The sequence below is a fragment of the Acanthopagrus latus genome, chromosome 8 (assembly GCF_904848185.1).
Source record: "Acanthopagrus latus isolate v.2019 chromosome 8, fAcaLat1.1, whole genome shotgun sequence".
Lineage (NCBI taxonomy): Eukaryota > Metazoa > Chordata > Actinopteri > Spariformes > Sparidae > Acanthopagrus > Acanthopagrus latus.
The window spans coordinates 24,052,164-24,124,252 of record NC_051046.1 but is presented as its reverse complement, the minus strand read 5'-3'; the positions used below and the strand labels follow the sequence as shown (position 1 = coordinate 24,124,252).

Below are 72,089 nucleotides of genomic sequence, written 5' to 3'. Positions count from 1 at the left end.
CTTTGTAGTTGTGGACTATGTTTTATATTGCTTTTTTTTCTCTTAAACACACACACACACACACACACACACACACACACACACACACACACACACACACACACACACACACACACACACACATCCATACACACGTACAGGTATAGTGTACAGTAGAAAATTGGCCTTTTCTTCTTCCTGAGAGATCAACCATCGATCTTCAGAGTCAACACAACACCTCACGCCTCTCTGATATTTGCACACAGGTGCAAACAAACATTAAAACAGGCACACACACAATCAAAAAAAAATATAAAAATGTAGGAACCCCAGCACCATCCTGTCTCCACACACACACACACACACACACACACACACACACTGAAATGACACTGTGACCTGACAAGATTTTCATTTAGATAAACAGAGATGCAAAACAGTCTTGTGTCCTACTCACCTTGTTAGAATTGAAGACATCACCTGCTGTCTACAGAGCAGATTCACACTTGTCTGAGAAAAATGAGCATCCACTACTTGGTGTTGGCCACAGTGACATGTTGTTCTTCTGGGTGTGCTGCATACCAAATGTTCTCCAACATGTCTGGCTTCCTCTGGCGAACACACCAGTGTTTTCACTGACTGCCCACTTTACACCTCCCATTCAACGCTATTTAAATCGTTCTTTTGAGCAGCTTATGGAGAAGGAGTCATTCTATTTTTGCTCTAGCTGATTTCTCAGTGCCTGCCCACTTCACACGTCTTTGAGGACTAGTAGAAAATTCACATCATCATGAACAAAACTGACAAGAACAATTAACATGATTTATTCTGAAGACAAATGACTGCACTGTGTGTTTTAAGCTTAACCTCTGACCTTTTGTAGCTCTTCCTGTCAGCCTGAGCCTGAGTGAGTGAGTGCTCACTGGACAGCTGATCTGTGACGAGTCAAAAGTCTTCATGTCACATATTTCATATTACAGCTCGATATTCTTATTCTTCTCGATAATCTCATCACACATGGAATCAGGAAACAAATTCTCCACAATGATCACTCTTTATCAGAGCTGCACCTGGCTTGCAGCTATATATATCTCGGTGTTTCTCACCTCTCCCACGTCTTTTCTTTCAATTTACCACCCTCGCTCCCGCTCTCACACTCGGCTCGCAAGTCCCAGCTTCCAACTGTCATTGCCAACAGACGCGCGGCCGTCTACGCTTTAACCCTCTCACTTTAATCATTATTAACTTTAATCAAGTTTCTTCAACTTTCATCCTTCATGCCGGTGCTTTTTCTGTGTGTGTGCCAGTCCTATTGTTATACATGCGCACACGTTTGCACCACACTCTGTTCCCTGAAAGCTGGCTTTGACAGAGTGTGAAATCAAGTGAGAGAGGAGTAATTTAAGGTGAAGGAAAACAGATTTTGTTAGAAAGAAAACCCTATGACGGGTTTTTAAGGATTAGTGAAAGCCCAAGATATCCGTATGGAAAGTAGGTTTTGTTTTATGTGGAGATATTTTGTTCATTCAGCTCAGATTCTTCGGCTTGTAATCTTTCAAGAGCATGGTTATCATGGCCATGCTCAGGGGGCTGTCGGGCAGGAATAAGCAGCTGCATTGCTATTACTCTCCGGTCCTCTCTCCGTGTGTGCATTTCCTGTTTTTCTATGCTGGAGTACCTGAACCCAGAAACTCCGCGTGGTGGTTTCATTATATTTGTGGGTGTTACTTGCCTTCATTAGATGGCAGGCAGTAGAAGACAGATAGCAAAAAAAAGGTGGAAAGAGATACGTCACAACCAGCGGGACCAGCGGATCAGTGAAGGAAAATGCAACAGGATCAATACATTTAAAAGTCAGATCCTCAAGATTAATAAGATAATATTAACTTGTATGCTACAAATGTTTTACAAATTATTTTATACCATGAGGTGTGGAGTATGATTTGAGGAGTCTCACAGCCCGATGAATGAAGCTGCTGTAGTCTGGTGGGCCGGCAGCAGATACTTGTTGTCTTTTAGTATCCTTTGGGCTCCGTGCAGACATCTCTTCACCGCAGTCACTGATGCTCTGCAGATGGTTATCAGAGATGTAGCGGGCGGTTTTAATTGTCCACCTTTTCACCTTCCTGCCTGCATGGACCATGCTATTTAGAGATGTTTTTAGTCAGGATGCTTTCTTTCGATTTCTTTTTTTTTCAATTTTCACTCTGTACAAGTTGACACAAGTTTGGCTCATGAATTTAGGCTTTGTTTAGCGGACATGATGGATCTGTCACTTTAAATATCAAAATCAGACATATTTTATTGAGCCCCAAGAAGAGTTTATTCATGAACACTTTTTGTATCAATGCAATTCAATGTTCAGTGGGATTATTGGATTTTACTTGTTGTGTTGTAATGACATCCTGTTGGACAACTCATGTAACATTTAGCCTCTTTCCAGTCCACTATTTCAGTCATCCCAGCAACCTTGTTTGCCACATTTGAGAGTGTCTTATATTTTGGCCGCGGTCATCGGATGATCTCCAGTGATCAGGCGCCTCTGAAAAAGGAGCACATTTCAGTCTGTCTCGCAAATCTGTCCCAGTGCCCACTCAAATCTCACACGGCGCTTCATCTCAGCTTGAATTCTTATTTGTGCTTGCTCCATTTTTTGTTGTTGTTAATAAGCCTCTACATGCAAGAGATGTAAAGAGGCAAATCACTGCGCAACAAACGATTAGGGAATACAAAAAAAAGGATAAAAACAAGCGAGAATATCTACAAGCCAGTGAGTTTCAGATGGGTGAGAGCGGGGATGCTCCAAAGGTGAGAGGGAGGACAGCCAGGAAGGAGAGGATGTGAGAGCGAGCGAGTAAGAGGGAGAAGTGATGACAGGTTATTTTTCACCTTTCCTCTCCTGACGGCTGATGTTATTTCCCATCCTCCTCGGACACACAGCAGATCCAATCTTAGGCTTCTCTGGACGGCCCTTCTGAAGCCCCATAACCAAATGAAAACCTTTATTACATACACCTTACACGGACCACACACACACACACACACACACACACACACACCCTTGCACACACTTATAACACACACACACACAAGGTGAAACATAGAAACGACACAAAATGTACACCATATATCCTTGATACTTTCACTCAAAATGAAAGAAAAAAATATTGCAGTCTCACACACACACACACAGACACACACACACACACGCTACTGCCAATATGTACTCACACACACACAGCTGTATATCCAACATAAGAGACAGAGCTCACAGTTTGCATTATAAGAAAATGTATGCATGTTTCTAGTTTTCAACTGCATTATATTTCTGTGTGTGTGTGTTCCTAGTAAAGAACAGGGGGTGAAGGTTTGATTCTCCTGCTCTTAGTTTACAGAGGTTTATGATTGTACACAAGGCTGAGTGTGTACACAGGAGACATTACGCAGTATATGCACACAAACACACACATACACACATATGCGCAATGCTGGTGAGCCGTGTGTGTCAGGCCATAAAGATAAAAGCCCCATAGAAGATCTCTTCTGTGAGCACTGGTAAATTATTATTCCTCCTCTTCCTACCTCCCTCTTCACTCGGTTTTTATTCATTCTCTCCTGCCTCCTCCCCTCTCAAACCTCCTTCGTATCTCATGTATATGATCTCCAGATTGTAGCAACACTGCATTTACTCCAAGTCTAAGACTGAAATCTGGACTTCTTAAGAGAGATTCACCCACAGTAGGAGGCTTTTCTTAAAGAATCGGGGTCAACAAGAAAGAAATGGAGCGACTCAAAGACACCAAGAAAGAGATAAAGACACAGAGAGAGAGGTGATGACAGCTAATCAGATAGGTGTGAGAGGGGAGAGTCAAGGTGAATGTTTCTCTAATGTGCCACTGCTACTATCGGGTTGGTTCAGTCTATTAATGGGACAAAGAGAGGGGTCTCACCCTGGGAACTGTGGGAAATTCAGTTTTTGTATGCGCTGGGGGTATGAGTGTGAATGTGAGAAAAAGGGAAAGGTCAAAATCAGGCATCTCTTCAACACTGCATATCGGATCCAGTCATCTCTATTGCGTTACCTTATTCTCCTCACAATTTGCACGTTTGCATTCCCATGATACCTTGTATGATTTATGGGAGAGACTACTGGTGTGTCAAGTCATGTAACCAGTTTTTTCCATGGTAACAGGACGGTAAGACTTGGTCTTCAATATCTATCTATACCAATAGATATGGTGTATCTTGTTTCCTCACAAAGACCTAGGTCTCTAGTTTTTTAGTTATATTTATTGTTTGATTTTGTAGGTGTTCTCTTCGTGTGCTTTACCGTCCCACTTCCTGTCTTTGTCTGCTGTTGAGACCTTTTTCCTGCTTACTTGTGCTCCTGTGCTCCTCCCCAGCCAAATTTTCCCTCCACACCTGCCCTGCATCAACTTCGATAGCCCTGCCCAGTTTCCAGTGTTCTGTTTCCCTCCGGTGTTTCTTCACTCCACCTGAGTCTGATTTTCCCTCAACACCTGTTAGCCCTGCCCTGTTCCTGGTGTTCTTCCAAGCCCATTCGTTGGTCCAAGCACATTTGATGGTTTTTCTTTTTCTTGCATTTGGGTCAACATCTTTGCTCTCAGCGTGACACTATTATCAAACTTGTGGATCAAATCAGCTCACCCGAATTCACTCACCTGTTTCTCATCACCTCCACTCGGTCTGTGCCACGCTGTATTCGTTCCATGTTCCTTAGCTTTCCAGTGTCCTACTGTCCTATAAGTTCTGATCCTGATCTTATGTTTTGACCCAGTCAGTCACCAGTCACCAACTCTTTGATAAGGTTTATAACTGCTTTCTTCACTCTAAGATTCCACTGCATGCGTGTGCGTTGCCTTCAGGCTCCGGAATGGTTTTGCTCCATCGTCTGGCAACCCCCACCGGCTGCGTTTTGAGTCAGCACTGCCGGACAGCTGGAGTTGCGAGACCGTGCCTGCGATAATTACATAATCATGCGCGACCGCAATTATAGGTATATACGTAACGCAGAGTGTTCCCAACCGAAGGATTTGAAGAAGTGCTTGTATTTTTCCCTTATTATTTTCATCAACACGGACTGTTTTATTTTGAAAATTTACCAGATGATTTGTTGTTGTTTCGGACTCATATCTGGTGGAATTTAGCCATAAAGGAGCTCTGCAGAACTTCAGTGATGCTAGTTTTCTTCATGTCAGCGGACTGCATTTCTGTGTTGGCTGCTGTTGCCTCTGTTAGCAGAGCGGGGAGGTCTCATTCCTCAGGTCACATTGTTACATGGTTTGCTGTGAGACTGGGCTGCCCTGCCTCTCAGCCCAGCTCTTCCAAAAACAGCGAAGCTTCATTACCCACTCATCAAACAAGACATGCATTTAACACATATAGAAATCAAAAATAGGACATTGTGACTTTAGCCATGTTGGCAGACTTGCCTGTTAAAAATATAAAACAGGATGGACGGCAGATGCAGCTGTAACTGCCTGTTGTTTGAAATACATCCGCTGCTGCACATATGAAGAAGGTTTATGAATGAAGGTTTCTGGGTTCCTTTGGTTTTACTGCATTTTCTCTCTTCATGTATCTCATGTATACCTTCTGTAAGTTGTATGAGAAACAAAAGTAAATACTGTGAAAGCACCATAAGCACCATTGCTTATTTGGTCTCTGTCTACCACTGATGTAACAGTGTGGTAACTTTGAACTATGTAATACTTGAGAGCACAAAGGAGCCCCCCTACAGTGAGCTGTGAGTCATGCACCAACCACAAAATGTGCTGAAACATGTTCCCAAATCCTCTGAGCTAATTACAGCTACACTCATAAAACTTTAGGAAAAAAGACTGACAGACCGTCCAAAGTTTTACGTGAAGGTGAGGGAATCCTTGAGGCCCTGCAGCTTGTCTAATAAAAGGAGTATAACACCAATTTTCTATAAGAAGACCAAATAATCTGTTAAGGTGTATTCCATTATTATTTTCATGGCCCTTATCAAGAAAAACAAAACAACAACAAGTGTAATTTGGCTATAATTTAGTTAATTTGATGACTTGAGAGTCATACCTGCCTCAAAGAGATGCAGCTGCAACAAACAGACCTCCATGAAGGATTTCAGGACATGTCAGATTTAATTTCACTGGGTGGGAATTCAGTTGTAGCTGATGTGCTTTTGGTTTTACTAGACAAAGTGAGCGTGCTGTGTTTGTATTTATTTGCAGTGCTGTTCTTGTATTTAACAGTACAAGCATCCGTTAGCTGTCCGCTAACAACTCAGTTGCTGCTGGGGGTAAGGTATGAGCAGGTTTTTCAGGCATGCCTTGTTTCTGTTAATCATTCTTTTTCTATTTCAGAGATTGTTAAATTCACTATTTAACAATAGCTGGCAGCAATGTATTTAATCTAACTTGATGGGACCCAGGTACCAACCATGTATCTACAGACATTTATGTCAGGTGCTTTAGATGTAGCTGACTGTCACTTTACTAACTTGTAGCCTTTACATCTGCAGTGATATTGATTATTTTCTGTAATATAGCATTAAAATGAAATTACAGTAAGGACAGATTCTGGATCAGGATCAAACTAGTAGATTTCGGGAAAAGGTATGAGTGTGTGCGTGGTGCAATGTGCTCTGCACTGTGTATATTTTCCTGTTTTTTTTCTTATGCCAGTATCAAGCGTTACAAGGCTTCCCCATCAAATCCTGCATCATTTATATGAAAATAAAGCTGCTGTAATTGTTGTCGTCATGTAACTTCCTGTCAGTCTTGCAGCTGGCAATCCCCCCCTCCCACTTCACGTCACCACATGAAGGCACTCTGGTCCCCTGTCCCCCTTGTTAATTTTGAGCAGCTGCCCTGCTAAAGGTCTCTGCAAGGCCCTGCTAACAACAGGACAGGAGCTTGCTCTGTATAATAGATGTAACCACACTACTAAATCTACAAGTGAGAAACATGTTTCTTTTATTGGATTTTCTTTTCCAGATCAGGACCAAGCCCAGACTTTTCATTTACTATCTAAACATAGAGAGAAAACATATGCACTCAAGGTACAGGTTCAGATATTAAGTATGCCTGCTCTGAGTGGTTTTACTTTGTCGTTAATAGTAGATGGATATCATGTAATATTGATGACAGATTTCCAAGAGAGTTTGTTGCTTATTTCAGCTGAGTGCTCTCTCCACGGTAGAAAGTAGCACAGAGCACAGGAGATGGATAAAAAAACATTTTCCAAAAACATCATATGTTAGGTGCACCCTGGATGAACAGAAGCACAACAACCAGAAGAAAACACTGACCCATTGTGATATGTTGTGTGAACTTGGCTGGTGCTCGCATCGATTCTTCCTCAATCATCTCTGCAGAGCTTATATTACTCCCAACGATTATTTGGTAGATTTTAAAATAGTGACGACATCATCAAATATGCAGTTGTCCACCTGTGTATGTATAGAACCTGCACTGATTAATGGCACAAAGAGGGGCTGCAGATTGTGTGGCTAACAAAAGTGGGCCAATTCCATGGTACTGTTTTATAATAATCATCATGAAGTTGTATGTTTCTGAGTCCCAGATCAGGTGTGCAGGATTTAGTGGCATCTGTCTAACCCTTGCAGATTGCAACCAACTGAACACCAGTCTTCTCACTTTCTCCCTCATAATACATAGGAGAACCAGTGGTGGCCGGGAAAAAAGTGAACAGTCCTCTCCAGGTCTGTTCTGGGCTACTGTAGACACATGCAACATGGCGTACTGCGTGGAAGAATACCTACTCCAACTGAAGACAAAAAGCTAATTCTATCATAATAAAAACAACGATTTTCAGTTTCAGATGACAATGAATGTATGAAATAATGAATGTAATATTACATTTCTGTCAAGACACCCTTAGTCCTGAACACTGGCACATTTACAGATTGCTCTGGTCACCTGGAGGTGGTAAAAACAATGACTAAACACATAACTGAAATTAGCACCTTTCAAGTTAATATGGCAGTGTTGTTAACAGTTCTCTATTTAAACGTCGAGCAGATGCAGGGCAGCAACAGCATTTATTTGAAGTCTCTCACTGTTCTGTGAATTATATTCCCTCTCATTTAAAATCTTTTTGGTCTCCACTACCTGCTGGGCAGGTTTTGTACATAATGTTTATCGGAACTGGTTCACTTGAGACAGCTACCTGCTGCGGCTGAAAATGAAGCTGATGAGCATGGTGAGAGCAAATCAAACCAGTGGAGCTGTAAAGATCAAAACCAAAATGCGGGCATCTTTCAGCATAGTGAAAATTACTCCACAAACCAAAGTGATTGTTTGTGAAGTACATTTTCAATTTGGTGAAAGATGCTAAGATGTCCACTTAGTTGACAGAATCTACAGTTAGGTGATAATTATTTTGATGTTCTCCACAACCAGCAACACTTCTCAACCATTGTTCATGTAACAATACTGATTAGAACTGTGTTTAAAGAACAAAAAACTGTTCAAAGTGGAGAGGGGGCACTGTGAGGTCCAGTGGTCGGACATGACAATCATACATAAAACAGACACATAAAGAGTGATCAAATTCATTTACTTAACATGCTCATGGTGAAAATCAAGCATCTGAGGAGTCATTATGTTGTGGGTTGGTAATGCCACAGGTTGCACAGGATATACCCATGATAAAGTGTAGCCATTGGTGGTGGCAGAGGGGCGAAGGGTGATGCCGAAGATCTGGATGGGTGTGCTGTGGAACAAAATGTGATGGATGTTTACGACACAGTCTGGGTAAAAATCCTAACATTTGTCTTCATCCTCTTCCAACTAGGTGGCCTGCTTACAAAATTAAAGACATGATTGTCTGACTGTTTCTCTATCCGACCTACTTTTTGTGATCTCACCATGTTCCAAGACATCTCGAAGATAAATGCTCTGGTGTGTGAATGTAATCAAGAGACACAAGTTTATTCTTTTCAAATTCGGCGCAGCTGTCATATAAATCATCATTCAGTGCTTGGAATTAGATACTGTTACTTTGAAAATCTAACTTTGTAAACAGCTGTTTCACGTTGCTCTGTTGGTCCAGTGTTCCTGAAAATGACTCAGCACGTAGCGGACTACCTCATATAGGACGTGACAACCTTGCAGTGCACCAGGCTGTCACGCCCAGCAACCATCAGATCGACCAATGTCCTGTCAACAGAACGTAATCAGGTTAGAGAAAACGAGATTATGGGCTGCACTTTACATATCTGATTTGATTATTTCAGCAGAGGTGCTGGATGCAGTGACAGACGATAATTCACTTAATGGCAGCCTCACTTCAAGAATATCCCTATAAATAGCCAAAGCGTATGTTAATTAATCTTACGCCAGAACAGCTGTATATAAAATAACCTATTAGATTTGTACCGGCCTGCTGCATCAGAGCTTTACGATGCTGATGCGTCCATAAAACAGGAATTAACAATGACACTGCACAGCGCTGCGCAGCGAGGTCAGGTGTGAGGCCACAGCAACATTAGGAACTGTCTCAATTCTTAGTTCAGACAATAAATAATTTGTAAGTGTGTGTGACTGTGGAGAAAACATTATTCATTTATTTCATTTTTTTCAGCTTATACTGTACTCACACCAGCAGCCAAACACACAGACTGCCCCAACACTCACAGATTGTCTTATTTTTCTACAAACAGAGATTTATACCATGAGAGGGTTCTGGAGATTAGGAAGGGTAGATGGTGCATTGTGGAGAGACAGTGGTGATAGGAACTAAGTACTTTTACTCAATTCTCTATAGTAAGAACACATTTTAATGTGTACTTATACTTTACTTGTGTATTTCCATATTGTACCACTTATCACTCATCTTCTACATCTGATTGATAGCTGTTTTTATTTGTTACTTTGGAGGACGGTCTTTACATACACAATCTATTACCAATTTATTAAATATGACACATTTTACAGACTTGACTACAAAACAACAGGAAAGCAGTTAAAACAATTGTGGAACTCAGTAGAATGAATACCTCCGCCAAAGCCAAATGGTCTCCTTTAATTCAATCAAGCTTAATCCAATATCAAGCCCTGTGATATTGATAGCCCTGTGCCCATAGCCCTGTGCCACAATCCAACATAAGTGCTTAACCATCATTTATGCTTAATGGCTAAGCCCTAGGACAACAAAAAACAATGCAGAGGGAACCAAAACATACATTTGGTTTTTGAAGAAAGATAGACCCAAGACCCATGCATTACTGCATGTGAAATGAATGAAAATGTCCAAAAAATGCCCTATCCTACAATATTAGAAAAAGTGAGAAAACATCCCTGGATCAGTCTCTTTATCCAAATAAACACCCTGTTAAGGTGTCTCACATACAGAAGCCTTGTCCCCACTGCGGTGGCCCGGGGTTCGAGTCCAACCTGCGGCCCTTTGCTGCATGTCATCCCCACTCTCTCTCATCCCATTTCCTGTCATCTCTTCAGCTGTCCTATCAAATAAAGCCACAAATGCAAAATAAACCAAAAACAAAAACAGCGTGTCTATTCTTGGCCGAGACCCATCCTCCATCCGTTCAGTAGTTTTCATGTAATCTTGCCGACAAACCAACAAACAAATAAAAAGGACACAGATGAAAACACAACCCCTTAGTGGAGGTAATTAGCTAATAATGCCAATAAGACATAAACACTTTTACTTTTTGTAATGCTGAATTCTTCTTGTAGATTGGGTTGGGTAAGGGAAAATATCTGTATCTGTGTTTGCAGTGTGATGATTTATCAGCAATTCAATCTTTGTCCTTTTATCAGCAAACAGATTTATGGATAAAACAGCTGCCTTGACAAAAGTACATTAGAACAAAAGATAATGTATCTGCATAACAACACACTGTCGTATATGAACCAAAGTAAATGGTAAATGGACAGTATTTACATAGTTCACCTCTGCCTTGACACACAAAACAAATTACAATTCCTATCTCAGTTGCTCTATCACACACACACACACACACACACACACACACACACACACACACACACACACACACACACACACACACACACACACACACACACACACACACACACACACAGTGGTCACAGAGCTGCCACTGCATTTTTGCCCAAAGACAATTAGACATGTGGAGATGAAGAGCTGGGGATTAAACTGCCAGCCAGAGGTAAGTGAAACACCTGTCCTACCTCTTTTGGCTCATTTGCATTCAACACCTCCTGATGTAAAGACTGACCTAAATCAGTTAACCACTGCAGGTGACAGATCAGTCTTTGGTGTCACACATTCTCCATCAGCATATTGATTTTACATAACTAATTTACAGCTCACAGGATGCCGATGATGTCTGTGTGATGTGTCTGAAAGCTCCAGGATGAGTAAGTAAAGACATAGGTGGCGGGCTGAGAATGTTTTGAAAACTCTCCTTCCCAATGTTATGACAAAACTGTCACGCTCAACTAATAAGCAAAATCACTCAGTGATTGAAATGTCAGCAGAACATGGCTATGTAACACAGTTGAAAGCTCCAGAATAAAGTTAGCTAAGTATATTTCTGCAAACCCCCAAAAAGATAACTGACTTTATGTTGCAACTTTACATTTGTTTGGGTTGAATCTTCTATTTCTCATCAGGTTTAGTTTATATTGTTTAGCTTAAAATATCTGTTTTTGGTCGCCACAACTACAGATGCAGGTGGTCTGATCCAGATACCAACTCAGGATGTTTGAGTGCCAGGGGCTAAAAAAAACAAAAAGGCCACCAGTTGTATGCAGTGGGGCACAGAAATTCATGATATATTTAAAATCAACAGACTATACTTAACCATGTTTTGTCAGCTGGTAAGGCACACTACAGGGCACTTTATCTAGCATAGGGGCATCCGAGAGGGCACACTGCAGCACTTATTTAAACTTGGGAACACCAGGGTGGGCAATCACCCCTGAGTCCCCCATTGTCCCTAAAAATAGTGGTTGGCTGTTTGACGGCGTTGTTGGCTGTGAAAAACACCACCACCATCCCCTCCACCTCCAGATGTGAAAGGTAATAAGCACATAATCTGAACGTGATATGCCATGTTTGGTACAAATGTCAACCTTGAGTGTATCCGTGGTTTGAAGAAATGGTAACTGCTAACATTGTATCCTGGCGACTGGGCTGGTAAATGGACAGTGTCAACAGTCAAGGTCAAGAATGACCCGTAAAGCTAGCCGGCATTCTGGATTATGATTTATTAGATTGGCAAAGATTTGGGTTCAAGAGTTCCCTTTTTTGTTTTTATTCTTATGAATTTAAAATTCGCACAAACCACATATTCATATCATGCAGTCATCATTTAGATATTCATAATCTGAAGCCTATTCAGAGCTGTACTCAGATGTAAACGCTCCAGCCTGACCGTCGGAAAAAAATCCTAAAAACTACCTACGCAAAAACTACTATAGCTTCACTCAGTGGTTTACAGCCTGTTCCCTGCCCAGTCTGATCCAGATAGAAGTAGAGATTACCCTGAGTTCATTACATGAATAAACTAGCTGTTGCTGGCTCTGTAAAATATTTAAAGATTTAACAATGTAACATTTGTGATTTTGCTCTGGCTGCCTCACACAACCATCCCAGCCTCCACCTTTGATGAGGCAGAGCAAGCGGAGATTGAGGGCCAGGTCGGTGCATGCAAACAAAAGAGTTGTGGAATAATTGGGACTGGGCACCATTTTGCCTGCTTTGTCGATTGTCGTGTAATCTCCCAGTGGTCAACAGTGTCCTCTGCCTCTTTGCCTTTCTCTGTGTTTAGGTACCCCCCAATTCTTATGATGAATGATGTACACGAGCAAGTGGAAAGCGGAGAAGAAGCGCTCGAATAAAAACAAAAAGAGGGACAGAAAGCAGAGGGCATTTGCTTTATTTTCCTCCTTCCAGAGTGGAGAAAAAAAGTACTGTACCTCAGGCAATGGTATGACGCAATGAAAATGCAGGCTGACACACACACAAACACACACATGGTACAACAGGGGTCTCAGGAGGGAGGCAGCCGATCACCAGACAGCACATCCCACTGATGCCTGGTTAACCCTGATCCCTTGGTGTTTACCTGGATCGCTGTGTGTGTGTGTGTGTGTGTGTGTGTGTGTGTGTGTGTGTGTGTGTGTGTGTGTGTGTGTGTGTGTGTGTTTAAGTGTGCATGTTTGTGTGTTACTTTGGATGTGCACACTTTGTTCTGGAAGACTGCCTCTGTCTGCGTGTGAGCTTAATGTGTGTGTGTGTGTGTGTGTGTGTGTGTGTGTGTGTGCGTGTGTGTGTGTGTATGTGTGTGTGTGTGTGTGTGTGTGTGAGAGAGAGCATGTGTGGGCGTGTTGTTTTGCAGAAAACTGGGACCTGAGATTTCTCCTCTGAGATGTTCTTTTTAACCGCCAAAAACTCACTGTGTGTGTGTGTGTGTGTGTGCATGTCGTTGCTCATGAGCCCAACTGTTTCAGTAGACCTGTGTGTATGCATGCACTATTTGTGTGTGTTGGATGAAGTTTTATTCACACATTCTCTCCACACCATGTCTATAATTCCTTTCATACCTTGGATCGTGGTCCATTTCTAATGTTAACACAGTGAATATGTTTAGTAGAGATTTTTGGAATAACATAAAGCACTTCTAAAAAAAAAAGTGATATGTTATGAAAACACTGAAGTGAAGACTCTAGATTGATTGGTACATTTCAACAAATTCTGGTTAGAGAAACATTTACATATAATCATTTTCTAGGGTTGCAGACTTTTGTACAAACGTGCCATTCAGCGTGTTAAAATAACTTGCATAAATGATCATCCTTAAGAGATTGTTTGTCTTTTTTCACATCTGTGACTTTTCTCAGGCAACAACTGAACATTTACAGTTGTCAGTTTTTATTTTGAGGCTACTGTCAGTTTATTAGTGCCTTAGTTTGTGTGGGTGCAACTTTTACTGAACTGAACTTTTACTGACCTGCAAATTTACGCAGCTCACCAATGTCTGAGTGTTAAAGGAGTGAGATCTCCTTAGTTTACATGTATCGTAACACCTATTCTACTGCAATCCATGGGTGAGGACCCCAACCTAAAAGTTTATGCCACCGCCGAGCAGAGCCATCACAAACAGTGGCATGTTCTTTCAGCCCTGCCACCACATCAGCCTCCACCTGTACTCTTCCTCTCAGACTCGGGGGTTCAGGATGTTTTGCTCATCACTTCCCACAGATATGTTTTCATACAGACATCCCAATTTATTCAGTTCAAAAAACTTTATTAGTCCCCGGGGGGTGCAATTTAAGGCACGTGGAGTAGTTGTACATAGACACAAAACAAGTCAGCATGTTAACAACAAGTCAGTCTTTGCAAAAGATGAGTACAGATCAAATAAAGATCAAATAAAACTAAATATACTAAATGAGATATTTACAGTTACAGGAGATATCAGGGAGAGATGAGCAAAACATCTTGAATTCCCAGTAGGAGCCTAGATGCCAAACTCCAGCCATGTTTTTCTGATAAACATTTCAAATGTGAGTTGTCAGACTGAAATATAATTTTCAAGATGCATTCTCTCAACCGTCCAGCAGACCTAAAACCACTGCTACCCTCAGCTCACTTTCCAGGTAAAACCAACACGGAAGTTACAACTAAGCCTTGCCTTAACACTCCCAAGGGTGAACACAGGATGCCCTGTCAGCGGCTTTCTCCGTTCTGCTGTAAAAAGTTTTCCCCCTTGCTGTTGTCAGAATCATCACATCAAGTGGCTACATCGTCAAGAAGAGGATCTTCAGGAAGACTGAATAAACACTGAGACTGCAATTCTAAAGCTCAAGGACTTCAGAAGGACTCAAACCAGTTTCAGTCAGTCAATCAGTTATATATTCCCGAGTAGCTGCAGATCAGTGATCGCCTCCCTAAAGTATATAAATGAAGGTTGTATCTGCAAAAGCAAAATAATAAAATTGTTTGCAGTCAGTCAGGAGACAGGAGTGAGTTACCTGGGCTAATTTGCTGGCCAGTTGTCCAGGAGGCACATAGAGTTGAGTAGTAGCTGGTCCAGCAAACTTCAAACAATTTCTGGTGGGACGAGTCACGGACAGCCCCAACAGTCAGCCACAGTCTGTGTGCCGCAGGTGTGACACAGCTGAGCTCTCACATTAAAGCACTGAAGCCATCACGCAAAAGTTTGAATCAGCATTCTTCTTCAGATTAACTTGCTGTTCTGCTTTACTACCCAGTCTCTTTTCATAAATAATAATAAAGAGCATCTCTGAGACTACATAACCGTCAGTATGACCTTTGTCCAGTCTGCATCACTCGGCTCTGTAAACTCCAGGGACTAACTCTGACGACTATTTTCCAACATACATTCCAGCTAGAGACCAAAACATCCAACTTATCCTCGTACATAAACTAAGATGCTCAGATTCTCAGTCGTGCAGGTCATGGTAGATCCAAGACTTCAACGACAATTAGTCTCACCATTTAACAGTACAGTGGAGAGGTTGTTGACATCACTGCAAAGCATATCATGTAGAAATAAATGTATTAGATTTATCAATAAATATTATTAACAATAGATGCTAGAAGATGTTTAGGTAGTTAGTTTGAACATGACCACGTTCCGGAGAGTGGTCACTGAGCCCGACCCATTCAATGTAAGCTGAGTTTGTGTCACCCTGTCATGCAGACGATAGTTGATGACCATGATATGACTTTGTATTAGACACATAGATGAAAAATCAAAAGTTGTTGTTAATGTCTTACACATGTACTTGTACAGAACTGAAGTAATATCCAGGCAGTAACTGCTGTCATTGTCACTGAAACTGACCTGAACCAAGCTAAATTTCTAAAAAAAAATAAATAATCCAAACCCAGCCAAGTCTGTCTGTTCTACCAATTCCCAGCATGCTCCAGTTGAGTATCCACGCTCTAAAGCGGATCAAACCATTGTGAGGCAGAGGGCGGGGGGTTGCAAACGTCTAAAACTTAATTAAGTGCTATTTCGATTATTAATGAAATCACATAATTGTACTCACAGTCACGTTAAAGTCCTGTTAGTTATATTTATTGGGTACTGGGTCGTACGTTCCTCTTCTTTCCTGCAGATGAGTAGGTGGGTTGATGTGACTCGCCAGATGTTGGAAGCGCTGCAGCCAGACTTGTTCAGTAATCTTTAACTGGAAAATCACTGATGGAGGTGTGACATAATTGTGTCTGTGTGTATGATAATTGCATGTTTAGAACTAGAATAATATTTGTTTCATAAAAAATGTCTTAAAAATAATTGTCAGTCTGAGCAAAGCTTAACAAAAAGCTGAGGGTGCACAGCTGTTGGGAGTAAAGTTTTCCCAACAGTTCCACATTTGCAATTTTGAGATTTTGAGAAGCGTCACACTGCTCATTTATAGTGAGGCTTTAATTTAATTGAGGGACCTCCTTTGTTCCTTAAGGCAGTTCTGCACCACTCACGGGGAAACGACAACCACGCACGTGCAGAATACAAAGACTCCGGCACATAGAACAAGATCATTTTCACACTAATGGGCTTGTTTTTACTACAGACACAGTACAGTACTATCATAAGTCATTTGACAATTTCACTGAGGAAATTATCCAACATCTATTTTATGTTTCTATAGCGATAACAGAAGAAATGTTTCCTATCCCTTTTATGTAGAGTATGTATTGAGACTAAAATAGGCCTGAGCATAGAAAGTGATACTTGTTCCTTTCAGTATTCACACCTAATTAGTTTCCAAACAGCACATTTTAGCCCAGTGACGACAATAGGACTCTGTCCAGACAATATGCCAACTAACTAGAGCCATATTTTCTTCACATTGCACTTGCTGTTGATTAATTTGTGTTACCCAACTCGATCTTCAAAATTATAATTAGAGGGATGTGTCTTTTCATCACAATAGCTTTGATTTGATTATTATCTGTTTCTCCTTCCTCTTTAGCCCCAAAAATCATGAACTCCGGTGATCTCACTTCCTAAATGTCATGGCTGCAATGCGCAGCCTCAGAGTCCTAGGCGAGGGAGCATCATCGGCCAGCAGGCAGATGGACAGATAGACAGACGTGAGAGACAGACAGGTAATTAGGCTGGCAGGTGGACAGACGGGCAGCCGGGATAGAAGACAGGCCTCGTGGTCCAGGGGCGATGAATATGATATCCCTGATCGCTCTTTAATCTCCACCAAGCACAAACCCACACACTCTCAGATTCACATACGCTGACAGATGTACACACACACACACACACACACACACACACACACACACACACACACACACACACACACACACACACACACACACACACACACACACACTGACACACATGGACAAAGTAGGTGTGTGGTGGCAGCTTGCTCCTGTCTGTCAGTCCAGTTAAACTGCAGTCAGGCTGGTGTCACCCTGGGAAACAATGAGCTCTGTTCCTCCTGTGTACCAGTGTCAACCTGAGACAGCTCACACACACGCACACACACACACGGGATCATAAACACACACAATATGGTTGTGAGAGAGAGCAAAATGGAGATTTGAGCATATGACAGAGAGCGAGTGTGTATTTGTGCCTGTGTGTGTGCGCATGCACACGTGCGTGTGTGTGTATGTAAAAGAGAGAGAGGGAGCCAGAGAGTAGATGCGGCTCGTCCCCTGCAACCTGCATCTGAGAGAAGTCCTTTTGGCCTGTCATTCACCGTCAGCTTGTATTAGAGGCTGAAGGAAACCCCTGGGAGAGAGAAACAGCAACGTGGAGACAGGGAGGAAAACTGCAAGAGGGAGGGGGGTGGGGAGGGGGGAAACAGAGAAAGACAATGACAGGGAGAGACGAAAGAAAAGAAACCAGGAGGGAAAGATCCTGTAAAGATATAGAGGGAGGGGACAGAATGATGGAGACATGGAGTGAAGGAAGGAGGGAGGAGCAAAGGGAAGAGAGAAGGAAGGACCAATCTGACAGAAGAGAAGAGGGAGGCAAAAAGAACTGGCAGAAAAGAGAAAGGAACGGAAAAGAATGAGACACAGTGTCAAGGAGAGAAAAGACCAAAGGAGGACTGGGCTGGCAAACAAAAACTCAATCTGTTGTCCCTGTCCAAGCTCCACTGCTCAACACAAACATTTATAGTAACCTCATTAATAAATCATGAACATGTAGTCAATTAAACATTAGCTACATACATAACAAAGTGATTTATAAACCATTTATTAAGCAATTGTTTATGCAAAGTTGACACTGATGTTTTAATAGCTTAACAAATTATTCATATAGTGTTTGTTAACAGTAAAATAACTATTAACTATAGTTTAACTAACTATAAATGTAGCCTTATTTAATGATTGTTATTATAGTGTTAACATTTCTCTTTGCTTTCATCTTCAGAGTCACCAAACTCTAAATCATTAAAGCTGATGATGTGCCATGTGAAATAATGTCAGTCACTGTGTACAAATGTTCTCACCCTATTAGGCTACGTTGTTTTTCTATAGCAGTTTTTTGTATTCTTCTCATTTATACCTGATGTTTTGAATGAGTTTATAATTTAATGTATTCATCACCATTAAACGGCTGATGATTTTTTTTTGTCAAATTCAACCTAATCTCACATATTGGAAAAATAAAAAATGTGATGACAAAAAAAACAACTAAAAACACAACTGTTGATCATCTAATATCTAAAGACAGGGTGTGAAGCAAAGGGACTGCTGATGGTTTCAACTTGGTGGATTACATCAGAATTGTATTACACCTTTTCACAGAACTTAATGTGAGAAAAAAGGAACGCTCCGGACTCAGAGGAAGTGTGCTCACTTTACATGTGAAAGTCAAATTACTATTAATGGATAGTACTGCCGTGGCTGTGAAACAGTTGCACAACGCCTAGTGGGGCTCTGCAGGGAGCTTTCTCAAAGGGTAACTCCACTTCTGCATTTGTGAAATAATTTGAATAAAGCCTTTTTGTGGCTCCAGAGGAAGCCACATGCAATCTGATCAATTGTCTCCAGTGATGTCACTCAGTTGGCTTGATTGCATTGTGGGTACTCCCCAAAACCTGTGAACACAAAAAATGGCGTAGCATGTTTTTAGAACCAACAGATACCACACTTAAACTGAAAAAGTATAGTGAATATTGGACTTCCTCACAGGACAACTATGTTAATGCTAAACATCGGGGAACCCCAGAGCTGTGTGCTCACTCCCCTGCTGTTCACACTGTACACCCATGACTGCACAGCCAGACATCATGAGAACTCTATTGTGAAGTATGTGGACAACACCACAGTCATCAGACGCATTATAAACAATGGTGAGAGTTCACTTTGGGAGCAAATCAGAGAACAATCTACTGCTCAATGTCAAAACCAGAGAGCTGAAGGAAGGCAAAGACACACACCCCATCTACATAAGTGGAGCTGATGTTGAGCAGGTGAACAGTTTTAGGTTCCTGGGGATCACAGAGGACCAATAATGATCATCACACAACCTGGTAAATAGGAAAAGGCTCTGTTTTCTAAGAAAACTTAAGGAGGCTAAATTCTTGTCAGCAATAGAAAGTATCCTGACTGGAAACAACACAACTAGCATGGACTGTGCAGGGCCAAAGACAGGAAGGCTCTATAGCTGGTCACTGAAATTGCCCAAAACATCAGTGTAGCCATCTACAGAGCAGAAGCAACATTGGTGGAGTAAGACATCTGCAAGGAGCCCAAAGGATACTAAATGACAGCACCTGCCGGAGCCACAGTCTATTCATCCTGTTGCCTTCTGGAAAAAACATACATAAGTATCCAGTGCTGTACCACCAGACTGCAGAGCATCTTGATTCCCCAAACTGTGAGGCTCCTCAACACATGGTTCCACACTCTACAAAATAGTTTGATTTTGTTTTCTACTGTTTTACTCCTATGTAGAACCAAGGAGCTTAAGCTAAATTTTGTCTTTGCACTTTGGTGCAATGACAAATAAATTCACCTTGTAAGCTTGTAAACTTTAAGCCCCAGAAAATAACTATAAGAATATAAGTAAGTTGCGCAGTTACTGTGAACTCTGAAAACTGAAAAGCTGCTCAAAAGTACAAGTATGGAATGTTGATGCTAATAAAAGATGCAAACAAGCTGCATTATCGGAAGTGTAGGACACAGTGGTTTTGGAGCTTGTCCCAAGGGGCCTATAAGTCTGGATGTCTCTGCTGCATCACATTTCAACTCTAACACCGGGTAAACCCTTCTCATTGTGTTTGTGTGTCCCTGTTGGTTGGTTCCCAGTGGTCCTCATTTTCCGCTTTCTGCATTGCTGCAGCTTCTCGTGGTATGAGGCTGCACAAGGAAAAAGCCTTGTTTTTTTAAATGATTGTACCTAACCTAAGTGTCTGTTTTTGCTTGCTTGCAGCTTTAGTGAAATCCCTCTTCAAACATTTACATTATTAGATTTTTACCTATCTCAATGTGTTATTCACACACATGCGTGCGCGCGCGCACACACACACACACACACACACACACACACACACACACACACACACACACACACACACACACACACACACACACACACACATACACAAGACTCCTTGTTGGTTGCAGAGCAGTTTCCCAACACTGTTTTCATACAGTCTTCTGCTTCACTGATGATGGTGATGCTCCTCCTCCATGAGGACCGCTGCTGCCTTCTGTGATTCACCTGTGAGCTGCTGAGAGGCAAAGTGTGTGTGTTTGGGTCACCCAGCAAGAAGGGGGTGGGAAGAAAAGAAAGGGAGCAAAGAGATGAGTGTCATGAGTCACAGATACAGTAGCATGGTATGTGAGGGAGGGGAATTAGATTGACATATAGAAAGAAAGATAAATAGAGTTATACAGACAGACAGACAGACAGACAGACAGATTGATAGATAGATAGATAGATAGATAGATAGATAGATAGATAGATAGATAGATAGATAGATAGATGTCAGAAACAAGGGGAGGGGAAAGCAAGGAAGGAGCGAGGGGAGGGAGGGAGGGAGAGAGAGAGAGAGAGAGAGAGAGAGAGAGAGAGAGAGAGATAAAGTGGCGGGGCGGGAGGAGGGCGGTCGGCAGCAGTGATTGGAAAATATCGAAGACGCGCACGCGCTAATCCGATGATGGGTCTCCGTTACCGGGTTTTGTAAAAAAAAAAAAAAAAAAAAAAAAAAGAGAGAAGAAGAAGAAGAAAAAAAAGAGTAGGACCAGGGCGGGAGCATCTTGAGCTCGCGCGCCGCGTCCCTTCCTCGCGAGCCTTTTGTGTTTCAAACTCTCATATCTCACATATCAATAATTCAAGCGCGCGCGAGAGAGAGCAGACGGAGCTCCCCCCCGCGCGCTATGAGTTCTGCTGCCTTGTCACTCGTCCAGGGCCCCTACGCACCACCGACTCCCGCTAGACGCCGCTGAGAAGTGCAAAAAGAGGGAAAGAACAGGTAAAAAAAAAAAACAAAAACAAAAAAACCCTCGCAACTCGACCGGAGACACGGAGGTGACATATTGGTTTTCGAACAAAAAGGAGAGGCGCCTAAAAATAACCCGTCTGGTTCCCCCTCCGAAAGACTCCGCGAGGGACAACGTGTCAGCTGCCGGCCAATTAAACCCCAAACACGGAGTGTTATCTAGTTGTAAAAGAAGCCTGCTCACGGTCCGTCGTGGGGACACTGGGAAACTCTTGCTACCTTACTTTCTGAGGGGGATAGACCCGCGGTTTGAGGCGTGAAGACGACCGAACAAGTTCACCCGTCTGTCCCGGTATGTTGGCGTTTTGCCTGCTGAGTGCCGTGTGGCTCGCGGCGAGCCCGGCTCGCGCTCAGAACGACACGGAACCAATCGTCCTGGAGGGGAAGTGCCTCGTGGTGTGCGACTCCAACCCGACCTCGGACCCCACGGGCACGGCGCTCGGGATCTCGGTGCGCTCGGGCAGCGCCAAGGTGGCGTTCTCCGCAGTCCGGAACACCAACCACGAGCCTTCAGAGATGAGCAACCGGACCATGGTCATCTACTTCGACCGGGTAGGAGAAACAAAATATGATATCTTTCTTCTCTTATTTTCTCTTGTAAAAATACCAATAACAGAACATAGTAGTCAAAGTCGCAAGCAGGTTAAGTTTGTAACTGTTTGTAGCCAGTCTTGTCAGTTTAAAAGTCTGTTTTATTTCGACGGAACACCACCTGATGAAGGAATGATGTAGATCAGCGCACATATAAAGTTTCGAACGGTGTGTATAGTCCGGTGCTCCGTGTGTGGCGTGCGTTCTGCGTGATAAAGCAGCTATAACCGGTGGAGGAGAAAGAACTGGAGCTGTGTTAAAATATCGCATAATTTACAGAAGCACCCGAAAAAAAAGAAGAAAAAAAATAATGTGCACCATTGAGCATTAAAATGACTATTTCATTTTTGTTTGCTTTCAAAAAAGCCCTGCGGTTAAGGTTGAACTGGAAGAATGTTGTGTTAAAACTCGATTAAAGCATGTTGAATTAGGCTGTGGATATCAGCTCCAGCGGCTGGACGTGAGCGCAGCCGCATCTGGTGCACGTCGCGTGGACAGCAGAGAGCAGCTCCATTAAAGATAACTCAAAGTGGAGCGGAAATGAATCCGACTCGGCGACGATTCTTTTTATAGGTTGTGCATTTTCCAAAGTGGTCGGGTAAGTATAACCTGGTAGGCAATCCTTGTGAATATTTCAACTTTTCTCGAGCCGACAATACGGGATATGGGAGCTGACATCTCGCCAAATAATTTAGTAACGGCAGGTCGTGAGGGCGAGGTCCTACCCGCCTGCCGCTAAAGGTTAATTCTCCCTCAAACTGCCGTTCAATTACACGCCACAGTTCGCCTTCGTCCATAAAACCAGACATTTGGATGCAGAAATGCATAATTGAGAATTTCATTTGAAAGATTGATTACGTTCTCGTTTCCTTGCGCATAAAGTTTGGGAGTTCTGACAAGGGAGAGACAGAGAGAGAGAGAGAGAGAGAGAAAAAAGCCTGGATAAAAGCAGAGCTTTATTCCGCCACAGTTGTGAATGTGTGGTCCGGGACCTGAGGAGGGGCCCTGTGGAGCGCTTTATCAGAAAGAAAAAGCTCCATTTTAATTCCAGGGAATGTAAAGTAAAGACAGATGGGATAGATATGTTGATTATGTCTCAGAAAATTAGACTTAAATGAATAAATCAAAATATTAAGTAAATATGCAGACTCTGCTTTTTCTCTGCTAATGTTGTGTGTTTCTAATAACAATAAATATTTCATGCAGACACTGTGACTGACAGAAAAAAGAAAATGCAATTATATCAATTAAATTTTTCCTTCCTTTCTTCCTTCCTAGGTTCTAGTAAACATTGGGAGGAATTTTGATGAGGAGAGAAGTAATTTCATCGCGCCGCGCAAAGGGATTTACAGTTTTAACTTCCACGTGGTGAAAGTCTACAACCGCCAAACTATACAGGTAGCTTCTTTTTCTGTGCGTGTGTGTGTGTGTTGGCCCACCCACGCTGTCCCGCCTCATAAAAGTTGAATCTCAGCAGCTCTGAAAGTCATTTTGTAGATGTTTGAGATGTCATCCCCGGGAGACGACGAGGCGGAGGCGGGCGTTAACAGATGAAAGCCAGTCGCTCGCCACCCGCCGGCCCAATCATAATTAATCAATACATGCACAGAGGACGGAGCCAAATCAGGCGCGTGCAAGCCAGCAGGGGGACCGGGGGCGGATGCTTGTGGTGAGCAGGAGGAGGGCCCCCTTCCTCCAGCACCATGGACAGCGACGCTCCCTTCTCTTTCTCTGTGCCTGCCTTCATGAGAGCAGGCAGCAGGCTGAGTCAGGTTTTTGATTATTCAGGAGATTAAAACATGAAGTACATTTTTGAACAGAGCAAACAGAGACAGGCATTTTTAATTTTCTCCCTTACACACACACACACACACACACACACACACACACACACACACACACACACTCATGTGGGCTTAATGTAGAAATAACATGTTTTCCACTTATTTGTTTCTCGCACACCGCCTGCAGTATACCCCATCCCAGCTCTCCTTTCATCCTAACAACTGGCTCTCACCACGCCTCAGATGCAGTCTCCGCATCCTTTTGATGTGTCAACTGATAGGAGGCACTTGAACAGTCTTAAGCCCATTTTCTAGCATTTTACACGCACGTGACAGTGCTTTACAAGCCACACAGCGTTAATTACAATGTATCTCTTGCAAATTAAACTGTTGTGTAATTATGCTGTCGGCTCCCTGGGGCTTTGGCATTATGTTTTGCTACTTATACTTTATTATTGGAGTCTTGAATTAATTAGTATGGCGGCAGCACTAACAACAATAACAACAACAAGGAGGGCGCGCGGGCGATGTGCGAGGGGGGAAAAAGTTATATCAAGCCAGGGCACATAATCCCAGTCAGCTTTGTGTGACTGAACGCAAATAGGCCGTGGATGGCAAACTTCACCCATGGCTGTGATTTAATTAAGTCCGTCAATGGTGATTATGCCCTTCACATCGCATTTACACTGATGTTTGTGCTGCTTCCTCTGTATAAAACTGGAGTATGGCTGTGAGACGTCATTAGCAGTAAGACGGTAAAAGAGGGACTAAAAGGGAAGAACACAGAAACTGTCATTTTGATGACTTCCACAACCAGACTTGTGAATACATCCCTCACCGGCAAAGTCCTGTTGGGTTAAACCCTCCAAAGCCCTCCACATTTTTAAATTATAACATTTTCAAACTGAATTTTTTAAGCTTTATGTTAGAAAAAAGCCGAGTCGTGTCATGTTCCTGACATACAACACACATGCAGGTGTAGGTTGTCCTCTCTCCTCCGAGTGTGCAGCCTGTGCGCCACTCACCTTCAACCTCTTCCACTCATCCTCCCATCCATCCAGCACATCTGCTGTGTTGAAAACTCCCACTGTTTGATTGCCTTAGAGGCAGCTACTGTGGTGCATGCAAGAGATGAGAGACAGCAGGGAAAGGGGAGCGGTAGGGATGGAGGGGATGGGAAGAGAGAGGAAATGTAAAACAGTCAGAGGGACAAGGGAACAAGGAATGGAGGGAAGGATGTGAAAAGAAGAAAGTATAGCGACAGTGGAAAATGGGAAAGGCAAATGGAGAGCTGAAAAGGTGCAGAAATACATAAAAAGCAGGCCAAGTTAGAGAAAAACAAGGGATGGGTAGGAAGGAAGTAAAAAGAGGAGATAGGTGGACATGATGAGTAATTATTGATCAGTGGATGCTGGGTAGTTGTACAAAGGGAAGGATAAACAGTTTGTTCCAGCTCCCATCAGTCCTCTCCTGTGCAGGGCTCTGTCTATCCATCTATCTGTGAGGTGATGTGGGTGTCAAAAAGCCACCACAAGCCTACCTCTTCTCTCTGCTTTCCGCCTGGTAATTAAACACAAGTATTGCAAATTAAATACAGTGCGTTTAGTGATCTGAAGAGGGACTCCACCACACTAGCCAAAACACCACCCATCTGCTGTGCTCCTGTACTTCAACTAATGGTTAGCGTTCTTACAGTATTTATGAAAAGCACTTCAGATTTACATATCAGACACTTCCTGTTGTTACAGGGTTTCATTTCATTTGCAACCTATTCCGACATGTCTCTATTTTACTCACTTTGTATTTGAAAGGAAATTGAAACAGATGAATGTCCTTTCTGTTTGTGGGCATCTCATACCTACAGCTCAGAACAGAGATCCTGCAGATCAGAAAGACCAGCAATAAAAACAATATTAGTGCTCAACAGTGTGAGCTGTTCTCTGGATTGATGGGCAGGCTTTTAAAGAAAACACGTCTTTTTCCACATTAGTGTACTGTACTGTACTGTATGTTGGAACTTATTTTGAAGGATAAGACAGGGGTTAATGTGCCGTCTGTTAGAGTGCTTCACAGCAAGTCAAACCAAATCAAAACACAAGCAGACAGTCCTGTTATTACTAATCAGCCTTTCACTGTTAAGTGGGTGTTGGTATTATTTGAGAGTAGTGCAGTGGATCTGAATTTTAGAAAGATAATTGAAAGAGGAAAAAAAATCAGTCAGGAGATTTAAAGTGTGGAGTGGACTATCATAATAGTTTTTATTGTCATTCAGCTTGATGAATAAGTGATATTTTACAATGGTGTTTTGAGCATTCAGAAATGACATTTATAAAGCCTCGGGTCACAGCTGCTTTGTCGGGGTGAAAGGCACACAAGGAAGACATCCGAAATACCTCATGCTGTTTGCGTATTAAACTTTTCATTTTCCTGTTAAGAGTAGAAGACCTGGAGGCACTGCTTCAAGCTGTTGATAGCAGGCTACTCTGATGATAAAAGATTTTACCTTTTACGTACTGCCCTTTGGGGCATAAGGAATTATTTTTTACATTTGAACTCACACCAGCAGAATCCTTTCGGCTCTTTCATTGCCAGTCTATGTTTTTACATTGGTTAACAATGCACCCGTTTTTATTGTCTCATCTGGGTTATTGGGGTCGACCCATATTTTAATGAGATATTTCCCTCCTGAGAAATAGCAAGCTGAACAATCTGTTTCGAAATGCAAAGTAATTGGAGTTAATTGGAGTGAATGAGGATTTTGAGCATTACCAAAATGTTCCAATAAATTTTCACTACAGTTATGCCATGCTGAAATCCAAATGTGTTTTGCATTAGCTTTATTAAATATGTCTTGACTTAAGGGCTGGGACGATGCATCGAATGTAGTCGAGGTAATCGAAGACATAAATTTGTTGATATGAATAATTTGCGTCAACGCGTCGTCCCAAACAGGAAGTGGTAGTACCTGCAAAGGCTGAGAATAGCCCCTCTCACACAGAGATGCTGCATTAACGCCGCAGCGGCAGTTCGTCAACTCTTCGCCGTTGGTCATTCACACAGAGCGAAGCACTGCTGTAGTCAAGACGAACCGCCTTGTAGTTCACACAGAAAGCTGGCACTGCGGCTCCTAAAGAGACGTGACGGTACACGTCATGATGATGACGTCAGTGTGTCTCCCAGGTGTCCCCCCGTCAATCTAAACCCATGGACCGTTTATATTGTGTAGTGATTGAGAACCCGGCCCCCTAAACATCCGCTAAAATACATAATTACACAATCGCCATCAGCAAACTGGTCGCTGCGTGACTCTGTCACTCGCAGGGACGGAGGCTGTTTTCTGGGGGAAAGTTCACTGAAGTCTCGTTTGGGAGGGCTGACCATTGCGGTGATTTCTACAACCACTTGAGTGAGTTAAAGGTTTTTGCCAGTGACAGACACCGTTTTTTGAGCAGCAATGTGACGAAGAGTCGGTAGGACAGTCGGGAGGACAGACGCTGCTCTGCCTACAACTGCGGTATTTTTTCCTCAAATAAGTTACCAATAACAGTTACAGTTACTACGTTACTTTTGTTTGGTCATGTAACGTTAAATTAATCGTTAGATTAGTCAACTAATCGTAAAAATAATCGCTAGATTAATCGTTTGAAAAATAATCGTTTGAGACAGCTCTACTTTACTTAGTGCACTACATATGCTCTGATTTAAATGAACTCTTTGTGAGACAGGTGATTATCAAGTCTTAATCTGAAATCATCAGATGTTCACGCTTTGTGTCGGTGGCCTCGCCCGCCAACCAGCCCAAAGGGTCAGTATTCGGTGCATTCAGAAACACAAAGGTTCTACCTTTACTTAATCAATAGCCATTTAATTTGATATGCATATGAACATTAAGTAGTGGGAAAAAATGAAAATGAATCATGCTGGTATTTCTAAGCAGAATCTTAGAATAGACATATCAACATGTGGGTGGTAGGATATTCTGAACAGGACAAGCGAGGAGCATTTCCATAGTCACTGATTTCATTTCCAGAAAAAATATCCACAATGACTCCTGTAGTCTTTATTAGCTACCTGAAGTGATTGGCTTGTCAGCAGTTGTCATTCCGAGGGCAGAATTATATGAAGTAAATATTATTAAATGGAGCACTTAGGATTGTTTCACTGCATGTGAACCACATAAAGACTCTGCAATTAAAGTAATTGACAAGGCAAGTGAATGCTTATTATAAAACATAAATACAAGCAAGTTTTCAGTGTATGTAATAGAGTTTTATTGTTTATATGATCTGTAATGAATGCTGTGACTGTTAAGGCTGTTCCCTGATTTAAATGGCTATGGTGCTGTCGCAGAGTGCTTACACCGTATAAGCACAGCTTTATTAATGTGTTGATGAATTCTGTTTTAAAAACACTGTTTAAAGATTGATAGGTGTATATAACCACTGAGACCTGGCTCTCCCTCCTAGACGTCCTCCTCAGAAATCATCAAACAGTTTATTTAATACTGTCTGATTAGCTTTCCACTTCAGCCAACAGACTGCTAAACACCAGCTAAACACAAAAATAGCCAGAGGAACACATACATTTATACACATATAATAATTTCAAAAAACAAATAAAACATCTGTGTTTGTTAAGAGAGGATTTGTAGTTTTAATTTGTCATGGATGATCATTGTGACACTGCTGTGTCAGATTGGTGCATGTCGATATGTCTTTCACTGTGTCTACGGAGACACATTTGAGTGACAGTAAATACCTATTCATGTAACACTGTGTGTTGAGACTCACATTACATGACCTTGCAGTGAAGCTTTTACTGACCTACATGGAAAGAAACAAATGTGACTCCAGTCTCCATGGGTCATTTTCACTGGTGGGCAGGACGGTGCTTCAGATCCTATTACTGAACTATGAAACTACTCACTTAGTTGGTGAGGTTTCATTGGGTGTAGCACAGCCAGAGAGAATTGATGAAAAAGAGAATTAACATAACCAATACTAAAATTACTACTACATGTAGTAAAATCACCTTATGGACAAATCCAGCAGCCTTGCAGTGGCAAGTCTGATGCTGCCTGATGACAGTGACAGCAGCATGGAGACGTTGGATTGACACTGTGACACAGTGGCTCCCAGTTACTGATGAACGTACCTCACTTGAGTGATGATCTTAGCATTATTCTGTTTTTACATATCACACAATAGCCAGAACAGGTATGGAGCATTAGAGAAAAGTTATGAAGTACTTTGTAATGTGACAATGTTACTAGGGATGCATGATAGGTATTTTTCTACTGATACTGATAATTAATTATTATCTGCTTCCAATGGCCTGTACAATAAGATAACCAATAATTTCAGATTTAGAAAAGTTACTGACGTATAGTATATGCACACCTGAGGGCTAGAAAGGCTAAGATGTAGTGAGCAAAAGTTGATAGTTGATAGTTTAATAATCAGTAGCTCTGATAAAATTGTTCTCTCTCCTCTTAGAACATTTGTGGAACATGCATTGCAAATTGCAGAGACGTTCTCTTCCTCTAAAACTGTGATCTCTCTAGTCTGCATGGTGCGGCTCTACCCAGGTGCAACAGTTTGCTTCTTGAGTGCGATAATGGCATGTGTCACGTTTGATGTAATCATTAAAAATGTTGATGAAGGTTCTCAGTCATCCAGGTAATGGTCATTCTAAGTGCTGTATCATAGGCAACTGGACTTGTTTGAGTTTCTTGAAGATGTTTCAGCTCTGTCAAGAGGCTTCTTCAGTTCTAACAACCTGGAGGAAAGTTGTAGGCTTTTTAACCCTGTTTTGGAGGTTACTTACCTGGCGATGACCAGCAAAATGCCAACTACAGGTCACTCATAGAGGCTCAAAATCAATCAATTGTAATTATAATCATAATATTCTTGAGCCACTCCTGGTGATCGGCTTAATCATCTGTACAGTGAATATGTAAGTGCTTTGTCGCAGACAGGGGGAACTCTAAAGGTAAGGTTTACATGTTTTTATGTCCTTTTTTTTTTTTTTTTTTAAATTTTTTTTTTCCAAATTTGAAGTTAACCACCTTTAGAGCAGCTGAGACCTGCATGGGAGTTTCAGATTTTTTAGACATCAACAGTCAAAAGTAACATTGGACAGAATATAAAGGTAGAAATAATGTTAATGCTGGTGTATCCTCTTATCTATCTCTTCTATAACATCGACTTCAGAACAGAAAGTGGTTTTCTACACAGGAGTGATAAAAGATTCATTCACATGGAAAAGTGTGTATCTTTAATATGATCTATGTCCACCTCAGTAATACTTGTATGGACCAGCAGCTCAGCTAAAAAAAATAGTGCAGTGACAATGTAAGAAATATTAATATGTGTCACTACACTCCCAGCGTACTGCAGCTGTGTGTTTGCTGGTAGTGAGGGGCCAGCAGTGCAGCAGTGCAGTGATGTGTTGCACATGAAGGAAGTGTGAAAGAAATGAGCAGCATGAAATATGCTATGACAAAGAAAAAATAGAAATACAGTAGTCCCCCGCTGCTGGCTCAAACAGCGTTCATCTTGTACAGTGGAGAAGCAGGGAAACGAGAGGCGAGTCAAGGAAACATAAATAAACACCTTATCTGTTCCTGTGTTCTCTTGCCTCTAAAACGAAGGAGAAAACAGGAGGAAAAAATGGGATAACGGACCTGGTTTGTCTGCAGCTGGCAGAAACAGACAGACAGACAGACAGACAGACAGACAGACAGACAGACAGACAGACAGACACACACACACACACACACACACACACGATAACCCAATGAGTCTGAAAGCCAGATGCTTGGTTTATTATTATCCTATCAACCTGTGCTCAGTCTGCCTCAATTTGGCATAACATTATAGAACTTACTTGTGTGAAAGAGAGGAGGTGTGAGAGAAAGAAATCTTTGATTATTCATCGTTATTTAAAATGAATTATGGCAATGACCCAACAAAAGAAAGTCAACAGTACTGTAGAAATAGGCCAAAAAGAGAAAATCACATATCTTGCCAACTGCTCTTTAGGCTTTAATTTGATCACTAAGAATTTTCTTTGGATTCTTAGATCAATAATTACTGAAAATGTGAATATTTTATTGTTTCTTAAAGTCTAGGGAAAATCAGTTTTTTGTCATGCAAGCATTAGATGAGGCGGATTCATTGTAGGACTGACCTAAATGTCTGCAAGTGTCTACTTTTGCCATTGTCATGTCCAAGATGTCCAAATCTATGTTTGAATGCTTTATTTTTTATTTTTATGAGGATGGAGATGTCTTATCTGCTGCACTAAAAAAGAGGCAAGATAGAGATGGCATTTACTTAATCTCAAAACCTGCACACATTAAAACGAGGTGCATACATTTGATAAGAGCACACAGAACAGCATCAGTCCCATAGGCACAAATGTGTTACCACGAGCATAGTGCTGTAACAAGAGCGAGCTTGACTCTCCCTATGTGCGTGCTACACGTCAACGCTCTTCTGTCAACTTGACTTTTGAGACCTTGAAGGCAGTGATGGAACAAAAGACAGTTCCCCTTCTGATCTACTGCCTAGCTGCTACAACATCTAAACTATTGCCAGGTTGTTACACAGTGAATGGATTTTGGGATATAACTTCCACAGGACTTTACTGATTAAGCCAACCCACTTATAGAAATGAAGGTCAAAGCTCCCGTGAACAGCATTTGTCAGTAGTTGTTGTTCTCAAGAGGCAATTTTGTGTAGATAGTACACAACATCAGTGGCTGGTCTCACAAAAGTCTACTCAACTAAAAGAGGAAGGTATTAATACTAAAAAATATTGCTACATGCTTCCTGTCAATTGCCAAAATAAAAGCACTGAAGGCTTAATTTAGCAAGTGGTGCACAAGTGCCTCATATATGTCAAAACAAACATGAGTGCGCATTTGTCAGGTTGAGTGCCTGTTGATGTGATGAAGCCCCCCTATGCATTTGTGAGCATTAGAGTAAGGGTTTGTGTTAGGCTGTACAAATGAATGGCAGTCAATGTAATGTCCTAACGTGTGTTTGTGTCTACAACATGAAACATGCCTGGCAGACAGTGATGGTGCAGAGAGCAGTTTGTGAATTCAAGCTGCATTTCAGCCAAAGTAGGAAGTTCTGTCAGTCTTCCTGACTTTTGTTCTCAAATGCCAGTTTTTTATAAAGTGATGAAACAAGGATAATATTTTCCTCAACACTGTTTCTTTGTTATTTGTTATTTTTTGTTGAAGAGAGTGATATAAAAGCATTTGTCCTTTTTATTTTAGCTCAATCATAAGCTTTCTTTCTCTGAGCATCATATAATTAGTCCCTCTTGGTTTCTTGGTGTGATCGATGAAAATAATATTAAAAATCATAGATCCATCGGCGCTCATTGATGTTCTCAACTGACATATTTGAATTTTCTTTTTCTCTTTTGCTGTGGTTTGACGTCTGGTAACTGATTTTTGCCTTTCACTGATGAAGAAATGCTGAGGGTGAAGGCTTTGCTCAGGGCTGTCCTCACATTAATGATGTTGTTCCCCGAGGCAATATTGATGCCAAGCAAATTATGTGATGTTTGAAAGATCTGTTTTTGTGTCCTGGTCTATAATGTGACTAGTTCAACTTCTGACCTTTGCTCTGGTTATCTAAATTTCTTTTCATCATTTTTTTAAAATTAGTTACAAGCTGCTTTCCTTGAAACTCTTAATAATCACTACAGTTTGTACAACATATGTCCTGCACAGTAACATTCCATGCTGTGTTTGCACAAGAACAAAGCAACTATCTGAACTTTGTGCTACGGATGCAGTTTCTGCATAGCCATTTACACAGAGAACAATTGATTGTATATGATGCTGTTCCTTATTGAATCAGATAGCCAAAAGTCCTTCTAGACTCAGACAAAAAATAAAATAAGATAAAAAAAAAAAATCATTAATGACCAGTAGAAGAGAGGACTAGGCCATGAGAACCGCAAATTCACATTGGTTTCATTTGACAAAAAGCAAATAAAATTCTAAAACTTTGATTTCTGACAGTTTTTCATAGTAGGACTTTTCTACGGCAGATATTTTGACTCCCCGTCGCAGGAAGAAAACAGTTGTTACTAATAAAATGTACAAAGACTGAAACTCAAATATCACAATTTAAAGGGGAAAACTAAAAGGTGAACCCAAATGCAGACACAAAGGAGGCAAGATTGGGGAGAACAAAAAGCGAGTTTTAATTTCAAACAAAGCTGAACAAGTACAGAAACCAAGGAAACAAATGAAAAGAGTCCAAGGACCAAAAAAAAAAAACAAAGTGCAAACAAAGAAAGGCAAAGTTCAAACCTAGAAAGAACAAGAAATCAAAATGCAAAAAGGAGAGACTGGAGACACGAGGAGCTCAAGGGGGACAGCATTCAAACACCAACAACAAACTGACAAAGAGTACATGGGGAACCAAGGCTTAAGGACACAGGCACACTTATGAGGAAACGAGGAACAGGTGGGGAGAGAGGAGGGAGGAGGACAGGTGAGATAATGAGGGGAGAAAAAATGAAGGAAACAATACTGACAGACAGAGGGAGACAAACATGCAAGGAGCAAGGGGAAAAGACAGAGGAGACACAAGAGGGCAAAGAAACAGGATGCAAGACAAAACAAGACACAACACGAACAGACATTGAATCAAAAACCATGAGACTCATGCAGCTAAATTTAATTCAGCTATCAATAATTTAAGTATCCACATCTTTAATTTTCCTTCTGTGACATGTCTGTACAGTTACCAATTTATAGCTGGAAACGTATGGCTTGATCTGACTATATGGAAATACCAATACCAAGACTGACTTTATACAGTAACAGCAAAATCAAGTTTTCTTCCACACACATCACCAATTAATTTCAGTGGTCTACATCTATGTTAGACAGCAGATAATCTGGGCACAAAGTAGGGCTCAAGGCGCAAAGGGGTTGTATGTGGACTCTTAGTCATGGGTGTGTTTTGGCCATGACATGAAATTCAGTAGAGTTTCATCTGCTGTTCCTTTTTAGAGCTAGGTATGCCAGGACCTGGCACATTGCTATTTAAACAGCAGCACTTGTCTGTGCGCAGGTGGGCACAAGCGCATTTGCTACTTACACAACGTGGGCACTGGCATGAAGATGACAACTGTGCCAGTTAAAAACTGGCAGTGACACTTGCACTGCACCACACAGTGCTTTGCATCAGCAGTAAGATAAGGCCCTGTGACCATGCATCCATTGCAAACCACAGATATGTTGAAATTTTAAATTGCTTTAGGGTTTAATTTTCAGTCTTATGTCGTGACAGTGCTGTGATTGGGATATGGTTAGGTTCAGGCACATGAAACACTTTGCCAGGATTAGGAACACATCATCTCTTGGCCTAAAAAACATGGATGGAGATATCATATCAGGTCTAGTTAAGAACACCCATTTAAAAAAAACATTTTTTGTCACCACGAAAATGCCAGAAAGTTGTCCCATGCTCTCCTTAATAGTGTCCTTAGTATCCTGTGGTTTTGCACTTGCAAAAGTTGAAACACAGTCTTGAACTGTGGTCACTGGCTTGGCAGCCTCTTAGCCTAGCTGTATTGCCACCACCATCCCCTCCACCTCTCAATATGAGAATCAGGTCATTAACATGTAATGTGAATGTGATATGACACATACAAATGTGAACGTATCAGTCCATTGCAAAAATAACTGCCAACATTTCCTTCTGGCGACTCTGGCTGGAACTTCTGGTGTGAAACCTCTCTCAGCAATGCAACAAGTGAGTCATTTCTTTTGTGCCTGTCCAGTTTTTCAAAGTGAATTATAAAATTCCATTTATAATTTTCTGAGATTTTCTGTTATTAAGATTAACATCTGTCACAGTCCACTGGCAGAAGCAAAGACGCGGCGGCTATCGCTGCAGCACTGATTGAGGATAAGTAAACTAGAAGATTGACTGATCTTTGTTTGCAATAGCACTCTCTGAATGGGATTGAAAAATACAGTTCTTAAAGGGTAACAGAATTCATACAACACGTCTTGTAAGTTTTCTTGTAAATTGCTGTCATGACAGAGCACCCAGCAGTTGTAGATTGAAGCTTTGACTTTCACACCGTGCACAAACATCTCCTTCATACATTTAGAATATACGTAAAATGTTCACCTCCTTTTCTATTTATGTACAGATTTTGCCCAAAATGGAAAAAAAATGCTTAATAGTAATGGTTACAAAACACGGCCATGGTCCACAGAGAGCTGCAGGGTGGTATTTGCATTTCTGAATTGTACTTGTAGTTAGCGCCACAATATCTGAGCATATGTGCTTACAGGGTGCACAAGCAAAGAACAGAATTCCGAGAATCAAACCCACCAAATAAACAAACAGAGCTGACCTACATAAAGTCTCCTGGCCAGCACAGATGTTCCAGATTCTAATAATGAGCAGCAGCATTATTCCAAAATGCAAAGCACGTTACGAGAAAATTTACCCATTGAAACCAGCAGCAGCAGGTGACTGGTTGTGAGTAATTAGGATTTGTAGCCAGCATCATCAGATTTAGATGTAGATCCCACAACATACATAAGAAAAGTAGCACTACTTTAATCCCTTAGGTTTATAGCTTTATTGATCATCATTTGCCAGAAGTTCCACCACTTCAAAATGAATCAAACACACCAGCTATTTATGTAATTAAACTATATTGTTTTATGATTTCGAATTCATTTTTATGTAAATATTAAATCACATATTTTACAGCAATGTCAAGTTTCATTACAACATTAAAATGAAAGTTATTTAGTTACTGATTATAAATGATCTCTGGCTGTCAACTTGCAGTACCTTCACCACCCACCAGGAAGCTCCTTTAACATTAAAGGTGCAATATGTAAGATTTGTAGTTGAAAGTACAAAAGAAATAATTGAAATTGTCATCAAAAGTGATTGATTAACTGTTTTGATTTTAATGTTAATGACATCTATGTATTGTGGTTAGCATGCTAACCAGCTAGCCCCTACCCACTTTATACATAAAGACATGAGAGTGTAAAAGTAAACAACACATAAACATTCCCCTGTTGCTCCAAGCTCTCAGTACAGGTCAGCGCTAGCTACAAATTAGCTAATAAGGTAATGGCAGCTATAGTTAGTGGTAGCTCTGCTTATATGCTGCCCTTGTTTGGAATATTAATTTGACAGATGTCCATTTCTTACATTTTGCACCTTTCAGTAGGTGGTATGCCTTTGCCTTAATTGTGAAACATCAGAATGAAGTAGTGTCAATGTCAGTTTTTTTCCCAGGGACACCTCTTTTCCTGATAGAGGTTTGCTTTTTGCTGTGTACCCATGTCCTGAATGATCCTTCAGTAGATTTGCTACTAACTGGAGAAACTTTCAATAGAAGAAACTTGTCCATTTTAAAGACAGAGGGTGTGACGGGCCGAGACAGATGCACTATTATGAATGTATCCATCACCATGTCTATCTACAAAAGTCAGCCCTGAGAGAGCTTGTGTAGACATAAAAAAGAGAAGGAAAAGAGAGGCTTAAGAGGTTCAAGTAAAGAAAACAAAGAAGGATCTAGGGAGGAAAGAAAAGGACAGAAATGAAAAAAGGAAAAAAGAAAATAAGATGTAGAGAAAGTGAGGCAAACAAAAAGAAAAGGAAACTAGGATGAAGATGGAGAGGAGTATCATTGTCCCGTCAAGACAGTCGACTGGACATGAATTGATGATGCAATAACAGGATGTCATCATGTCGTTGGCATTAAGTGCTGCACTGAGACGTCAGCCAACTTCTATTTACATACCGAACCTTCTCCACTCCAATTCACCCCTTTCCCTCTTTTTATGTGTCCTCTTTCTGCGTCCTCTCTCTTTCTTTCTCTCTGTCTGTTAGTCTGCTCATCTCTCTGTTACTCAGCCACTTAATTGGTGCTCATGCATTAATGAATGCAGATCGATTGCGCCCTGACACAATGTGCAGCCCTATTATCATGCTCTTATATTTATGGGTGGTAATTGTAAGGGTGTAGTTGACAGTGTGTGTGTGTGTGTGTGTGTGTGTGTGTGTGTGTGTGTGTTTGAGACAGAGATTGTGGGAGTGGGTGGCAGACAGCCGCACACAGGGAGAACCAACACGTACTTTATTCTTCACAGGTGTGTGCGCCTGTGGCTGAAATTGGCAAAAATGTTCTTTTTCTTTTGCTTTTTGTGTAATTTATTTGAAATTTAATACTAATACTGATGCTATTTGTAAAAGTCAGATACCAGCAGCATTGTTATTTTCAATTTCAATTTAAAAAGTCACTATGGAAAATTCCTACATTGCGCAGTTATGTATAAAAGCTGTCAAATTGCTAGTAGAAAGACAACACAAGCATGGACTCTAATCAGAGTTATAACAAAGTTAAACGCTACATTTCGATCACAGTGACCTTTTTAAAGCATCTCATCTTATTCTAAAACAGGGGAGCCCAAAAATTCAAACTTAATGGTGAGCCAAGGGCCAAAAGCAAACAAAGCCCAAATTCGGCCCACAAGCCTACTTTGGGCTGCCCAGCCCTACAGAAGAATGAGCTACTATATTTTTGTGAAAAAATTAGAAGAACTGCTCTGCTTACTGTGCAGCTTGATGGATTCATACAGTAAATAATCCTTGCTTCCTACATGGCAAAAGCCAAAAATCACTCCTAACAGTGCCATCTTGTTTTTACAGAGTCAATGTAGCACTCCTGTGCAACAGAGACTTTTGTGCTGAAGCCGGAAAGCCATTACTGTAACTGACAGAGCAGCGCAGCGATGTTACAGATTCCAGCTCTGACTGGTGCTTAAATCAGCTAGATAACAATGGAAACTTGTTTAAATAATTGAGTGAAAGAAAGAGAGTTCATGAGTGTGAAGAAGAAAAAAGAAACGTGGATTCGGGGGGACTTTGCAAGTGCAAGTTCTACTTGAGTGACTTGGCTGAATGGTCGGGTAGGTGAGAGGCTGGATTTTGCCTGCTGTTTGTGTGTGTGCGTGTGTGTGTGTATCTGAGGGTAACAGAGTGATGTAGTGATGCTGGCTTTTCTTTGTCTACTGTGTCTGTCTCTGTTGAAAGCATTACATGCACACTGGACAGGAACCACACACACACATCCCCCACAGTCTCCCTCCTCTGTCAGTGTTTCCCTCCCTCTTGGTTAATCCCTCCTCCTCTCCTCTTTCGTTTACTCTCTTTTCTATCTACTCGCATATATCCATCTATGGTAGTGTCTCTTAGTTTCACCTGTCTCTTCCCTCTTCATTTTATATCTCTTTTCTCCATATCCGGAGGCTAAGATGGAGTCTTTGCTTTACCCCGTCTACATACACTTTTTGGCCAAAGTGTCCATCATGTGTAATTGAGGAATATTGGGCTCAGCTTGACATTTTGGGTAGGGGAAGAAGGACATGGTATTTTTAGACTGGCCTCCTTTAAGTCTTTCTGCTTGATTTGTTGCAAGAACGAGGTGAATGTCATTTGTGTCTGAGTCTGCTTTTTACACAAGAGTTACTTTCAAGGGGCGCTGTGCAGTTTTTAAACTCAAAATTCTAATATATACAATAAAAATTAGTTGACAATACAAAGAAATATTCAAGTGAATAAACAAGTTGTTCTCAGAGGAAAAAACAGTCTCCAGACCACTGTTTGAAGCTAGAAAGGTGGCAGGGTCTGCCAAACATAAACAAAGTGAAAGAGTATGAATCTGTGTTGTCCTTTAAGGTCAGTTTGTTTACTCACTTTATTCAGTCATGAAAAATAAGAGATTTTGTTTCATTAGTTTGGTTAGGCATAAAAAATTGTTCAGTGAGGATGTGTCCCTTCTGATTAAAAACTACACTGTGTACCTTTAACTGCTATAATTCAGCAGTTATCAAACATAACCTCAGATTTGAAAGAAATTAGATTGAGAATCCTTTGAAAATGATTTTTCCTCCCAAAACACATCATCTCCCTCACTGAGTGAAGAGTCTCATTAAAAGTGTAATGTTTGTAATTAATCAAGGTGGATCCTAATGAAGTGGTGTTTTTACTGTTAGAAGCCTTCACTAATTACTGCAGTTACATTGGCTGGTATTGTATTGCTGGTCTGAGTGTTATAATTATTATTTTGTCCTGGGAAATCATTGCTCTATGTAAAAATCCTAATATTGTGCATTATATATGTATCAGCGGGGATGAACTACAAATGCACTGAAATTTTCACTGCATCTGCTTCATTAATGAGACTTTCCACAAAAAATCCTCTAGTTTCATTCCTGAAATGTACTTTAAAGCTGCTGCGAGCACAATGTGAAACTTGTTGCCCTGAGTGACCTCTCCTTGTCCAGGAACAGTGATTTATGTCACTGTAGCATTGTCTAGACTTTAGAGAGAACAGCACATGGATCGGAGGAGGGAGTAAGAAACTGTCAAATGGAAAAGTTTGAAGTTGAACAAACATGGATGAGGAGGAGAATTATTTTCCCCACAGTGCAAGATGTCTTCAACAGTAGTGGAGTTCAGGTCAGACAGCCCATACAAAGATCTCTCATCTCATACAGAGTGACGCCTCCTCTGCCTCATCTTAGCCTCAAATGGCTACTGTACATAAATATGTACGTATGCATAAATACTGAGAAAATACACAAAACACTCTTTCAGCGAATTTGTTTGGATATAACCAACTTCATCCTCAACATTATGACAATTAAGTGTGTCCATGATCTCTGCTTTCCATCCAAATAATAAAATAAAACTTTAAGTACAGTCTAAGTGTTTTCATCAAATTCACAGGCTGGTTGTTCAGATCGACACACACACGCACACAGGCACTCACACGCATACCGTCTGAGTCACTCTGTTCAGTTTGCTATTAGGAGGAGTGCCTGGCCAGGAGAGCTCTTGACTCTGACAGGCTCTCCATCTGCTGCACACACACACGCACGTACACACACACAAACACACACACACACACACACACATCCGCTATCACTCTCCTGACCATTAGGTAAAATGAGATGGATAAGTGTATAATTATGGGATGTTGATGACTGTGTTCCATAAGTAAGCATCAGTTTTATAATTATTTACTTCCAGGGTATAGAGAAGTATTTTATACTCGGAACATGAGTCATAAAACTCCTGTATGCTGTGTAAATAATGAAAAGAAACAAATGCATTGCAATCACACAGGGGCACAATGTGTGATTGAGCACTGTCGCTATAGACTTTGAAATCACACTTCGTTGTCGTCATTTATAAAATGGTAAAGACGCAGGACTACGCTGAGAAAGAAGCTCTATGTTGTGAAGCAGATCGTTTGAGTAACATTTTTATGCTGGCTGCTTTAAATTACATTTAATTTGTGTGTTGTGTCATTTGGTGTGAAACTCCCTCTAGCTTATGTTTAAACAGACATTTTCAATTCAACATCTCCCCATGTTGCACCTTTAGCGGATTCCACTAAACTGCATTGTTATATTTAGTAGTAATTAAGAGTACAGCAGAGCAGTTCTTTAATTTTGACATTGTTCCAAACTCAAAGCTGCTTTACAAAGATCACTATAATCAGAACGCAGTGTTAATTACTCTGTGTCTCCTGATTTTGATGATTTTCCTGGAGATACAACAGCTTTTATACATACCTAAGCAATGTGGAAAATTTTCATAGTGACACTCCAGAAAGAACATGGTGTCAAAATGTTGAGAGACAACAGTGAGAGACTGAAAGTCATTCTCTTGGATGGATAAAAAAAAAACCCTGAAATTCTAACACAGGTTGCTAAATCTTCTTGGGTGGCAGTAAATATGCCTGAGTGGGTGGTCCATGTAAAGTCTATGCGTGTGAAACACTGGTATGTGCACAGCCTGATGGAGTTGTGGGACACAGTTGAACATTCGAGTGTCCTTAGTTTGTTGTTTTCCAGACATTTTTGTCAGATCACTAATTTTGCATGAATTGCTTGTGCTTTTTGCTACCATTATAGAATTTTATACACAAATTATCGCATTTAACAATAAAGCCTACATTTACAAAGCCAGCTGACATAACTGACTCACAAATGGTTTGTATATTTTCCCCTGCCTGATGCCGACCCAAATAGCAAATTTATCTTGGCCAAGATATTGCCCACACAAGATACGTCTTGGCCAACATATCGCGTGGAATGATGGCACTTGGGCTGTCTGCGATAGCATCGCCAGATGCCAGCTAAGAGTGAAACAAGTAACCAGATATGGCCCAAATCTGGGCAATAGCTCATTCTATTCTGGTGGACTGGATCTGGAGTTGATTCAGTTTTGGTTTATTTGGTCTGCTCTTGGCTGACATTTGGCCAAGAGAAGACTGCACAAGTGCCATAGTTCCATGCAGTATGTGTGCCGGAGGATGATGTTTGATAAATTTTGCAATCTGGGTGACACATGTAGTCATCGTCTTGTAATTTACAACTAGCCCTAAAAATGCAGCTGAACACAAACTGTGTTTGGTTTCTCTTTCCTTGAGAGGGTACAGTGAGTTTGCTCACAGGAAGGCTGTAATCTCACAGGTCTTATAAGGTGTGATCTGGCATAAACAGACATTTCTCCAAAATTCATTTCAGTTTGTTTCAGTGCTGCATTGGTGCCAGGGGTGGCATAACAACCTTTCTCAGTGAAGCATCCCGGGGAAACAAATCCAGGCAGGGCTTGTATTTCTGCTGTTGCTCAAAAGAGAAGTGATGAAAGCCGTTGTCTGGTGTGTACGTTGGCTGGCCTGGAAAGGGAGAGGAAGCATCACTGACAGCTACTTCGCTTTGTAAGAAGAGGATGTTATTCCCCCATTGAAACATTTGTTGAGTCAGACACAATGTGGGTTCTACGTGTCTTTGTGTGTTTGGATGTCTGCCCAAGTCATTGTAAAATCTTTGCCATGTGGTAAATGAAAAAAAGAGGTACACATGATATATTTGCTAATGTGCTGACTGCACAGCACAAAGTCGCTCCATGCAAATATGATATTGTGTTGTTTATCATAACCACATGAATTTCTGCATGTTTCTTAGTGAAAGAACGTAAGGATTTTTTAAAATCTTGCAGCTCAACTTGGAAGTCTAAAAATATACCATGAGAGCATCATCCTGAAATGTCCCTACATTTCCTTGTTTGTGTGGGAGAGTGTCTGTCGGCTTTTTTTTTTTTTTTTTGGCTCTTTTATATCTGTAAACTGTCTGTTCTCTTCTGCCTTATCCAGGTGAGCCTGATGCACAACGGCTGGCCAGTGATTTCTGCATTTGCTGGCGACCAGGATGTGACGCGTGAGGCGGCCAGTAATGGTGTTCTGATCCAGATGGAGAAGGGAGACAGGGCCTACCTCAAACTGGAGAGAGGAAACCTAATGGGAGGATGGAAATACTCCACCTTCTCTGGCTTCCTGGTGTTCCCCATGTAGAGAAGGAGAGGAAGAGGAGGAGGAGGAGCAGGGGTGGAAACGAAGGAGGAGGAGCTGGTGGTGGACAGAGAGCGTGACAACGATTGGGTAAAGGATGACAGAGGAAGAAGAGGGGCATGAGAAAGAGATGACGTGAATAAGATGGAGATGGGAAAGAAGAAAAAGAAAAAAGGAAGGAATGTGACAACAGACTCTGTTTGGGACGCTGCAGAGGGAGGAGGGAAGAGGAAGGATGAGAGGTGTTAGAGAGATGTAAGAGAACGACACAGAACGATTGCACAAGGGTAAAATGAAAGAGGAATAATGACGCCAGTACATTAAAGTGTATGGCCAGCTTCTTCACTTCCCTTCCTCCTTTCATCCATCCTTTCATCCATCCTCTCCTCCCTTTGTTTTCTCTGTGGCTTGACTGCAGCTTTGGACAGCCAAAACTTTTTTTATTCTCTACTGAAAGACGCAATTGATCATTTATATGTTCCAGAGTGTTCTAAAGCCCAAGTGTTACCTCCCCTCCCTTCCTCCACAATCATTCATTCAGTCATTAATTCATTGTCCTCAACATACGCTTTGAAGAATGTTTCTTGAGGAATTGCTCTCCCATTTACTGTGGTCATATGTGTAGTTTTTCTTTTTTTCTTTAAAAAAAAAAAAAAAAATGCTAGACATAAATTGCACTGATTTTGGATCAGCCTCTACCCCAAAGCCAAACTACAATTTTTATAGGGGAAACACTAAACTCTGATCACAAAATCAGGAGCTTCAGATTTATATTCCCTTAGGCTGTGTTTTATAGTACTCTTTGTTCTTGAAAGAGACATCTCTTTTACCCCTATTCTACCCATTTCTCCTACTCTCTAAAATCAATCCAAGCACACCACAACCCTTTTCCTACTTCTCTGACTTCAAATCAGATGACTTGACTTCTCACAACAACTAGCTAATGCCAACAACATGCTCACCAGCTATGAGCATCAAACACAAACTTATCTCAGATTGTCAACCCTGTTGTGACCTGTTTTTTGGCTGACAGTACAACCCAACTGACAGAATAAATGCTGGGGATGTATGTTTCTGCAAACCATGGATATGTTAAAATGCTTGATACACTGAATTGCTGCGCTTCCTGATGTCATCTTCATGCTTCTTTATGTTCAGTTTTCGATTTAGTGCTGTGACAGCGCTGAACTTATGATCTGGTTACGCGTATTTACCAGTGTTTTTCATCTACTTGGTTCTGTTTCCACGAACATGGCTGGAAATTGTCCTGACGTCTTGTCAACGATATCCAGTGGTTTCACACCTTCAGAAGTTGAAACATTGTCTCAAACAATGGTCTCAGAAAGAAAATACAGTGGTTACATGCCTTCAAATGTTTAAATTCTGTCTCAATCATATCCAATAGTTTCACACCTTTACATTTTAAAACCCTGTCTTGAGCAGTAGTCTCCAGATAAAATATCCAGTGTTTTCATGCCTTTAAATGCTAAAACACTGTCTTAAGAAGTTGTATATATATATATATATATATATATATATATATATATATATATATATATATATATATATATATATATATATATATATATATATATATATATATATATATATATATATATGTCTAATGGTTTCCTGCCTTCAAATGTCGGAAATGCCAGCTCAGACAGTGGTCCTAGTATGGTTTCACACCTTCATATGTTCAGACGTCATCTCCAAGTCTGGTTTCATGCTATCATGCTACTCAATCCTCCTCCTGAAGTAAAAATCAGGTCATATAAATATAAGCTCAACATAAGAAGACTCGCAGTGTAATAATGTATTTTATTTATACACACACACACACACACACACACACACACACACACACACACACACACACACACACACACACATATACACACTTATGAACTGTACAATTTTAACATATCCGTGAATTGCAGAAATGTATGATTCCAGCATTTTTATCCTTGGGACTGGGTTGGACACTATGAACGCTAACACAACAGTTGACATATCAAATGTACTGACTCATGCAAATAAGCAAACTATCAAGTCATTAATATATTTTTGTTAATGCGTCCTTATATACTACAAACTTGCAACAGCAAATATACTTTAAAAGGAAATTATGGTTGCCCAAAACACAATCTCGATCAATATAATCAGGAAACGTGAATCAACACATTGGCCAAGTCATTGATCCTGATACTTAACGTAACCATACAATAACTGCACATAATGAATACAGTCTTTGACGTTTTTTTGTGGCTGAGTTCAGGTACTCACAGGACTTGGTTAAACTAAGGAAGACATCATGGTATCAACTAAACCAGCAAGAACAGCTGTATTTCCATTGCATAAACAAACTGTGAACACAGCATTGACAGATTGTCACCTTTAAAGTTGACATGGTGAACAAGACCTTGTTAGTTCCATACACATCCAAGCAGTCAGAGAGAGACATTAACACTGAGCATCACATTTCTATCTGACTGACGAATGTAAGCCCAATATTTACTTTATTATAGCCCAGAAACATCTGACTCCAAACCGGCTAAATGTTCCACTGTCTTTATCGCCTAGCTGCTAACTATGTCTGTTTACCATTTGGTGCTGGGCATGTGGTGTAAAGTGGACTATTAGAGCTTTTAACCTAAAAATGACGCAATGAGAAAGATGAGAGTGAACCAAAACAGTAAAGATGTGGGCTGGACTGTTAAACAGTTTGCTGTAGGTTAACCATTTGTCACATTGTTTTCACAATATCATTTGATTTTGGCATCAAGACAATGTCTAAAACAGCTGCTTTACATATCATAAAAGTCAGAGCTCCCAAGTGCTACATAAATGTAACACTTCCTACACATGATCATGGCAGCAATTCTTTTTCTGTACAAATTTTGAAAACAAATTAGTAGTAAATACTTGTAACTAGCTAACTGAATTCTGTTGGGAAACCTGATGATATAAATTGATAAAGCTCTGTGAAAGTACCAGAGAAAAGTGGTCACAACAGCAGGTATTTCAGATAGATGGATACATGTAGATGTCATAAAACGTATGTAGTCTCCAGTCATGTGCTCAACTGTATCTATCCTGTAACTAATAAGCATCTGCATAAGTCACATAGTCAGACACAGTATTGCTATACGGTGCTCCCTCTCCAAAGTAGCCACACAAACATTCATATCATCCTCCATACCATCCTACCATCCATCCATTGGCCACACCTTTATCTCCCACCCTGTCCCTGTTTCCATCCCTTCATCATTGCTGCTGTTTTTCAGATTTGCACCTGTCATCTCCAGGGTCCTCTTCTCTCTTCAACTATGCTGTTCACCCAAAAGTGCAGAATTCTCTTTCTTTTTTTTGTATACCACTGTTATCCCCTCACTCACCTCTCACTCTTCCTTTCCTCAACAGTCCATCTCCCTTCTCCTTCCTCATGTCTGTTATCTGCTGCTGTACTCGTTTGCCTCCCAGCACAGATCCTACCTTGCTTCTCTTCAATGTTGGACTTTGGACTCTGAAACCAACTTACAAACCACAAACAGAACTCTATTATATATATATATATATATATATATATATATATATATATATATATATATATATATATATATATATATATATATATATATATATATATATATATGAATATGAATTTACACAGTGAATATACAAATGGATATATAAATATATCGAAATCTAAGCCACCATTTCTATTCTACTGGTATTATGATGATAATAATGATAATACTAATGAAAAATGAATCTGGTTGATGACTATAATATCTGTATTTCCGTACTTAAGTGTTATATAAAAGAAAAAATATTCTAAGAGAAACTTACTAGTGATTGTGTGTGGAAATCTGAGGCTGCCGTTCTGCTCTTCTGATTAAAAACATGCTTCTTGTTTTTGTTTTGGGTCAAACCAAGTTGTGGCTAAAAAGCTGAGACTAGTACTTATTATGAAAAACCTACAGCTAAAAGGACTTTTATTTATTATTATTATTATAATTAATATTATTATTATTATTATCAATCAATCAAATCAATTTACCTACTGTTTTTATTATTTATTTGCTCTGATGAAATCAATAAAATTTAAATGGTACTTTTATTTTTCTTAAACCTACTTTAAGCCTGGTGTGGCACTTTATTTTGTTGGAGCTGGCAGAACTTCTGAAAGCAACCAGCGGCGTACACAGCCCCAGGTGTATCGATGTGTGTGATGGTGGGCCGTGTCTCCTCCTTTCTCCATGTCTCTTTGGACCTTTACTCAATCACTTCTACACCTTATTTCGTTATCTGTATATTTCTCTTTACACCCCAGTTTCTCTCTCAGTCAGATCGAAAAGGGGTTCCGTGTCACGTTGCCTTCTCTGTCCCTCTTTGTCCTGGCCCCTCTAAACTCTTTGGATGCTCACCCGTTCTCTCTATCTCTGTCTCCATCTCTCTGTCTCTCTGTGTCACTCTCCCTCTCTTTCCCCACTCTGTTGGTTTTTAAGATTTTGTGGTTCGGTTCTCTCCAGACTCTAATGAGCTCCAGGGGGAAAATTAGAGCTGGAATAACAAGCAAACATCAACATCGTCTCCCCTCTTCTTTTCAGATCCCTCCTTTCTCCTGCTCCTTCTTCTCTCCCCCCTTCATCTGACTTCATTTTTTCTCTCTATGTCTTGCTTTCCCACTGCTTGATCTCCCCTCTTCTCTCACACATCGTTCTTCTTTTTCTTCCAATTTCCCCTCTGTTTCCCATCGCTGACACGCTGTCCTCTTCCCCTCTGCTCAGACCCGTCTCGGTGGCACTCCCTTTATTCTACATTTCGCCTCTTCTCTTAGCTTTCAACTTTCCTTTTGTCACAAGGTTTTTCTTTTGAATATCTGTTTCCCTTTTAACTGCCAAGTACTGTATTGGCACAAACACAAGCCAACATTTTCACTCTTAATCACTTTGGAAAGACCGGAGTCGTCTTACTGTCCATGAGTAGCTTTCAACACACTCTGTCTCTGTCTTTGTGCTGTCTCTCTGCCTGTCACTGTCTGTCTCTCCAATTGTCCCTGCATCTTTGGCCTAAAAGCAGAAAATCTAAACTACAAAATAGGTTACTTTAAGTTGAACTAAAGGCAATTAAAACTACTTGGTTAAAGAAGAGAAAGAGTTCTACCTTCACTAGAGTTATATGACAAGGCCCACACTCTTGTCTTTAGGGTAGATAAGAAGCTACAGTCAGAGGCATGCAACATAGCTTAGCAGAAAGAGGGAACAGCTAGGCTACTAGTACCTCTATTTTCATGTTTGGCTACACATAATTCCTCGTGCAGTCATGTTAGCAAGCTAACCTAAAGTTACACAAAATCACTAAATCACCTTTCCATAACAGCAAACTAGTCACATAACTCAGGTCAGTCTCATTCCCAGGGCGTCAAATACACGCCACTCAGTGTGTCCCTTTCTGGAAGGCTTTGAGTGATGCCAAATGCTATGAGAACTTGTGGCTCCATATCATTGAAACATGTGAGCCAATTAACCACACATTATGGTTGCCCAGTTTAATATTCAACATAATTTTCTACAAAAAAATGTATCGTTCCTAAAAACAATGCTTACTTTTCAGAGGCTGCAACTAGCAAATGTTTGACATTTTTGCTTTATGAAGCACTTAAGTGAGTATGTCACGTTCACATATTAACTGATTGCTTGCACAATTGTTTGAAAAAGTAGTACAGAGAGGGTTCAAAAGAAAAAAAAAAACATAGGTGGCTACAATAATGATTTAGTACAGATACAAGGTTTAAACATTAGGTTGTGATCAAAAGAACTTCAAGAGTGAGCTCTGCCATCACTTACTGTACATCAGCATGTACACAAACAAAAAAATCTAAAGTCAAACATCGAGACTAAAATAAGTCCAAAACATATCACTCAGAACACTATTATCCCACTTTGGATTGAAGATTTTTATGTTAGACCTCCCTGGTAAATTATTTAAATAATAATTAACAGGCTGTTCGTGGATCTATTTTCATTGATGACTGACTGTCATTAAGTATGTTCGTCAATCATATGTGCTGATTGTAACACATTTCAGGCCTGTTTATGTCACTTCAGCAGAGATCGGACCACACCATTTCAACCCAGTATCGCCCCGACCTTATAAATGAGGTACATCAGTAATGAAAATGAGCGCTGGGTGTGAATATTGCTTGTTTTATCTTATTGTGTCATGAGCGGAAGAAAACCCGAAAAGCTTCTGGGAGCCTCGCAAAGTCCTGACAGAAAGACAATTATGTGGAAATTACTTTGTTCCGAGATGTCGGCCCAGAGCAGCACGGAGACATTTTCCATGCACAGCTAGAAACACAGCACAGCAAAAGAGTAACTACGGTCTAATTTATTTCAGTAATTACAATTTCACTGTCATTTTTCTACCGACTGGTAGAAAAAAAGTCAGACACGAGAGAGAAATATTGATATACTGTATCACAATAGTTTGAAGCTGCTTTACACATCTGTTTATGATCAAGCCATTTTCATATCCGTGCTAATACATTTTCTCTTTTTCTTTCTTTCTTTTTTTTTTCTAAATTCTGTTAACTCAATCACCTCTAACAGAATGTGGATGAAAGTGTGTTTGATGAGGTTAGTTTTTGACAGAGAGGGAACGTGTGTGTGTGTGTGTTCACTTCCCTCACAGCAGCAGGTCCGTCCAGGGGCCGTGTCCTCCAGCAGTAATTTGATTGTGGCAGAGAGAGGGAGACATAATTGTCTGCAGCAGGTCACTGCATAACCAATGTGTGCGTGTGTGTGTGTGTGTGTGTGTATAGTGGTTGTTCTCGCCTACATCCTCCCCACCTGCTGCATCTGCTCCACTATACCACACTTTCCTCCTTTTTGCTCCTCTCCTCTCCCCTCCTCTCCTCTCCTCTCCTCTCCCCTCCTCTCCTCTCCCCTCCTCTCCTCTCCTCTCCTCTCCTCTCCTCTCCTCTCCCCTCCTCTCCTCTCCTCTCCCCTCCTCTCCTCTCCTCTCCTCTCCCCTCCTCTCCTCTCCTCTCCTCTCCTCTCCTCTCAATGTCAACAGAAAGCTGACAGTTGCGTCTGATGCAGCATTATATTTTCAGCTCTATGGAAATGTGCACACACTTTGTTTACAGTTGCCAAGAGCACACACACACACACACACACACACACACACACACACACACACACACACACACACACACACACACACACACACACACACACACACACACACTCTCACACTTCCTGCTGCAATTTTGCCCCCATGCCCTCTCACAGCCAGATGGGCATGAAGGCAGATAGACAGCCAACAAGACGGAGCCATGGAGAGCGAGTCAGACTGACATCTAGACCGGACAAAAAAAAAAAAAAAAGGACAGACCAGCAATTCTGTCATCCCACTGAGGGATAACCTTTGACCCCTGGCACACTCAGCCGTTCCTCAGGTCACACACTCTCACACAAATGCAGACACATCCGTGGTAGCTTGATCTCTAGCATTTTCAGATCATCTGACACCAAGTCCCTCAAGGCCTTCCCCTTCATTTTGCCTTGTTGTCACTCAAATAACACTTTCCAGCACAAAGATGGGGAACGATTATGAAAATCCCTGTCCATCTAAAAGCTAATTTGACAGTATATTCAGGAAACAACAGAATATAACAGAACATCTGAATATGTCTTTGTTTAAATGTTACAATACTTGAGTTTATGCACGTGAGGGAACAGAGGAGCTTAATGAAAACATCATTTCAGTATATAGATGGTGATTCTTAAAGGGATCCTGTGGAAATTCCATGTTGTGCTGGAAGACGTGCTAACTAACATCGGTTCTGTTTCAATGAGATGAGACACTCCAGAACGTGGATAAAGTCACATCCCTTGGTCTGTTGCTGTTATCCGAGTCCTTCACAAAGAAATCTACAGTCCATAAACCCTTTGATGCACAAGCTGTGCAAGCCCCCCATGTACACAACATTTCTGTGCTTTATCTTTTGAAATCAAAGTGAAAAGTGCGAAATGTTCAACAAAAACATTTTTGGTAATCAAAAGCAAGCTATTAAATGAATACTTAGAATACTGAATAATGATACATTTATTTCCAACATATAGCACAGAAGCCACGCATGAAATTACAGAGGAACTGTCATTTTGGACCCCTTTTGTACATACTGTGGGGCAGGGAAACAAAAACAACTTTTAATTAAAACGGATTTGTCATGATCAAATGTTAATTTAATCATATTACAGTTTTTCTCGATTGTTTACACACAAAAACTGGTACTTGAGACACAATGACCACAACGTGTAACTCATGCACCGACCCCCTGAACCAATTCTGCTAAACGACAAGCACAATTCCTGCTTTACACTCAAATTGCAGTTCTAAAACACACTTTTTTCAAAACACTACACACAATTCTCTGCATTTGGCACAATTTTCATGGAGAAAATCTCTTGTTTTCACATGGAACACACTGTCATTCAAAATTCTAAAGTCAGTTGCCCTACTATGCACACTGACTCATCACATGGGCAAACACCTGTCACACAGTTTTACAATTAGCAGTCAGAGCTTTAGCATAAAAGGTCAACAGGTGAGCTCTTCTATTTTGGAGCAATGGATGCCAACATTGGAAACAGAGGCAGTGTCAGAGCCAGAGCAGTGAGAATAATGAGAATAGGTAAGAAATCTACTCTCACTAGTAAATTGCAGTACTGCATATCGATACAGTACTCACTGAGTACAGTAGTACATTATTGCCTATGGACTGTTCTGTTAAAAATAAAGTATGTTTCACGTATTTGGGAAATGTATTCCTACTTTGTATTCCTACACAGTATTTACAGTATTTTACTATTTGTATTGCAGAACTGAAAGATTACCAACACAAGGTGGATAAAATATATGTGTTACCATGTATTTGTGTGTCCTGAGTATAAAAACAATATTCTCAAATAATATTTTACAACACAGAGATGTATGAGCTGTCTGTAGTAAGTGTAACACTGAACAAAAAAAGGCCTAAGTCATTATGATCAATGAAGAAGTGTTGTCCATTCATCATAGTGTTTTACATTGAGCACATCAGTGTTCAACTGGTTCTTCTAAATGTCTATTCATTTGATGGTTTGTGTGTGCCATTTGAAAACAAAATGCCATTTTGAGAAGAGATAACATTGTTTTGAATTTAAAGGTTCATTTTGCAGGACAATTTAGGGGTTTTGCCCATTGTGTGTGTGATTTTTGATTTGTGTGTAGAGTTCTGAGAGTATGAGGCATGCTTTCAGAAAATGTGTGTAAACAATCGAGAAAAACTGTAATTTACTTAGAAAATATAGAAGAGAAAAACTGACAGGTCATATTTTGTGTGATGTCCACAGGCTTGTACCAGCAACCAAGCTTAACAGGGATGGTCTCATTCTTCACATCACATTACAACCTGCTCACATATAGCTATTAAAAAGTGACTCATACTTGTGAATTCCCACAACATGTTACTTAGAGCCCCTTTATGGAAACAGTCACTCTACATAACTCATGCAGTCTGTATTGGTTTTCTATTGTTTGGACTGTAAAAAGAACTTAACAAAAGACAATCACAAGGGATCCAGTATTAGATTCACAATTCTAAAGATATGTAAGTATATATTATCACTTTAATCTGTAAAAGTTGGGCAGCCATATATTTGTACACATAAATGTATATTTTATGTGTAAAGGTGAGGATACAGTAAACCTTCATAGCAGATATCTGTCAGAGCTCCAGTGGACCCTGACACCAATCCTTCTCTTTGCTTCATATATTTGTACATATATTTATTTATGTATGCTGTTTGACGTTGTTTATATGTGGTGGACCCTGCCACCTTTCTAGCTTCAAAGAGTGTTTTGGGGACCTTATTGGGGACAGCTTGTTTATTCAGTTAAGGAAATATATATAATTCTGAGTTCATTAATATTGTAAAAATTGCAATTCTTAGTTTTTATTTATTCTACAAAACTACATAGTGTCCCTTCAATTACTGTTACTTTACTTGGATGTTTGAGCTTCACTTTGCAGAGTGATGCTTGTGCAGAGTCTGACACTAGCAGGTTGTTTTCACATTCATGTGGTAGAGAGGAGAGAACGTTTCTCATCAGAGTTTTACACGTGTTAGTACTGGATAAGTCTGAGTTGTTACATCACAACTAGTTTGGAAGCCAATCATGGTCCAGTATGTAACTCGTGGAAAACTTAAAGCCTCACGCACACCTACACTAAAAATGTACTTTGAAGTGAAGTAGGAGACATACTGTGTTGAACTGTTAAACCCTCCAAACGCACAACATTTGCGTATTCATAGATATGGATTTGATTTTCAATGTCAGAGAAGGAGAAGATATAATTTTATTAATTTCTAATCAGCCATTTGAACGTTTTGTGGTTAAATCGTATCAGGTACACATTATTATTCCAAGCAGAATATTGTATGGCTTGAACCATTTCTGGAGGGCATACTGTTTTGAATACATTAAATCTTTATTACATTTTCATAGTGGTATTAACAAATCCAGGTTGTAGGTGCTACCAACAAGCTACCATTTCCTGCAGTGACGCCTTACATGTAAAACCCACATATAAGCCTGAAATATATTCAGAAATTTGAATTTTTCTGCGTTTTTGTCTGCCTGCAGATGTGCTATAAACACTTTTTACATTTTGAAATGTATACTCAAGTGGTCATAAAAGAGATGCTATAATGAAAACATGTTAAACTTGTTAACTTGTTAAACAGAATGTAGTCCTAGGTAACAGACATCTTGTCTGAGTTGTGCTGTCATCAGCTGCTATAAACAATAAACATCAACTTTAGGGAAAAACGAAAAGAAAAGTTCATCTTTTCTCAGAAACCAAATTTATGGTCATTCAAGGTGATTGACCTGAACAACCCAAACTTTCCATTGTCAATGTTAGCCAACTTTGCTACGGTTATTTCAGACCAGCCCTTTATCTAAATGAACAGGGGGAGCCGTGACTTAACTTTTGATAAAGAAAATAGCCTTTGCCTCAAAACAAGGTTTAAAACGTGTTTCCACAGGTTATACTTCTGCAGCTCTTGTAAACAGAATCATGACACCAACTTCTTTTACAACTCAGTCCAAATGTCTAATGTTTGAATAACCTCACCCGCTACAATAATCCTGTGCATTAGCATGATATACATGATATGCTGCGCCTATAGGACTCTGCAGCCACAGCAGATCTGTTGAAACTGTGGTGACGTGTTTCCTCATTGGGCCGTGATAAAGCACTCAACTGGCTTTTGAGGGAGGTGGGGATATGTGTCACCCAACAGCCATCGCTGGCATTATAGACTTTTCTATCCAAAATGCTTTAAGTGGCTTGTCCCCTCCCGTATATTGTCTATGGTTCAGTTAAACTGTGCCAGCAGAGTAACGGCTTCTAGGAGCACAATGCATGGATCAGCCAGTAGCAAAGCAAATTGTTACTGATCAGAGCTTCTAGCAGCTCATTTTTTTCTAAATGCAGACTTGTTTCAGAGTGTTTACTCATTCCTATGGCACTAATATTTCAAATGTATGCTGTTTTACCCTGTGAGAAAAGACACATTAAGTCATATATCATATATTTGCAGTCAGAAATCCTCAGCTGAGCATAGCCCACAGAAATAAAGAGATTTATATATTTGTTGCCTATTTGGCTCTTCATGTTTGTCCCCCATCTGCTGCAAAATGTTCACTTAAACAGAGTGCTGCATACTGGTACTACGGGACTGTCTGACATCTTCTTTCACCAATGTTTTTTTTCGAGCCATTTGTTTCATGGCATTTTACACTTCAAGAGAAAATAACTACACTGAGTTCAACTTGAAGACAGGCCCTATATATTTCAGCAGGGAGGACGGACAAACGTGATATTTTGGACTCTTCATGAAGCACCATGTGTCTGTAGTGTCACACGCAGAGACTGACTGTGTTGATTTTGCAATATGAGCTGAGGTGACGGGGGAGTGCAGGTGAGAGACCAGAACATGTAGTTACAGATCGACACAACACAGAGCAAAGAACAGAGTGTAATGAAAATTGACAGAGTGAGTCAACCCCCCCTGCCCCCACATGGCTCAGATTGGAGCGGATACTGCTGTAACAATAAACTAAAGCTGTTACCACACATTCAGTTTCTGCGCGTGTATTTGTGATGCACTATGCACTAATGAACGGTGTGGAACATTTCCTGCAACACGAAAGCCAAAACTGGGCAAATGTTTTAGTCTTTACTGGTAAAACCACGTGGTGAACTGATTTCATCGCCGCCTGAATGTTTGAAACCAGGACAGACAAAATTATTGAAATGAAATGCAGCATGTCAACCATCATCAAGCCATCAGTGAATTCCACCTTCTAATGGGTGTAATCTGTGTAGCCGATGCGACAACTTCACTCTTCACTCTTAGATTTCTGCAGCACGAGCGTGGGGAGCCTCTCAGTGTCGGCTGTCTGTGGTTCTGAGGATGTTGCTGAGTGCACTTTAAAGTAACTTTGAATATTTAACTGTGAGTAAGCGGAGCCTGTGTCAGCGCTGTACACCACACAAAGGAACATTTCATACTCGGAATTGTTTGGCAGGAAAACAAAGATTAAAATGCGGTAAACAGTTTACAGCTTTCAGCTTGCTGCCCTTCATAATTCATGCCATCGGCAGAAGGTGTAAAGAAGTAAACTGATAGATTTAGCTGCTGCTCAATGCAAACGCTACTCTGAAACTCATATTAAAGCTACAGTGAAGGTTTTATGAATATGCAGGTTATGACATTGGGAATGCCATTCTGTCTCCATTTCTGTATTAGACCTGTTGTATATCAGCTTGTGGCAAGAAACATATGAACCATTGTGCTATCAGGATAGTGGCATTTCATCCAGAAAAAGACGAAGCTTGAAATGAAAATGCCACAAAATATGAACCTGAAGGAAATTGGAACACCAATTTGAACTTGCTGTCAGCAGAACCCATGTCAGATTTGTGACGTCCGCTAGTCAATAAATAAGGTACACCACCTTGCTCCAGTGGCCTGGAGTTTCTGAGGAAGCCATGCTGTTGCAAACCGAGTGACGCTGCAGCCCCAGTCGCTTCAACAAGTGTACAATAAAAAAAACAGCTTAAGACTGTTAAAGTGTGTTGGGTTCCAACACCAGTTCTGTTTCACAGTTACTATGCTGATCCTTTCACTTTAGGTTGCATGGAGAACAAATGCGTTCAAAAAATACAAATAAAAGATGTTGGGGGACGCAGCATGAAGTGCAACAACGTCCAAGCAGAGTGTTTGAAGGGGTTGATTGGTCAAAAAAAAAAAAAGGAATCTCACTCAGGAGACTGATGTTCGTGTCCTGTGTGAAACTTAAAGTAGACTTTTGTTTGATGTCAGTCTGTAAGCAGTGTTGTAAAAAGTACCCAGAAGTCAAACCTGAGTAAGATTTTGAGTTAAATATCACTTAAAAAGTAACAGTCACCCATACTTCTAACTCACTAAAGTCTTTGAGTACCTGATAGATGTATGTATGTATGTGTGTGTATGTATAAGGATCAAATTTAACAAGTATATATGCAGTATACTGTATACTATGGGTTGATTAATTATCGTTTCTGACATTCAAATTTTTCAGATTTTTCATTTTTAAATGTGCCAATAAAATAAATCAATTTAAAAATGTGCTCCACTGGGTCTAATGTCACATGCAATGCTCAAATTAACTACAATAACTGCAGTCAACAAATAAATGTAGGAACTCAAAGTTGTACTTTAACTTACAATTTTGGCAACTAGGGAGCTTCCTATAAAAGCAAACCAGACCATCTTCATAGTGCTGCTCAGCTACTACCAGCCTGCTAGAGTGTCGTGGGGTAAGCCACACCTGAGGAATCAACAGTCGCATCTGATTCTGTTCTGATACAGATGTTTACCAATGGGAGGAGAGCTCTGACATAACTTTTAAACTTTTTGGGATTAAAAAAGTGGCTTTATCTTCGGAGATGGGAAGTATATTTCACCTCATGAATGCAACTTTACAGAGAGGAGAAGGGAAAAGAAGAGGAGGAACCGCAGACTGACGGTGAGTGTCAGATAGTGAGAATCTACCTGAATTTAAAGACAGAAACACTCCTAGTGTGCCACTGCTGGCTGATGTTAGCTCACGGCTAATGTTGTAAAGTAATCTGGCTGTTTGTGGCGGGTACGCACCGCATCTTTATTTTGTTACCATGACGATGAAGGTCACCTGATGCTGGATCTGCTCCCCACATCGATTGTTGGTAGGGATCAGCATATCACCCATACACAAAATTACACTTATGCACATGGACTGCATGCAATTTTTAATTGTGTTTGCACGCAGATTGTTGAGACCAGGCTGAACACTGAGCTGATTTCTCTTAGTTTGGTGTTTTACCATCACTTTTAAAACCAGAGCGCAGGGATTTGGTTGTTCTAGCATCAATACAGTCGATTACAGCCAATTTGCACCCCATGTGGAGATTGAGATTTCTGTCTGTTGCTGTTGATCTTCTTCAAGCTAGGCTACAAATGTTTTTTTTTTCACCGCCCTTCTACTTGAATAATATGCTCGTTTTTTTTAAATTATATAGTCTGCAAGCAACATTATCAATAACCAACTCCGACTGAAGAGCTGACCAGACGTGAAGGCTAAACAGAAAGAGGAGAGGGAGATACTTGAATGGCAGGGGCGCGTATGTTCTATATGTGTAAGTACATGCTACAGCGTGCATTTGTGTGAGGACAGACACCTGTGTTTGTGTCAGCGGCCTCAGTGAGCATGTCGTGTCTCTGTGTCTCCTGCTGTGACACGTCAGTACAACAGCCCAGACTCCCACAGGAATACAGTCACGGCAACAAAGGTGACTGCAGCGATGCTGAAGAGGGACCAGGGTGAAGCAGGTGGAAGGAAGGGGAGCTTGCACTACGTTTTCAAATGAATGAATAGCCCCAGAGTTTGCGTAATTAAAAATAACAACAAGGTACAACAAAGCTCTTTACTGCTGTGTGATTCGGACTAGATTGAGGAGCAGGAAGTTGCTTTATCTCAAAAATGATGTGTTTCCCATGATTTCCTGTTTGTTTATAATAAAGAGACTTTGCAACATTTTGCTTTCAAAGTGTTTGCAGTTTTGCCCTATTCTCTATTTACATTTAGACTGCAGAGGCCAATACATGATATACTTATGAGTTCATAATTCCCCATAAAAGTACAAAAAAGTCAACAGTGACAGACTATGACCCTCTAACCCCGTAGTGTCAGTTCTGCACATGAATGGCTCAGCTCAGCGGTCGATATAGCACTAAAATGTTGTATTTAAAGGTCCCATATTATACTGTTTTTCATCAATTTCACACAGCTGTCAGAGGTCCAACAACACTGTGTTTGATATGCATTGCCCCAAACCCATCCATGGTCCTGAATTTCAGCTGTCTAAAAGTTGCTCTACAGAACTCCACTGAGAGCAGGCTGTTTCTGTGCCTGTACCTTTAAATGCTAATGAGCTCCGTCTGTCAATGCCTACTTGCCTGCCACATGCCGCTTACGCTAGCGGTAGCATGCGCTAATGTTTACGGTGGATGTATCACTATGGCTCGCGGAGATGCTATCATTCAACATTCAACGTTCAACGTTCGGTTTATCGTTCAGTTTGTAGAGACCAGAGAATAATATGGGACCTTTAATGTCAAGTTTGACTTTCAAAATAAAGACTCCACAGTTGGCAGCAATAGGTAATATATGTATATTTCTGAATTAGCCATTCAGGGTTAAGAGTGTGGACACACGGTTCACAGTCTGATGTATTTGTAATTAATGTAGTCAAACGTGGTTTAGTCAGGTTTAACCGGAAACAAAACTACTTGGTTAGAGTAAGACAACAAAACTATTGTTAAGGTTTGTCATACTTTGGACTAAAACATTTAGTCTCATAATGTAAGTGATGGAACTCACGTTAGTTATATCCTACACATAAGTTAAAGGTGCACTCTGTAGTTTTGGCCAAGACATTTTAATCAGAAGAGAAATATCTGTAGGGTATGATTTAAAAAAAAAAAAAAAAACACAAACAAACCAAATAAACAAACTGACAGTATGACAACACAGTGTCATACTGTCATACTTTGTTTGTATGTGGTGAACCCTGCCACCTTTCTAGCGTCAATTAGTGTTCTGGGGACCTTATTTTCCTCTGAGAAGAGTTTGTTTATTCAGTTGTGGAAAAACAAATATTTCTGAGTTTGTGATCTTACCTAGTTAGTATTGTAAATATTGTCTGAGTCTGAATTTCTTCTCCAAAACTACATAGTGACCCTTCAACTCAACCACCCAAGTCACTCCACCACTCAGACTTATCTTACTCTGTATACCACTGCACTAAGGGGAGGCTTCAGGAAGTGACACCAAGAAGTGTACAAAGGCGCTGGACCAGATCTGTGCTTTGTTACATATGCTGTTGGTACTTCAGTCAGTCAGCTTTGTGTTTGTGACTGGTTGAAGCTGTTTCTGTGTCCCTGATGAGAGCTGAGATGCAGCCACGATGAGCAGAGCCAGAGGGACGACTCAAAGCAAATATCACCCAAAAATTGGCTAAGATTGCTATTTTTCCTTTCTTTTATAGTCACTAGATAGACTAGACTAGACTAGAGAGGAATTTATTTATTTTTTTTAGTTACAAATGGACAAAAAAAATCCCTATTGCCTTGATATGACATAATTGTGCAATTTGACAACATGAATGGTTATCAGAGTGCCACTTGGATTGCCCGTCTTTGTCACACAGATTTTCACACCAAGCCTGGTTAACATCTGTAGCTGTGGGGATGGATGGTTATGTCGATCTGTTGGTCCATCATTTTGGTCCAGACTGAAAACAACTATGTCATGCATTGCTGTGTAACATGAAGAGACTTGAGGTCCCCAGAGGAACCCAACAGAGTTTGGTGACCCTCAGACTTTTCTTGATTTCACCCCGAGTTTGACATTTGTGGTGTAATATCTAATTCATGGATATCTGGTAATTTACTTGTTAAGTTCCAGAGTCGAACAGTTCTACCAACTTGGGGAATCATCTGAGAATCATTCCTTAGACAAGATGTGGTACAGGCAGTCATGGTGCCCAGACAATGTGTCCTGGTGGCTTTGTGGTTGTACTCTCTGTTTAGAGCTAGCAAATGTCAGAACGCTACCACATCAAACTAACATGGTAAACATGTCAACAATACACCTGCTCAACATGTTGCACGCTGATGTGAGTATGTAGACAAAGGAAAGCCTAACAGCTGTAGACTCTTCATCCTCCAACAGAAAAGATTTGCAGAAGACAAAAAGTCAAAACTGAGATCAGTTGACAACATAAACTCTCAATCTGTGTCATCACATCCAGCTCAGCTGCGTACGTTTGGTTTTTCTGAGTTTTGCAACATATTTTTTATAAGAAGTTTATAATTCTTTGTGCATGTTTGTATAGCCTCAGGCTGTTTGACAATGATCTGTTCAATAAAACAATGTGGAATAGTAAAGAGAAATCATTATTATGTATTCAATTTCTGTGCATGTGAAAAGAAAGTCTTGTTTGTTTTTTAAAGGATTTCAAGAATTTTTGTGACCAGGCAATTAAATGAGACATTCACCTGATACACCCTGAGTTGATTTGTGTTTGGTTGCTGTAGTAATTACGCATAAAGGTTTGCGTTAATAGTTTATAATCCCTTATCTCGAGAAGCCAAAGAAACAAATGGTGCAAGAAGTGTGTCTGACACATAATCGTTACCTTTTTACAATTTTAACATCTGGGAAAGACTCTGACATTATTGTCCACGAGCGTCTCTGTTTGAGAAGAAGGAAAAGTAGTGCACAAGTTCATGACTGCATCTCTTGCCTCAAATAAACTTTAAAACCAATTTTGACAGTTTTGCAGAAACCTAACACGATGAGAAGACCTACCGCTTCTCGCAGTCTTTTAGGGAGAGGGTCGTTACTTTGCTGAGTATTTATGGTTGCCAGAGTCTGGGTTTATTTACTTTGTTTGTTCTTCTGTGGTGATGGCCTGAGGAGAAAATGTACCCACACATAATGTTTCTGCGGTGAAACTAATGAGATGTACAGTAGAGCTCATACAAACAGTGTTTTGGCCTCAATGCTGCTGCTGCTGGTAATATATATCTCTCAAATTTTCCATCCCCCTCAGGCACAGTTTGCATTATTTCAACCGACTTTTTCAAGTGCAACCAAACTGCAGTCGGCAGTCCGTGATAGGCATCATGTGTGTTTGTGTGCTAAACACAGCAGCCCCCACACAGAGCACAGCTATACTGTGGCTCTGATGGGAAACAATTTAACATTTAACAATAACATTTTGTGTCGACGCCTGGCGCTATAAGGCAACATATCCCTTGTCCGTGAACATTTCTGCCTGTTCGCTGACATTGGTCAGTGTTTAACTCTGAAGACAACAACTGTGACAATCACACGCTACTTCACAATGTCACTGACATATGTAGCTCATTTTTCTTTTTCTTTAGGGTCATTCATGACTGAGGATACACAAGTACTGTATGTTGTAGGTCCTGTCAGTGGTACACTGCAGTGGTCATGTTGCTTAGGGATTGGCAACATGTGTTTTTGCGAGTCATTGGCCATAGACCCATTCAGCTGTTGAGGATGTGTTGGGAAATTGAAAAGTTTTTTTTTTTAATTTTTTTTTTTTAAGGTTCAGATAAAGTCCTCGGTGAGTCATGTGACGGCATGATCAACACTGAACTTGCCTTCAGAGGCAACAATGTACTCCACTGCAGTAGATTCTTGTGTGTCCAACTTTGAGCGGTTTCAAGACTGAGTAAGTCCAAATGTGGTGCTGAGAGCTCTTCATAGAGAATGAGGAAAATATGGAAATTCCGTAACTCTGAGACACTCAAAAATAAAACAAGATGAAGAAAGAGAGACAAGACTGATGAGAGCTAATCACAGGGGTGAGAGAGGATCGGCAAGATGAATATTTCCCCTTAATACGCCACAGCTACTATCAGGTTACATCTGGCTGTTAACATCGCACAAAGAGTGGTCTCAATCTGCAAAAGTTTCAAAGCAACCGCTTACATACATTGAAGACAATGAGGTTATTTCCAATGAGGATTGGGTGTCTTATCATTATTCAAGATCCCAACTTCTATACACTAAAATCTCTCTCTAAACCCTTGACATACCTCACAATGTTTCACCTGCAGGATTCATATAGATTAGTGGGCAGGTGCTTTGTGTACTTACCCTGTTCTACACCTCTCAGGCTGTTGAAGCCACTCTAATCCTCTGATTGGAGAAGGCTGTTTGAAATGTACACCACCAGATCGGAGGCAGTGCAGCTATGACCTAAAAGACACACTGAACTTGAAATATTTTAACTTCAACACCAGATTATATCTCTCAATACATGCATCTGAGGGTGGAAACCTCTACCTGGCTCATCAACAGGGACAACAGAGGCCCAAGGGTGTCAGTCACAGACAATGACCACATGGTTCCCAAGAGCTGGTCTATCATGAACAAAGTGATGCATCTGTGCTAAATGGATGCAGAAAGCTTATGAAGTGGATAATCAATATTCCAACAGACCAGTGCAGTCCTAACACATCTGGCAAACACAAACTTCTGGAGCATTTATGAAAAACAAGGCCATACAAGCTCATCTGAAGGACAAGGCACATAAGGTGGCCGAGCTGACTGCCAGACAGTGAAGGAACACTGCCAAGTGGGTCCGTCATGTCTGAGGCCAGCTTCAGGTGATTACACTTGAATACTTCTAAGTTCTTTTTTTATGGCTAAAACAAAAGAGACCCCTTTTCCTTGATTGGAATACAAAATGTCTTCAAGGTCTTAAAACATGAGCATAGATAATTACAATACAAATTAAAAAAATGAATGCAGATAATTGAGTTTGAATGAACCAAACACTGCACCGGGTGAGGCAGATGATTCTTAACACTCACAAGGCAAGTCGTGGTTTATGGCCAAAATGTCTTCAGACTGGACTTCAGCAGTGACGATGAAAAACAGGAGAGAGCGGAGGGGGGAAATGAAAAAAATAAATAATTAAAAAGGGAGCGAGAGAGAGAGAGAAACTCCAGCAGGAAAGGTTGCATGTGGAGAGGTGTGGAGAGGAAATGATAGAGGGGAAGAGAAGGAGAATGGAGTGGAGTGTAGAGGAGAGGAGGAGAGGGCTGCAGTGAGAGTCTCTCACACCAGACTAATGTGTTTTGTGGCATCCAGCAGGTGTGTTGCTTGGACAGACGCCCGGTCTGACAGGCTAACTCTGAGAGAGAGAGAGAGAGAGGCGAGGGAGATATAGCAACAATGATGGTCAGTGACTTTAAATCCTAAAGATGTTGATTTTGTAAGTTGTTCATTCAGTGACACAATTAGTTAGTTATTTTGGGCATCACGTGTCCCCACAGTGTTCCCAAAGCTCATTTACTGTCTGCATAGACAATGTTGGACAGGTGAACTGGCAGGTGGTACAAGCTTGGATGGACATCAATTGATAAACATAAAGGAATAAATAAGCAATGGTAATAAAATGTCCTGTTCTCAGAAATGTTTTTAAAAAAGAATGAATGCTATCCGCCTGATGACACAAAAACTTAAGAAGTCAATTACATCTCCTCAGAGAGGATTCTGGTATAAATATCTCACAGAGCTTAAAACCCTGTTATGCATGCCAATATTGCAGCATTCGTGGCATATGGGATCGATGGTAGAGATGGGAAAGACTCCCATGATGCTGACTTGTGAGTGTTACCTTCTGAGGCAGCTGGAGTCTGATCTCGTAAAGCCGTCTTGCATCTTTTGTTTTAAGGGCGAAAACACAGTGGTTTCAGAACAATCAATGCACCTTGAAGAACCACTTTGGCGTGTTTCACAGATGTGGCCAGCAAGAGAAGCTACAGCTCCTTTTAAAACAATAATGGCAGCTCCTAAAGAGGTTAGCATAGATGCTGTATATCAGAACTAGAGAGTATATTTGATTGAAAGTAGAGCAAAAAACGGCACTGGGGGTTTTCTTGATAAGGAAAGGCCTTCTCCCGACTGGCTGTAGTGAAGATTTGATTTACCAACTGACTCCAGCCACCTGCCAAGTGTTTTTTGAAAGTGCCTGCCCCTTCCCAAACAGTTTCTAGCGGTGCTTTTCCACATGGCTCTGTGTAACAAACCACCTGGCGTGTCGGGTTACTGTGAGCATTCATTATTGAAAAAGGATGTGTGATTACAGAGGAGGTGGTGTGAGGATTAAACACCGTGGACCCAAATCAAATAATCTACGGTGCACAGTCTGCATGGCGCAAGTGTCCACCTGTCTTTTACAAGTTCAACGGTGAATAATCTGGGAGCAAAGTAAGTAAGGTAATTATTCCTGGGTGTGTTTTGGGTGCAACATAAATGAGAATGCTGGAGAGTTTCCTCTGTCCTGTCGTAATGACATTTGTGCGACGCTATATGCCGCTTTGTGCCAGGCATAACTGGGAGCCCATGGGCTCGACTGCAGTCTTTGGCCAGTTGATGATGTTTGTTTGGTTTTCATGCTGAAGAATCTACCATTGCTTTAACGATAACTACAATGAATTATAAGTTATATGTAATTTAACAGAACAGATCAATCAGAACAAAAAAAGAACACAATAGGTCAAAAAGACATGGCTGTGGAATGATGAACACGTGTTTCTGACCACCACAAACTTCCAGAGTACACTTTCAGTGCAAAACTTCTTTGAGCCCAAAACCTTTTGGCCATATGTACCCAATGAGCAACTTTTTGTAGAAATGAAAGGGCCGCCACATCAGTGTTGCTTACGGCTCACTACAAAGAGCACCCACCCACTTCCTGTGTATAGAGTCAATGTTGGCCCTAGACAAATATTGTGATGTGTAATTACTAGCAATACTGGGCTGGGAGACTCCGTTCTTCCTGTGATTCAGAACACCGAGGATATCTTTTAGAGAATTTGCACAGGATTCAGCTGCTCCCATACTCCACTTCTCAACTATAATGCTGTAACTCTGAAAAGAGTTAAAGAGAAATAGGAATCAGAGGCGGACATGGGCGCAGGGAGAGGATGGAGGGAGATAGAAGGAGAGATGTCGTGCCCACTGGCAGCGCTCTCGCTCATGAAACAGATCTGGCCCTGAAAAGATTGGTGGCAGGAGGGCAAGCTGGGCAGTGTGTGTGTGTGTGTACATCTGTGTGTTCAAGCAAGTGAAGGGGAAGAGGAACGAGCAGAGTCGAGACAAAGGCATCGAGATGGAGAAACCAGGCGAAGAAAGGAGGTAGAGACCAGAAGGTGAAGGGACGAGAAAGGGAGAGACGAGACAAGGAGGTGAGAAATTGAACAGGACAGTGTAGCGGAGTGAGAGGAGAGAGGTAGAGACGCCATATGGCATCTCTTCAGGAGGGGACGGCTGAGATGATTGATTGAGGAAGGAGTGACTTCGGTCCAGTGGGTGACCATTAGAACACACAGTGTCCATTCTGGACGGGACTGATAGTTTACATCATCCAAAATAGATGAACAGAAAATACTACAAAAAAAAAAAAAAAAAAAATAGTTTAAACCAGAGAAGCTGACATTTGAAGAGGAGTGATCATTATTCCACTCAACCCACTCCATCAGTCCCTTGTTCCGTTCTTCTCGACTCATGTCTTATCAGCTCTGTTTCCTGTCCATCATATTTTCATCAATTGCATCTTATTTCCTTTGCCCATTTATTTCTCTTTACTGCATTTAAAGGAGATAATCCAATCCAATGGCGTGATGACCATTTATTGAGGAGAAGAGTTCCAACCTCTTCTTACTTTGTGGTGTATTTTTGGACACACATGGAGGGAAGTCTGTTATCTATCTTGTTGTACAGGAATTTGAGCACCAAAAACATACTTCAAGTAAACGCAAACGACTTACTTGACTGATGTCCGGGTAAATGGCATATTTTCTGTTCAGACCGCCATAAGATTTTGATGAGAATCTTCAACATACTGTTAACTTATCTGGCATATGAATTATAACATGTACCCTTCCAAGTCGAGTCTGCGAGAATCCCCACAAAATCCCAATTAAATGACACAGTTGATTCATGGGGCCTGCATGCATCCCAGACATTGTGCAAAATAATTCATGTGCTGCCCAGAAACTGCAATTAAACTTACATTATACCATGGCTGAAACTGTTGTCTCTATTTTTGTCTTCAGCTCATTTGAGTTCACATTCGCTGGTTAAGATGGGTCTGCTACAGCCACGTGGACACAGAAGTAGCCTCTTTGTCTCTAAAAATCAAAGCAGACTCCTCGAGAGGAACTCTGAGGGGGAGTTTCTGGGCTCGTCTCTGTAGTTTTGCGCTCTCATGACCAGAACCGGTTTGAAACCCATGAAGAAACTGTTATTATCTGTAGTTTGTCTTTGGTTTACTTAGTCATGATGTGCTTTTCGAGAACAAGAAATGCACTCCGACAGATTTCTCTATTAAGGGCGAGATCATGCCTGAAACACACTACAGCTTCATTGGAGGATGTTAAAAACAAAATAGGTAACAAGCAACAGCGTCTCATAAAACAGACCAGGGACCGCTTAACCGTTAATGGGAAGTGCGGAGACATCAGTGTAGCAACGTCTGGCTCTAAAACTGGAGAAACTTAATCTGGCATAGTCGTCAGTGGCTGATTGGTTTTGACATTTCGTGATACCAGTGTAAACATATATATGCTTGGTTAAATGGCTGATTTCATGTTTAAAACAACACGTCTATCCTACTCACCAAGAGGCTTTGAGCTGTTTCACAGACTGACACTTTGAGAAAGGCTGCCATATATAGATATATATATATTTTTTTATCTAATTCTACATTTTAAACCTTACCTTAAAATAAAAGCTTCTAAATCATTCTGATTGCACAGTGTCTTGTAACAAGGTGAATGGTGTCTCCATCTCAGCCACTCCGCCTCCCTACCTCTTGTTTCTGCACTGTGTAACTTCACTGAGAGGGTAGAATCACAGTATCAGATGCATGTTCACTTCAACATACACATTTTCAACACATGATACTGTTGCGATGACATGAGTTTTGTTTGTTGTTTGCGCCTATATTACATCTGACGAACTGATTTAAATTTATCACAGTGGTGTTGCACTCAGAAACTGTCGGGGGCGGCAAATCTCACAGAATTTCTACTTAATGTTGCTTTCAGTTGGCATAGGTTCACATTGGTTTGCTGCCAAACAGTATACCTTCTTATCTATTATAAGTCAGAATTCTTGATATTAAACTGAAGTGGGAAATACAATTAGAATATGCACCGAGATATAGAGACATAACTTCATGTGCGAGCGTCATCCGCGGAACTTCCTGTGGAGAAACTGTGAAGCGCCCACTAGGGGTGACCTTTAAGTCGAGAAAACATGATAAAAAAATAAAAAAAACTCCTCCAGGGTGCCCTTGAAATTCAGTGTCTTTCCAGTTTGATGAAGCGAAAACTGCGGTGATGACAAGGGGGCCTGTGGATAGATTGGTGTTGTTTTCCTGGACAGCTTTCTGGACAAGGCATCCCTGGCTTATAAAACAGGTGATCACCAATAAGCCGGGTATACAAGTCCAACAGCAGCTCCAGAAGTCTTTCAGTAACGACGTTCTCCACAGAGGGGGGGCGAATCTCTGGCTGTGCAGGCAAGCTGGAGGAAACGGCACAGACTGTGCTTCTGTTGGCCAAAGCATCTCAACACCACATGTTCCTTTTTGGTAATGAAGTCCATGTTGCTAACACTGAGAAGTCAGTAAACATATTGAAGAAATGAAATAGAGTCCTACATTTAACAGATCCTGCAGGATTTCGGAAATTTTCTTGTCTGCCATTACAATATCAGACTCATGTTTTGGAGTTGTTGGGCAGGGTGTATTTTTAGCATTTTTTAATAGCGGTGCTAAGCTAAAATGTTCCAAACAGGTGCCATGTGTGTCGCGTGTGTTTAATTTCCCACGTTGTTCCTTCGAACCTGAAAAGGGGGCTCAAATGTCAACTCAGTGCATTTAACAACAAGAACACTGACACCAACTGTCAGTCTTTAGAAATGTGCAAATCCCAAAGCACAAGTGAACTTGACACAAGAGGAGGACAACTGTGTCAACACATGATGCATTGACAGGCAGCATCCTGCTGTCTGAGCCACTAAGATCAGCTTCATACACTGAGCATTCAAATTGCCGGAGCGCTGTGTGTGTGTGTGTCCTTGTGTGTGTGTGTGTGTATGTGTGTGTGTGTCCGTGTGTGTGTGTGTGTGTGTGTATATCCAGTTGGTATTTTGAAATTTCCTCCCATAACTGCTGATCCATGAATAGCCCAGCTAGCTGTTTCACCACATGTCCTGTCATTGAGTGCCTAATTGGCAAAAAACATACACACTGTTGCTGCATTCACACACACAGCAAGATGAATAAGTGCTCCTGCTCGCATGCACACACACACACACGTGCACACGGGGACACGCTCGCATTGTCGAAACAGTTTTTTGGTCGCACAGCCGCATGCACAGACAGAAACAAATAAACACACACACACACACACACACACACACACACACACACACGTAGCAATCCAGCAGAGGGAGAGGAAAACACAATTAGAGGAGAAAAATGTCAGGTCTACTTCACAGTATGCAGACTTCTCAAGTGGCCCCCCCAACCCTCGCTGTGCTGGGAATGAGAATTAACAGGACTGGTAAATAAGGAATGTACTCTTGGGAGAGTTGCCCTCCGGTCACCACGCTTCCAAATGGAGACGCTTTTAATCTGAAATACTCGTGACACTTACGGCAAACTGCGCCTTCACTGTTAGAAGTGAGAGATGAGGCGTGACTGTTTTCTATCTGAAGGCACCCATTTTGATCGCTTCGCCATCAAGGTCTTCCTCACCGAACGGAAGGGAAGCGACGGATGAATTATGAGCCTGTGTTTATTATTTTTTATTTTATTTTGTTTTTTTCTCTCTCTCTCCATCTTGATTTGTTATTTCCTGAAACGGCCTCGTGTTTTATCTCCTCCAATTAGTGTGATGAATTGGAGAAGCGGAAAGAAGGCGCGTGTAAACAAATGTACGAGCAAAATGATTATGCCGCTTGCTTCTCTAACTGGACGTCCTGTAATCCATCTTATGTGATTTGTTAGTTGCTGTATTACGCAGTTAGAGCTGTTTATTTTTATTAAGCCGATTAAGATAATACGGCGATAATGAGGCCCGACTAGGTGAACACTAGAGTGTGAACCCTCCTCCAAATCACCAGAAGAATAGGACAAAAAAAGAAATAACCTGCACGCTGAGGGAGTCATCGTGTCTCAGCAACACCCATTTTACGCTGAGCTAGTTCCTCCCTCTCTCTCTCTCTCTCTCTCTGTGACTGACTATCATAGCCAATTTTACAGTAAATTACCTTCCAAACAAGCTCGATAGAGACAAGCCCAGCAGTCTGGCACCCGGCACTCGCGTGTAAACATGATTATATCGAGGAAGTGGCTTCACATTTCCGAGCACACAGTGACAGCCAATTAGGGCCTGCGTTAGCGCGGCTAATTCTTCAAATGCCTTATAGTGAGGAGCGACAGGCTGGGATGAAGGGAGGGCAGAGGAGGAGGAAGACGAGGAGGAAGGGATTGATAGGGAAGGGGAGCAGCAATTAAAAGGGAAAACAGGAGAAACGCCACAGATTGGGTTGTAATTACTGCGTGTGAGGCACCGTATTAGTGCTGTTTATTTTGACTCAGACGCTAACAGCCGAGAGGGCTATTTGAGAGTGTGTGTGTGTGTGTGTGTGTGTGTGTGTGTGTGCAATTCAATTATGACTGCCATTAGACTCCACTGGCTGTCTTTGGAGGGAAAGATAAAGAACAGTGGTTTTATTTTCTGATGACAAGAGGCGAAGGGGTTTGTGACACCGCTCGCACAAGAGTTGCCTGAGAGTGCACCTGCCAGGAGCGATAACACACAGTCCCATCGGCACGACAGCTCAAAGATGCACCTATAACTGTTCACAGGGAGGATCTCTCTCTCCGCCGCGCCGCCCAGCCATCGAGCAGGCCACGAGGCTATCAGGACGATAATTGGAGGGGCTCAATTAGTTTGTCCTCCCTCCTCCCCCTTCTCCCTCTATCTCCATAAACAAAAAGCGCGTTACGCATCGATCCTCGGGAGTTGCTGAGGTAACAAAGCGGCGGCGGGTCTTTAATGAACTGTCTTGTGCCGGCGGCTGGAAAACGCTCCTCTTCTGATTCTGATAATTAAGTTAGTTAGTATTGAGGGGGGTTTTTACAGCCATTTTCACCAGTCATTTAATTCATCAGCTCCCCGCAGAGGCCCTGAGGGGACATGGCTCATGTCTTCCGGGGTGAAGTTACCAGGGATTCCCTGTCTTTGACCCACCAGTCTTTCACCAGAAAGAGCGATGTCCTCCAGGATGGGTTTCACAATATGGTAACTGGCAGGCAATTTCCATCTTTTTCCATGTTTACTGATGATCCAGAACAAAGTGCAAGTCACAGATTGAGGTTATAAATTGCCAAAGTCCTTGGTGGGCCACAAACAATCGAGCTGATTTCTTTTAATACAGTGTGTGACATGCCAGGAGTGTTTAGCAGATGGCAGCAGGTGGCCAGGGAAAGGAGGCGAGCATCTTGTTAGTATAATATATGCTCCCAACAGCTGACCTGAGGCAAAATATTCAGAGAATAACTCTGAAAAAGGCTCCTGCTGGGGTTCCAGGCTCCTTTAAACTTCTACAGATAGCTGGCGGTCGCTGTCTTGCACTGGTGGCTGCAGTCAGAAACTGGAATCTATGCAGGATTGATGATTCCAATCCTAAAAAATATAACTCATCCTCCAAAAGTGTAAGGCTGGATATTATTAAAACTGTAAAGCTACATGTCTATATTTCAACTCTGGGTGTTTCTTCCCCTCCCTCCCTCATGTCCTTGGTGTCTGTCTCCATCCCAGAGCAGCTGTTTTTAATCTTGTCGAGGCATGCTGCACTACACTTATGTGTGTAATTCTCATAATTCCCATGTTAAACGGAACATAATCACACTAGCACTGAAAGGCAATTCTGTTCGACCTCAGAAAATGAAAGGAAATGTGGGGGGAAAAAATGACCCTGCGCAGGTTATTGCTTTCCGTTGAGCGTGCGTCAACAACTCTTGAATTTAATGCATTCCCGCAGCGTTGCGCAGCTCGCCGGCCCTCAGGGGAAATAACAGCGTGTAGCCAATAGGGGATTATGGATGGATAAAGGGAAGAAAAGGTGTTGAGACATATACACTGTGAGAGTGTATGAGTGGAGGACTGAGCTTGTGGGCCCTGAGGCCTTATCGATGCACAGGCGTACGCCTCTCAAGTCTTAAAAATGACCGGGCCCATTCACACCGCGCCCTAAACAAGAATGTTGTGTTACTACTGACGAGCAAATCGTGAGTGGACACATTCTTTGATTTTCAAGTACTGTGCTTTCAGTTTTATTTTCTTTTTCATACCCAAACTGTGTGTTGAAATGAAATTCACTTCCTCTCAGCCAAGTTTTAATTTACTGTATGTTCTTCTTTCAAAAGCAGCTCCTCTCTGATAAGAGATAAAATGTAAAGTGTATACATGTAATTTCAGCCTCCATCTTTCATTGGACAATGTCTGTTGGGCTCTGGAGCAGTTTAATCTTGGCTCCTGAGGAAAGGTTAGTAACTGACAGAGTAACTGCACTGTTTTAATTCATTTTACACATAAAGTTATGTCACTCAGCTGCTATGTGGCATTGTGGGTAATGTAGGCCAGGTTTTGTAAAGCAGTCCACTGGTCTTGCATTGCACTCCCATAACACTGTTGGGCTCATTATGGACAGTTAATGCGGCAGAGCCCGAGATTTCACCTTTGCCTACCTTACCCACAATGCAACTTAGTCATTGAGTGACATCACTGGAGGCAAACTTTTCAGATAACATTTTTAATGTCAGCTACAACTGTTGGTCCTTCCCACTGATATAGATAAACACATGTAGCATCATACAGGTGAAGGAAAAGTACCTGTGCTCCATCTGACAGCTCTAATTTAACGGAGGCGCTGCATATATACAAAGCACTGGGCTAATGCAGAACCTGAGTACCTTAAAACGGTATTCATATTTTTAAGTTAAAAATGGATTACAGTGAATATGCTCAGTGGTTCAGGGGTAGGTCAGAGTGACTCTCTGTTAGTTCCCCTCAACCCTGAAGAGCTCTTCAGCCATTCAGTTACTTGGTTTGGCTTTATAGCCCACGGCTTTACTGTTCCGTTCTGTTTAATCTCACCACTCTCATAAACTTTGTTTCCAGCTGCGGCAGCAAAACGTCTCCAAAAAAAACAAAAACAAAAAAAAACCATGACTGAACGCTACCTGCTCAGTACCAAATGCCAAATAGACAAATTTAGCTGGTGCACATTGTGGAGCCTTTAACAGCTATAAAACTTGATGTTTCCCTCAGGAGTTAATGGAGGCTGAAACACAGCTAATATATATTGGACTAAGTGTGGTTTACCATTGCTTGGCAGCTCTGCTCTGGGAGGCGTCTCTCTTTGGTTGTCGTGGTTGTGGGGCTTGAAAAGTATTGATGTTACCTTTCAGATTTCAAAACAGCGACCCCAGTGAGTCTGGATATGTAATCCCCTCACATTA

General features: G+C 41.1%; 1 protein-coding gene and 1 long non-coding RNA gene across 2 annotated transcripts; both read left to right on the top strand.

The window, feature by feature from the left end:
• Nucleotides 1–21,088: 21,088 nt before the first annotated feature.
• On the top strand, nucleotides 21,089–43,027 carry cbln1 (cerebellin 1 precursor). The gene is made up of 3 exons (XM_037105862.1): nucleotides 21,089–22,025; nucleotides 23,343–23,462; nucleotides 42,098–43,027. The coding sequence occupies exons 1-3, from the start codon at nucleotides 21,768–21,770 to the stop codon at nucleotides 42,293–42,295; spliced, it is 576 nt and encodes a 191-aa protein (XP_036961757.1). The 5' UTR covers nucleotides 21,089–21,767; the 3' UTR covers nucleotides 42,296–43,027.
• Nucleotides 43,028–56,577: 13,550 nt separating this feature from the next.
• LOC119024886 lies at nucleotides 56,578–57,429 on the top strand. The gene is made up of 3 exons (XR_005076629.1): nucleotides 56,578–56,627; nucleotides 56,961–57,077; nucleotides 57,186–57,429. It is a non-coding gene; the product is annotated as an uncharacterized LOC119024886 (long non-coding RNA).
• Nucleotides 57,430–72,089: the final 14,660 nt, after the last annotated feature.

Excerpts from the sequence above, each read along its gene's own strand:
- cbln1 (XM_037105862.1), top strand. The coding sequence starts at position 21,768 with ATGTTGGCGTTTTGCCTGCTGAGTGCCGTGTGGCTCGCGGCGAGCCCG. Across the intron at positions 22,026-23,342 it reads TGGTCATCTACTTCGACCGG|GTTCTAGTAAACATTGGGAG; the intron begins GTAGGAGAAACA and ends CTTCCTTCCTAG. Across the intron at positions 23,463-42,097 it reads ACAACCGCCAAACTATACAG|GTGAGCCTGATGCACAACGG; the intron begins GTAGCTTCTTTT and ends TGCCTTATCCAG.